The 72,089-nt window shown below is 40.7% G+C and overlaps 5 protein-coding genes across 5 annotated transcripts; 4 read left to right on the top strand and 1 right to left on the bottom strand.

Moving 5' to 3' along the window:
• Positions 1 to 44,131: 44,131 nt before the first annotated feature.
• LOC138907621 (uncharacterized) lies at positions 44,132 to 44,955 on the top strand. The gene is made up of 2 exons (XM_070198225.1): positions 44,132 to 44,359; positions 44,458 to 44,955. The coding sequence occupies exons 1-2, from the start codon at positions 44,132 to 44,134 to the stop codon at positions 44,953 to 44,955; spliced, it is 726 nt and encodes a 241-aa protein (XP_070054326.1).
• A 2,969-nt stretch (positions 44,956 to 47,924) lies between these two features.
• On the top strand, positions 47,925 to 48,480 carry LOC108943671 (uncharacterized mitochondrial protein AtMg00810-like). The gene is made up of 2 exons (XM_018768003.1): positions 47,925 to 48,144; positions 48,194 to 48,480. The coding sequence occupies exons 1-2, from the start codon at positions 47,925 to 47,927 to the stop codon at positions 48,478 to 48,480; spliced, it is 507 nt and encodes a 168-aa protein (XP_018623519.1).
• Positions 48,481 to 49,029: 549 nt separating this feature from the next.
• On the top strand, positions 49,030 to 51,015 carry LOC138907620 (uncharacterized). Its single transcript, XM_070198224.1, has 3 exons — positions 49,030 to 49,294; positions 50,510 to 50,772; positions 50,887 to 51,015. Exons 1-3 carry the CDS (start codon positions 49,030 to 49,032, stop codon positions 51,013 to 51,015), a joined length of 657 nt encoding a protein of 218 aa, XP_070054325.1.
• Positions 51,016 to 51,122: 107 nt separating this feature from the next.
• LOC138907619 (UPF0496 protein At4g34320-like) lies at positions 51,123 to 51,569 on the top strand. The gene has a single exon (XM_070198223.1). It carries the CDS (start codon positions 51,123 to 51,125, stop codon positions 51,567 to 51,569), a length of 447 nt encoding a protein of 148 aa, XP_070054324.1.
• Positions 51,570 to 56,152: 4,583 nt separating this feature from the next.
• On the bottom strand, positions 56,153 to 58,629 carry LOC138907618 (uncharacterized). Its single transcript, XM_070198222.1, has 2 exons — positions 56,619 to 58,629; positions 56,153 to 56,316 (listed from the first exon to the last, which is right to left on the bottom strand). The coding sequence occupies exons 1-2, from the start codon at positions 58,627 to 58,629 to the stop codon at positions 56,153 to 56,155; spliced, it is 2,175 nt and encodes a 724-aa protein (XP_070054323.1).
• Between the last annotated feature and the right edge of the window lie 13,460 nt (positions 58,630 to 72,089).

Genomic DNA, 72,089 nt, shown 5'->3' with positions numbered 1-72,089 from the left:
AGATTGTATCATGGATATTCCAAAACGCCCATAAAAGGCTAAAGTAATAACTAATACCAGGACCCGCAATCGAAATATAGCTTAAGCCTACATAAAGGCTAATCAGAAGGAATATGAAACCAAAGAGTTACATCAACCAAGTAAATCAGGAATCTGATTATTGGACCCAGAAAATTATAGAAATCGTGATTGAGAACATTGCAGGATCACTCTTAATATCAGAGGTACAAGAGAGAAAGTACAACAACCATGTTCTATAATGGCCTACGTTAAAGCCAGTTGGAAAAGTACCAGCCTCATAAGAAGTCAGTACGAAGCTTCCACCGGATAGTGTATGCACCAGAGGTGCAAGTATTATAATAAAGTTTCAAGTTGTGGATATAAATTATACATGTGTGGAAGGGAGGTCATGAAAGATATAGAAGATGTGATGCGAGATTCTAAGGTAAGTAAGGTGAAGGTGAATAACGTACGAGATACTCAAATGCCGAAGGTTGTGAATAGTCCATACTTTGGGCTAGAAGCATGGGGATTCAATATCTAGGAATTATAGCGGCATCGTCAGTGGCATATCTTCCAGCCTATGATTTCTAGGTACCGGGAGATCTAGCCAAGAGAGTAAAGAAGAGTTAGAGATGATGTGATATCTCGCTTGATGTTCCAGAATAACATAAGGAAATCTATGGTGCAAAAAAGTTGCAGGAAGGTTGCGAGTAGTATAAATAGATATGTATAGGTTGTAAGCTAAAGTATAGTAAAGCGACAAGGTTTTATGACAGAAGTAAGGATAAGAAAGGGCAAGTGAGAAGGTGACGAGAAATGGATAAGTCCTCGGGATTAAGCCCATGAAAACAAGAAGAGCTGATGGTTTTTCTAAGTTATACAAAGCTCAGTATAGCCTGAATGAACTCAAAGGAGGCTAAGGCTAATAGCATTTAGCAGAGGTGGAATGCTGCCCTGATAGTACAATGAGGGTATAATTTTGAAGAGGATGACGATTTGGCCTTCGATTGAGTAATAATTTGAAGAGGATTTCATGAATTGCACGGGATTAAAATACCCACGTAAGTGAATCACATTGGGATGACTATGATATGAAATATGGTTATGAAAGTATAGTATCGCCCCAGGTGGATCAGGAAAATCACTTCAAATGTTCCACGATGCAGCGTAAGCCCTAGTGGCAATGTTTTACGTAAGAAGTTTCAAGATATCAGTGGTAGATTGTAGATCAACATTGAGGTAAATCAACGATGGATGGATAGAAGTTACAAAATACGAAATGAGATATGGCAATATTCGTAAGTTCGACAAAGTACCGACCGAAGAACTTCAATACACCTATAGATGCCTAGAGGGACATCTTATCAAGTTCTATATATGTTCTCAAAGTGTAGCCTAAAGATTGGCTAAAAGCTGAAGGGAAGAGTCGCATAGGAGCACATGTAAGGAAAAAGTCCTACAAGCTGCATGGAGAAAGGTAACAAGAGTTACGAGATTGGAAGAATTCCGACCACAGACCGTGGTGTGAGAAGAAGCCTAAAGGGGGGGAATGCCCTGGCCTTTGGATTTATTCAAAGAAGAGTATTAAAGTATTCATAAGAGCTGTGGGTTATGAGAATGATAACTGCATCAGTCAACATTCGAGGACGAATGTTCCAAAGGGGGAATGATATTACACCCCATGTTTTCGTACATGGAAGTACGCCATAAGTAAATTGATATAAGTTCGGGAATGAGATTATTTTGGGATTATAAGAATTATGCTATTCAAACAAGTGATGAGTAAATTCGTGATGGTGAGAGGGTAAGCAGATCGAAGAAAATAAGTTTCGTCGAAATTTGTCAATTTGGGATAAAATACGGTCCGAACTATAATACCCGATATTTATGGACTAGTGCCATAAAAGATACCACATGACCATAATAGTAAGGTGTATAAGGCGTGCTAAAAGTGAATAGTATTTTAAATAATTTGAGATGATTCTTAATTATGTGAATAATTGGTTAATTATTGGTTAATGAGGGAATTAACTAGTTAATTATTAATTAGTGGTTGATTAACTAAAGTCTTTGAATAAAGACCAAGTCAAAAACGTGGCAGCCCCCATTCCAAGAGTTGTGACTCCTACATTAGGAATGAAAGGTGTCACACTTGAAGAACTAAGCGACACTAAGCTAGACATGTGGGGTCCACCTAATAATTAAGGATAACTTTCCAAATTCAACATTTATCTTCAAACCTCTTAAGAAAAGAACACAGTAACGCTCTTTCTAAGAGAGCTCAACAAAGCTTTCCATTTTCATGTAACATTACTCCTAAACTCTTAAGAAGAGTTTCAGCAAGCTTTCCATTACACAACATTGATTCTAAATCTCTTGAGAAAGGGTTTCGACAAAGATGATTTTACAATAGCAACGTTATTGCTTTGAGCATTTCATACGGATTGTTCCCTATTTCGATCTTGCCATTACGTGTTTCGTCACAAAAGACATGTATTAGAGGGATTGTCAAGAGAATCAGCTCAGGTATATTAAGGCTATCCCTTATTTCTTTTGGCATGATCCAAATGATACAATTGAAATGAGCAAAATACACAACTTTCATAAATGACTCTATTCATAGAAATACTAGGGGTGTCTATATTTTTGATTCCCCATGTGTCTTATTATTCTATCATCTGTTGATGGGTTTCAGAAAAATACGTATTTGATAAAGTTTATCCAAAAGGCATGTTAATTTTTATGACATTCCGAGATATCTTATTGACGTATTTCTTATGCATTTCATGCATTTATACATGTACATTGACCGATGACCAGATGACGTTATATACGTGTATATTATATGTATATGGGATATGGGAAAAGGTTATGGCGTTATATACACACCACCATCTGATCAGCTGGTATACGTTGATGATTTGCCCACAGTGGCTGAAATGATATGATGGGATGCCCTCAGAGGCTTGATGATGTTATGAACACATATACCTATGCATGGTATGACATTTATATGCATATGCATGACATTATAAAAATGAAATGATTCACAGAGCTATGCAGATGTACATGTCGAGTCTTTTACTCCATGTTTCTCTCATGTCTATTATTTGCTGATTTTCATTCCTTGCATACTCGGTACATTATTTGTACTAACGTCCCTTTTGCCTGGGGACGCTGCGTTTCATGCCCGCATGTCTCGATAGACAGGTCAAGAGTCCTTCAAGTAGGCGATCAGCTCAGCAGAAGATATTGGGGCACTCTATTTGCTCCGGAGTTGCTTGTTTGGTCAGTATGATTTAGATGTGTATGGTTTGGTATGGCGGGGCTCTGTCCCGACCTTCATGACAATTATGTGCTCTTAGAGACTTGTAGACAAATATCGTGTACGTGAAAGATTATACGGCCTTGTCGGCCTATGTTTTGAATTTATAAATGATCATGTTGGTCTATTAGGCCCGTATGTCATGTGTATATGATGAATTAATATGTTACGTTGGTACTCGATTGAGTAAGGTACCGGGTGCCCGTCGCGGCCCATCGGTTTTGGTCGTGACAAGATTAAGTTACTTTTATTATATAAATGAGAGAGTCATTCGTAGTTTAATAATAGCTTCACTGTCGTTGTTGTAGATTAAGGTGCAGTGAGCTGAGTTTAGCATTATTATTGGACAGATTTCTATAAGGTATGTTAAGTCTATCCCTTCTTTCCTTTTGGCATGATCCATATGATACAACGAAACGAGCAAACACGTAACTTTCACAAATGGCTCTATTCTTAAAAGTACTAGGGTTGCATATGTTCTTGATTCCCCATATGTTATATTATTATATCGCCTATTTATGGGTCTCAGAAAATACGTAAGTTGATAAAGTTTACTTCGTGATATTAACCGAAGGCATGTTGATCTTATGACATCCCGAGAGATCTTATTAACTTACTTCTTATGCATTGCTTTCATTTATACATGTACATTGATACATGACCAGATGGCGTTATATACGTGTAGATTATATGTATATAAGGTATGGGAAAAGGTTATGGAGTTATATACGCAACACCACCTGATCAGTTGTTATACGTTGATGATTTTGCCCAATGAGGCCGAGATGATATAATGGGATGCCCTTAGAGACTTGATGATGCTATGTATGCATATACCTATGTATGATATGACATTTATATGCAAATGCATGACATTATAAATGTTTCATGATTCACAGAGCTATTCAGACTTACAGGTTGAGTCCTTTACTCCATGTTTCTTTCATGTCTTTTATATACTGATTTTTATGCCTTACATACTTGGTACATTATTCGTACTAATGCCCCTATTGCCTGGGGGCCTGCGTTTCATGCCCGCAGGTACAGGTAGGCAGGATGATAATCCCCCTTCTTAGGATACTTGCTCAACAAGAGTTGGTGTGCTCTATTTGTTCCAGCTTATCATCCAGATGCACCAGGGCAGGAGATGAGAGATATTATTCATCTATTAACTCGATTAGTGGCCGTACAGGCTCAGCGCCAGGAGGTAGGTATTGGTCATGCAGATAGGGCCATCAGTGCAAGGGTTCATGATTTCATTAATTTGGACCCTTCGATATTCACTGGAATAGATCTAAACGAGGACCCTCAGCTATTTATCAATAGGATGCAAAGGACTTTAAGGGTAATAAAGGACACTACGACTGAGTTAGTTGAGCTAGCTTCCTATAGACTTTGGGATGTTGCAGTTAATTGGTACGAGTCTTGGGAGTTTTCTAGAGGTAAGGATGCCCTTCCAGTAGTATGGCAGGAGTTTACAGAGGCTTTGCTTCATCATTATTAGCCACCACAGCTTAGACGGGCCAGAGTTGATAGGTTCTTAACCCTTCGGTATGGTAATATGAGTGTTCGGGAGTACAGCCTTTAGTTTGATTCTTTGGTGAGGTATGATCCCACTATTGTAGCTAAGATGGAGGATCGGGTTCACCGGTTCGTGATGAGGTTGGAGCCGCACCTGCTTGATGACTGTATGTCGGTCTCACTTCAGCCAGGCATAGATATTTCTCGTATTTAGGCATACACTCAGGGTGTAGAGGAGTGTAAGAAAAAGCAGATGGCCGATCGTGAGAATGATAGGGGATAGAGTAAGAAAGCGAGATCTTTAGGTCCTTTTGGTGAGTTTTGAGGTGGTCAGAGATAGCAGTACCCGAGTTATCCATCCCAGCAATTGGCTAGTGCACCCCCTCTATTTGCCGGTTGGAGATTTGATCATTCCACTTATTAATGGCCTAGTTAGATTTCTAGGGCCTCTAATTCTCGGTATAGGGGTGATTCAAGTCAGATGAGGCTGCCATTGCCACGATGTGCTCAGTGTGGCAAGCAACATGCCGGACAGTGCCTTATGGGGTTGGGTGTTTGTTATACTTGTGGTTATCCAGGCCACGTTATGAGAGATTGTTCGACAAGAGGTGGTGCAGGTATAGTTTAGCCAGTGAGATCTGTAGCTAGTTCGTCATCATCAGTATGCCCCTCTGGGAAAGGTTCATAGGCTCAGTCGGTCATGGTAGAGGCAGAAGTGGAGCATCTAGCTCGAGCGGTCCTCAGAACTACATTTATGCCTTAGCGGGTCGACAGGATTAGCAATCGTCACCTGATGTTGTTATAGGTATATTACCAATCTCTTCATATGATGTATATGCATTGATTGATCCAGGTTCCACCTTATCGTACATCATTTCGTTGGTTGCTAGTAAGTTTCGGATAGAACCTGAGTTGATTGAACCTTTTGAAGTGTCTACACCTGTTAGTGATCTAGTTATAGCTAGACTGGTATATAGATATTATATAGTAGTAGTTCATAGTCGTTCTATAGTAGCATACCTGATTGAGTTAGATATGGTAGAATTTGATGTTATAATGGGTATGGATTGGTTGGCTTCTTGTTATGCTAACGTTGATTGTAGATCAAAGATGGTTCAGTTCCAGTTTCCAGGGCAGCAGTGAAAAGGTAATACTGCATCGCCGAGAGGTAGGTTTATTTCCTATCTCAATTCTAGGAAGTTGATTAGAAAGGGCTATATGTATCACTTAGTTCGGGTACAGGATGTGAAAGCAGAGTCACCGACCCTTCAGTCTATCCCGGTGGTTAATGAGTTTACTGATGTTTTTCCCAATGAGCTTCCGGACCTTCTGCCAGAGCGGGAGATTGATTTTCCATTGACATATTACCAGATACTCAGTTGATACCTATTCCTCCTTATATAATGGAACCTGTAGAGCTGAGAGTGTTGAAAGAACAACTGAGGGATTTGCTTGAAAAAGGCTTTATCAGACCCAATACATCACCATGGGGAGCACTTGTGTTATTTGTGAGAAAGAAAGATTGTTTTTTGCGGATGTGTATTGATTACAGGCAATAGAATAAGGTGACGATCAAGAATAAGTACCCGCACCCGAGGATTGATGATTTATTTGATCAGTTGTAGGGTGCCAAGTGTTTCTCGAAGATAGACTTAAGGTCTGGGTACCATCAGGTAAGGGTTAAAGAGAAAGATATTCTGAAGACAGCATCCAGGACCAGATACGGCCATTTTGAGTTTGTGTTATGTCGTTCGGATTGACCAATACCCCAGCAGTATTCATGAACTTGATGAACTGTGTGTTCAGACCCTTTCAAGATCTATTCGTGATTGTATTTGTAGATGATATTTTGGTTTACTCCCGTTTAAAGACTGAGTATGCAGATAATTTGCGTACTGTGCTCAGAGTTCTATAAGAAAGGGAGTTGTACACAAAATTCTCTAAATGTAAATTCTGGTTGAATTCTGTATCTTTCCTTGGACATATTATTCCAGGTGAGGGTATCCGGTTTGATACACAGAAGATTGAGGCTACGAAGACTTGGCCTAGACCCACGACACCGACAGAGGTTCGTAGCTTCCTGGCTTTGGCAGGTTATTACAGGAGATTTGTAGAGGGATTTTCTTCTCTTTCAGTAACATTGACAAAGTTGACTCAGAAGGCAACTAAGTTTCAGTTGACTGATGCGTGTGAGCGTAGTTTCCAGGCATTGAAGGACAAATTGACTTCAACACCGGTTCTGTCACTCCTAGAGGGAACCGATGGTTATGCTATCTATTGTGATGCTTTGGGCATTGGATTGGGTTGTGTATTGATGCAGCATGGTAAGGTTTTTGCTTATGCTTCTAGACAACTAAGAAAGCACGAGAAGAATTACCCGACCCATGATTTAGAGTTAGCCGTGATGATGCATGCATGCATTAAAGATGTGGAGGCACTATTTGTATGGCATACATGTTGATATCTATATGGATCATAAGAGCCTTAAGTATATCTTCAAGCAAAAGGAATTGAATTTACGTTAGAGGCGATGGTTGGAGCTACTAAAAGACTATGATGTTGATATTTTATACCATCCAGGGAAGGAGAATGGAGTAGCTGATGCCCTCATCCGTAGATCTATGGGTAACCTATCATATTTACAGCCAGAGAAGAGTAAGATAGCCTATGAGATTCATCATCTAGCTAGTCTTGAAGTTCGGTTACTGTATTCAGGTGATACCAGAGTTACTCTTCAGGACACGACAACATCCTCTTTAGTAACTGAAGTGATGGAACGCCAGTATGAGGATCATGTGCTAGCTCATTACAGAGATACAACCCCTAAAAAGGAGAATACGCCATTTGAGATTACATGAGATGGAGTCCTCAGATATCGATATTGATTATATGCTCCTAATGTGGAAGGGCTGTACCGGCAGGTTATGGGAGAAGCTCACTATTCTCGTTATTATGTTCATCCAGGAGCGACGAAGATGCATCATAATATCAGGGAAATATACTGGTGGGAAGAAATGAAGAAGGATATAGCAGAGTTTGTTGCTCAGTGTCCTAATTGTCAGCAGGTTAAGATTGAGTATCAGAAACCCGATGGTTTATTGCAGGCTATAGAGATTCCAATTTGGAAATGGGAAGTAATTACTATGGATTTCATCATAGGCTTACCTCGTACCCAGCGTAAGTTCAATTCTAGACAAACCAACAGTGAACAATCTAGTGATTTCCCATTTAAATAAGTTCTTCCAAGTAAAGTAAATAACTTTCCTAATTTAATAGATTTAGTAAGAAACATATTCAAATTTAATAAAACGAAAGCAGCTAAATGTACTTATGACCATAGAAATAAAACCAAAATCACAAGTCTACTAGTGTGTGTTAAGATCTGGTGTCACAAGTATGTGGGCTACTAGTACAATATACAAAGCTTTCTACTCTACTGTTTGAAATAGAATAGAGAGAAAATAATCAAAAGAGAGACTCTGGCTGCTGCTGAACGGCTCGGAAGGGCAGCTTACCGTGTGGTCTCGAACCAGAAGTTAAGCGTGCGCGCCGGTCTAATAACCAGATGCACCTGCTTCAGATCCTGCACATCAAGTGCAGAAGTATAGCATGAGTACATAAACAACATGTACCCAGTAAGTATCTAGTCTAACCTCAAAGATGTAGTGATGAGGGGTCGACTTCGACACTTACTATGGGCCAAAAATATAATAACATGAAGTTCTAATTAAACATGATGTATAAATGAGAATAGAATTCAGAGCAGGAAAATAAGTAAACAATCCTTTCATTTCAAGTAAGAACCAAGTCATTTCTCTCATCAAAACCTTTCACCTTTCATGTCCATGAAGCAATATTAAATATAAAAGGGGGTTCCAATATTTTTACGCACGAATTATGCCAAGGACGTACGGTCCGATACAAATATACATGTAAATATATTGTGCACTACCGAGGGTCGAACGGCCCAAACCATAGATACATCAATTAATCTGCTTCGGCAAACGGCCTGCTCCCATGAGAGTAGTGGAAATTTACCCCGCTCGCGGAATATACTTGTGAAGCGGTTTAAAATTGATTTTTCTCAAGTTATCATAATGTCTCTCAATTCTTTTCAAAGTAAGAAAATCAACCAGGAACCTTTAAAATATTGAAATCCTCAACCTCCGCTTTAATCCAAACAATTAGTAAGCATAAGCAAGCAATAGTATCAACAAAACATGGTGTAAACCTAAATCTACCCGGACATAAGTATGAATAATAGCTACGCACGGACACTCGTCACTTCTGCGTACGTAGCCCCCACAAATAGAGATACATATTGATTAAGTTCACCTATGGGGTTAATTCTCTCTTACAAGGTTAGAAAAGAGACTTACCTCGTCTCAAGGCTTACTTTCCGGTCCAAGAATATGCTCACACCCTAATTCGGTTCCGAATCAACCCAAAACTAATCAAATAGTATATAAACTAATCAATACATGCTAAAAAGTTCCTATTCCAACTATTAAAGAGGTTACACAACCCTAAATGTAAGATTCTAAAAATTCATCCCCGGGCCCACATGCCCGGATTCTGAAAATTTTCGAAGAGAATTGTTACCTATAACCTCATGAACCCAAATATATGATTTTTTACTAGATTCCATAACGCATTTCAGGTTTAAATATTATTATTTTTTATCATAACTTAGGTTTTCACCTAAACCCATGATTTACACTAATTTACATGTTATAACCTACCCATAAGCTATGTATTTGACTCATATTTGGTAGGAATTACTTACCTCAAAGTGCTAGGTAAAAATTCCTCTCAAGAAGCTCCAAAATCGCCCAAAGTGTGTGAGAAATGGGTTGAAAATGGCTTAAGTCCCGTATTAAATGAACCATTTCTGCCCGGCGGTCTTCGCACCTGCGGTGCTTTGGCCGCATTTGCGGTACTGCACCTACGGTGACTAGTCCGCTTCTGCGGAGGCTTTCAAGCCTAGGGAAGGTAGCTTCTATGGACGAAAACCCGCTCTTGCGATCCCGCTTCTGCGGCAAGCGTGTCGCCTCTGCGACCTGGCCCGCACCTGCGCTTCTCCTCCTCGCACCTGTGATTTCGCGGGTGCGCACCAACTTTCGCATCTGCTGTCCCTGGCAAAATGCCCTAGAGCCACTTCTGCGACCAAATGCACGCACCTGCGGGCTCGCACCTGCGGCTGACCAAGCGCAGGTGCGATTACACCAGCAGCTAGGAGCTTCAGCTGTTGCTCCCAAGTTCCAATTGGGTCTGAGCCTCGCCCGCTCGATACCTGGGGCCCCCAAGGTCCCGCCCCAATATACCGATAAGTTTAAAATCATAAAACGAACTTGCTCGAACTCTCGGAATGCCTAAAACAACATTAAATCTAAGAATCACACCCCCAAAGCAATTGGATCAAAAGTATGAACTTTAAGTTCTTTAATTTACTCCCAAAGCGTCGAAACGTACTTAGACTACTCAGATTGACACCAAATTTTGCTTGCAAGTCTTAAATGATATTACAGAACTATTTTCAATCTCGAAATTCTATTTGGACCTCGATATCACCAAAACCTATTCTAAACCAAATTAAAGAACTTCGAGAACCTTCAAGGAACCAATTTCCAATATTAGGCGTTGAAACGATCTCGAGTCATTCAAAATCCGATCCAAGGATACGCCCAAGTCCGAAATCATCATACGAACCTATTGGAACTGTCAAATCCCGATTTTGCGATCGTTTACTCAAAATATTGACCGAAGTCAAACTTAGCCTTTTAAGGCCAACTTAAGGAACCAAGTGCTCCGATTTCAACCCGAACCCTTCCAAATCTCGAACTAACCATCCCCGTAAGTTATGTAAAAAATAATAAAAGCACATACGGGGAGTCTTATTTAGGGGAACGGGGTTCTAAAAAGTAAAACGATCGGTCGGGTCGTTACAAATAATAAAATAATATGTAAATCAAATATATAAAGAGGCTAAGAGTATTACCAACCCTGTACAAGAAAATCATAAAAGCTCATGAAAAATATTGGCAATTATCAAGTTAGACCCAATATGTATGCAACAATTGAATTAATCCTAATGTCGTAGACTCAATTATGATATGATTTTTTCAAGTCATATCTATTTGGAGTAATATAGTCAACTATAATTTTCAAAGAGATTGGTTTAAAAGAAAGATCATGCTAATGTAATTGTAAAAAAGGGTAAGGTTATCTATTTTGAAAGGAAAATGACATGCCTTTCACTTATTCATGCAGACGTCTAATTCAATTAAGTATTTGCATACCAATCCTAATTAATCGACTAAGTTATAAAATATATATGTTCGACATTCTAAATTCGTATATACAACCTTGCAAGAATTACTTAACACACAATGTTATAGTCTTACCGGATTATTAACTATATGCAATACCATAAGTGTAACAAATAGATAAAATCATAGTAAACAAACAACACGACATATATTTATGTTTTTACTATACTTGCGGTTTTGAATACATCATAGAATAGGAAGTGCGAAGCGGGGCGAGTCGGGGAATATTTATTCGTCTCCGAGCTTTATTCTTCAAAATGCTTCAAGTAAGGTACCTCGCAAAGAAAAAAAAAATATGTTAGTAAAATAATACAAAGTAAACAAATTAACATATTTGAAATCACTTTATTTGAAAAAATGTTTTTTTTAAGATTGTCTTTGAAAATGGTTTAAAATATTTCTTTTTTGAAAAATAGTTTTTGGAAATATTAAGTGGTTATAAAATTGAAAATAATAAACTGGCTTAATAGTTAAGATCTGAAAGATTAACATTCAGATCTTAAAAACAAACACACTTATTAAGTGAGATCTGAATGATTAACGTTCATACCTCCCTTCAGTATAAGTTTCATTTTGAACACGATTAGGGTGGGATTAGTTGCCCACAGACTTTTTGGTATAAGTTTCATTTGGAACTCGATTAGAGTGGGATTAGTTGCCCACAGACTTTTTGGGTAATTGTTGGGTATAACTTATGTATTTTTTTCAATTTTAAATCACATTTAAAATGAACGAGAAATATGACATTATAACCTCCAAATGTAAGATTCAACCCTTTCCTTTTCCATTCGCGTAAGGCCACGACCTCTTCCCTCTATCCCGCCACTCTCAAAACTTTTTATTTTAAGAAAAAGTGGATGTGTTTGGGTCATACGAGGAGAAAATGACAGCTACTTTGTACAGGCTTGGGAGATTTCCTAGATGCTTACAGTTATAAAAAGCTCTTAATTGTACCACAATCAAAAGAGACTTGTGTTTTGTCAGAGTTCTTTTCTTTAAGCTCAAGTTTCACAGTTCTTTAAGAACCAATATGTGTGGGGAAAAACAATTGGTGATCATAATATATATAATGCTCTTTTATAAGGCGCTATATCTTAACGGTCGTTTGCCCGGTTAACTATAGCTTCCTTATTTAAGGCGCTATATATATAACGCCCTAACTTATCGCGCTATATATATTATGTAACTCACCAATGATTCTTCTGGGATTAACTGACATAACAATAATTAAACCGGATATAGCGCCCATATTTAAGGCGCTATACCTCAAATAATTGCACCTCCGGACTAGTTTTTGCCTAATTTAAATAGGTTAAGGATTTTGTAAGAATCCATTCATAAATATTCTCAAGTCTTCTGAAATATTTCTTCGTTAAGTTATTTTGTATTTTGTCGTAATGTCTGAAGAGCGAAGAATTAGGATTTCATTATATTGGGGGGGAGGAGGTTGTGGTGGCGAATAACTTAGTAAGTTATAGTTTATCTCTACAATGTCATATTAAGTTACCACTTACAATGGAGTATGATATATTGGTATTGTTGTTATGTAAAAAAAATGAGTGTGAGCAAACATTCGGTAAATATTAAAGTAACCAGAAGATATCCGTATTATGTCACTCTGCAAGGAGTTGCTTGTTATGCTGAGTTTAACATCGAAGACGATAAAACTCTGAGAGATTTTTTGAGGACTCCGGATGAATACCGGAAATTTCTTGTGATAAAAATGTTGAAAATGTATGTCAAGGCTAAAGACGTTCGCAAAAATGAGGTTGTGCAAAGTAGGGATATCCCTCAGTCATCAGGTGGTTATTTTGGAGAAGGTTTAGCCGAACAGGTTCCGAGAAATAAAAACATAATGCGCATATAATGTAAACCATAAATAATGTTGTTATTATTTACTGAATGTCATATGTACATAAAATCAAAAAAAGTCAATGTGTCACACATCCTGTATGTTTTAAAGTAGCTGCTGGCCTAGGGCGTATCCCATCCCGCCCGACTATACTATCAGGATCATCCTCATCATGTCGCCTCTTTATCGGAGGATGCGCTGCAGCATGAGCATCAGTAAGGCTGGCAGGCTCGGTAGAAGGGTTCATCGGTCCAACAGTAACCTACAGAATAATAAGATATTTTAGTATATGAAATATATATTAGTAATGTACGTGTTAGCTAAAAAAATTTAAATTGTCTTACCATGGTCTCAGCGGGATCCTGAATATAATCATCCGTCTCAGGTATGTCAGTATCGCACAAAGAGGCCTCCGTGACGGGGGAGGATGATGCCTTAAAAAATGCTTTAGATATTTATGACTAATCAATGAGATAAAAATAAATATAAATAATAGTAATACAAACTAACCAAATCCTGTGAAAGATCCCTCGATGATGAGCCATAACTCAGTCGGTGCCCACTATCCACATCTCGTGTTGGACGATCATCAGCAACCGTCGATGGTTCTAGAAGGCCAAGAAAATACTTATCCCACTCCTGTCGTATAATGGATGTGCCCGCGATCAACAATGGAGCTGATGGGGTCACCTGCGAAGTCCCTAGAGTAAGCTGAAAGCTGAATGACGGCATATCTCTAGGAGCATGGTCTGGCTCATGGTGGTCAACCGGCTGATCCACTCCAACATCCTCAACAGGTGCCTCAACACTCCCTTGCTGGGGATCACGTCCTCGCCAACCCCCACGACCTCGTGGGACACCCCTACCTATCTGGACATGTCTGCCACGTCGACTACGTTTAGGCTCCACTGGTAGCCCACGATGCTACTGCTCTGGCGGCACATACTCAGCCTCGTATCCTAAGCGCTCATCATCTCGGGCTCACCTCAATGTTTGGGAAGCCAGATCTGTAACAATACTTAGTTTGACAAATATTGTTGTTTTCTCATATTATTTTCTTACGTTTGTTGACTAGAATTAGAGAGCGATTGTGTTTGAACTATCAGTTTTTTTGAGATAATTTTGGGTTTAAAAGGTACTTAAATGATTAATTTCAATAACTACAAAGATACTACGCTAAAGGGCACTATATTTTACTACGCAAAAAGGGCACTAAATTACAAATACGAGTACTACATTAGGGCACAAGATACCACTACAGGGAACTAAAGTCACATATTCATATATGTACAACAATAACATCTAAATAAGATTAATTATTCCTAAAATAATTATTTATCTATTTTACTAGTCTTTTACCAAATAAATAATCTAAACCGGATAAAAACAACAAATTAATTTAATCACAAAACAATCACAAAAAAATATATACCACATTAAAAAGTAACTAATTACTTATTTTTAACAAATAATAATAATTTTTCTATTTTACTAATTTTTTTAGCACACTAATAATATTATCCAGATAAAAAACAACAAATTAATTATATCGCAAAACACGAAATAACATAGAACACAGTAAAAATAACTAATATGCATATTTTATACATGAATTTTAACATAAAATATGTCGGAATACCTCGATTTAAAGTTTTTGGAAAGTTAAAGATTTGGTGATTTGGAACTGAAACAAGCAACCCACTACGAGATAACGCCATAGATACGATGTGGGATCGAGAATTTATACTTTTTATGGGACCGGTGGGCTCCACTCGAGCTTTTTTTGGTTAACAATGGGGGGGACCGTTCTGTTTTGCTGGGGAAGGGGAATGGACGATTATTTATGTAAGTATAGCGCCTTAGGTAATGGCGTTATACTATAGCGCCTTAAGTTAGGACGCTATACATTTCCGTCCGTTTGAGTTCAAATATAACGCCTTAAATAAGGGCGCTATACTTAACTGGGCAAACGGCCGTTAAGGTATAGCGCCTTATAAAAGGGTGTTATATATATTATGGTCACCAGTTTGTTTTTTCACACATTTTAATTCTTTGAGTCCAAAAGAATCACATTTTGGTTCTCGACTCATCCTTTTCATCCCTCCTATTTTGTTTTGCGCATTCCAACTCTTACATTCACAACTCCGCACCCTTTTCTATCCATATACTTTCTCGATTTCAATTCATGTGATGTTATTTTTTTAGTCGTTAAAAAGATATAGTTTTACATTTTAAAAATATTTAATATTAAACTTTTTTATTTTATATTTTTATTGTCACATAAATATTAAGACATATTTAAAACCAAAAATTTTAATTGTTTTACTGCCACATAAATATTATAATATGTTTTAAGATTACAAATTATAAAAATCATTCTTTTTTTCTTATTTTGAGATTCGAACTATGTCATATAAATTAAAACGGATAAAATACTTAATATATCCGTAGATCTTTAGATATTTAACCTCTACTTTATCAGGTTAAAGATAAAAGGGTTAATTACATTAAACACGCATATAATTTACTCAATTTCAAATACACTCCTTGTACTATAAAAATCATACATTTACATTCCTTATGAGGTATATTCGTAACTAAGTAACTAAAGTACAATTACTAAATTAAATTTATAAATAAGAAGATTTTATGTATTTATTTATTATTAATTACATAAAAAAGGATAAATATTTTTATTGAAAATCTTTATTCATGCATTTGATTAAAACAAGATAATAAATACTTTTTAAAAATGCCTCTTTTGAAACTCTTAAATATGAAATGAAAATAAATTACTTAATAAAATGACTAGTACTTTTATGTATTTTGGAACGACCCGACCGATCGTTTTTTTTTCTAGAGCCCCGTTCCCTTAAATAAGACTCATCGTATGTACTTTTACTATTTTATGACTTGCGAGGATGGTTAGTTTGGGTTTGGAAGGGTTCGGGTTGAAATTGGAATATTTACTTCCTTAAAATTGGTTTAAAAGGGGTAAGTTTGACTTTGGTCATCATTTATTGTAAACGACCTCGGAACGGGGATTTGACGGTTCCAATAGGTTCGTATGATGATTTTGTACTTGGGCGTATGTTCGAATCGGGTTTTGGAAGACCCGGGAGCGTTTCGGCGCTTAACATTGAAGGTTGGTACATTGAAGGTTTTTCAAGTGTTTAAAATTTGGTTTGGAGGTTTTGGTGTTATCGAGGTCTGTTTGGATTTTGAACCTGGGAATAATTTCGTATAGTAATTTAAGACTTGCACGCAAAATTCGGCGTCATTCCGAGTTGATTTGATAGGAATCGGATGCACGGAAGTATTTCTAGAAGTTTTTGGAGTTTAAGAATTCGATTCATGCGTTTTGGTATCCGATTCGTACTTCTAGATGTTATTTTGGTGTTTCGAGCGCGCAAGCTGGTCCATATTATGTTGTTGGATATGTGACTATTATTGGATGGGGTCCAGTTCTAGTGCATCCGCACCCGCGAGAATTTGGCCGCAGGTGCGAGCTTTTGATCGCAGAAGCGGGTTTGGACGAATGGTCAGTGGCCCGCAGAAATGGCCTCGCTTCTAAGATGAAAGGGGCCGCAGGTGCGAGAAGGGGGCTGGCCAGGCAAGGATCGCAGGTGCGATGCAGCTTCTGCAGAAGCGGGAGCCCGTCCGCAGAAATGAAGGCAGGAGGCCTGTACTAGGACCGCACCTAGGATGGATTTTCCGCAAGTGCGGTGCCGTAGATGCGCCCCAGGATCCGCAGAAGCGAAAATCGTTGGGGCAGTGAGATTCATTTAATATCGGGGCTTAGGCAATTTTAGCTCATTTCTTTCTTCTCTTGGGCGATTTTGGAGCTCTTTGAAGAGGGGTTTTCACCTAGCACTTTAAAGTAAGTAATTTCTATATGAGATGAGTTTAATACATGTATTTTTGGTAGATTATTATCATATACAGTGTAGAAATTGTGGGTTTAGTTGAAAAATATAGGTTTTGATAAAAATGGGATTTAACCACGAAAATAATTATGGAATTGGGTGAAAATTATATATTTGAGTTCGTGAGGTTATGTGTAACAATTATCTTCAAATAATAATTGGAATCGGGGCACGTGGGCCCGGGGGTGAATTTTAGGAATCTTTCAATTTGGATTGGATAATTACTCTAGTAGCTAAATTATTAATTTTTGAGTGTACATTGATTAATTTATATAATATTTGGCTAGCTTCGGATTGTTCGACACCAAGTTGAGGCCTTAGAGTGAATTTGTGGGCCAGAAAGTGAGCTTTGAAACTAGGTAAGTCTCTTGCCTAACCTTGTAAGAGGGAATTTACCCCATAGGTATTTAAAATTATTATTTGCTTCTAATTGTGGGGGCTACGCACGCACGAGGTGACGAGGGTCCGTGTGTAGCTACTAAATTTGCTTAAGTCTGGGTAGTTTTAGGACCCAAACCATAAAATACTTATATTGTTTGCACTCTACTTATTACTTTAAGTGCCTAAATTATATTGAAACTTGATAAAGGATTCTTAAAGGCCAAATTTCACTTACTTTGAGTTTTGGCTGGTTACTTGACCGTTAATAGAAATTGTGCTTCTTTGTGTATTAGACTTGTAATATCTTTAAAAATCGGATGTTCATAGAGTATTCTCTTTTCTTGTGGAGTGGGTCGAACGTCTCAACAGTATAATAGATGCATCTATGATTCGTGTCGCTCGACCCTCGGCAGTGTACACATTATTCTGGATCGGGTCGTACGACCTCGGCATAAATCGTACGTGTTAATGCTTAAATCTCGAACAAACTTGATATTATTTTCATGAATTGAGAGGTTATAATTATTTAATTGCCTGAGATTTACTTGGAATTAGTATGTGTTAGTGGAAGACTTTTGGAATGTACTATTAGTTAAAGAATCATTTAATCACTGTTGCTTTTGTGTTAATATTATTATCAATATTTTTTTATGCTTATTTAGCATTCCTGTATTTCATTGTTAGCTCATAGTAAGTATCGATGTCAACCCCTCGTGACTACTTCTTCGAGGTTAGACTGGATATTTACTGGGTACATGTTATTTATGTACTCACGCTACACTTTTGCAATAATCGTGCAGGATCTGAGGTAGGTGCATCTCGCATTCATTCTGGCGGTCACCCCTGATACCCCGAGGCTTAGTGGTAAGCTACTTTCTGAGTCCGTCCTGCAGCACCCGGGGTCTCTCGTTTGCATTTTATTTTCTATCTACTCTATTTCAGACAGTAGCTTAGAGTTTTATGTGTTTTCCTAGTTTCTCATACACTTGTGACACCAGGTCTTGGAACACATGCTAGTAGACTTTATGGTTTTTGAATATTTATCTCACTGTATTTGCTCTCACATTTGTTTTTGACGGTCCCGATAGGTCCGTATCATAATTTGGGACTTGGGCGTATGCCCGGAATCAAATTCCGAGTTCCCTAGCTCGTGATATGGAATTTTGATGAAACAATTAAAAGTTTGAAAGTTTAATAATTTTTAGAATTGACTGATATTTGGTCTTATTGATACAGGGTCCGTATTTTGGTTTTGAAGCCCGGTTCAGGTCCACTATAATATTTATGACTTGTCTGTCAAATTTGGTGAGAAACGGAGTTGATTTGACGTGATTCGAACGTTCGGTTGTGAAAATAGAAGTTTTAAAGCTTTCTTGAAAATTTCATTTGATTTGGTGTTCAATTCGTAGTTCTAGGTGTTATTTGGTGATTTGATCACGCGATCAAGTTCGTATGATATTTTAGGACTTGTGTGCATGTTTGGTTTGGAGCCCCGAGGGCTCGGGTGAGTTTTGGATAGGCTACGGCTGTTTTGAAACCTAGAAAAAAATCTAGTTTTTGTGCTTCAATTGATATCTGGTGTGTTCTTATTCGCATTCGCGAAGGTACTCCCGCGAACGCGAAGAGTAAACTGGGGCAGGGTGATTTTTCTTAATCGCGAACGCGGTAGCTGGGTTACGAACGCGAAGCAGTGGGGGCCTTACCCTTCGCGAACGCAACCAGCTCCTCGCGAACGCGAAGCTTTAGGGACCTGGGGGAGAGGTCAGTCATTCTTCTACGCGAACGTGAGTATTGGTTCGTGAACACAAAGGCCAGGGGGGGAACAACCGTCGCTAACGTGAAGGAGGACTCGCGAACGCAAAAGCCATTCGGGCTGCTGCTCATCGCGAACGCGGCAGGCCCTTCGCGAACGCAAAGAAAACTAGAGATTTAGAAAGAATCGGGGTGTTTTGCAAATTGGGGATTTAGACCTCAATTTGGGATCGGATTCCGAAACTAATTATATAATCGGGCTCGAGGGTGAACATGTGAATGGATTTTGGTCCGAACCTTGCGTTTTGACCAAGCAGGCCCGGGGGAGTTTTGACCTTATGGGAAAAAGTTTGGGGATTCTAAATTTATGTAATGTAATTGATTTCTTTAGTAATATTTGATATTATTGAGTCGTTTGTGGATATATACGATTGTTTTGGAGGTGGATTCTGGAGAAAAAGCAGTAATTGAGCATTGAGTGGCCTTTGGAGCGAGGTAAGTGTGGTGTCTAACCTTGACTTGAGGGAATAAGACTGGTTTGTCTATTTGCTACATGTTTAAATGTTGGGAAATAACTTATATGTGAGGTGACGAGTACTTATGCGTTATAGTCGGGTTAAAGCATGCGGGCGAGGCTTAGTTTCTTGCAATTATAGCTTTCTTTGTTCATGTTATCCATGTTTAGACTAGTATCGTTAAATTGATCGTTCTTATCATGTTTACGGATCTTCTGGTGATAATTGAGTATTGATTCCGAAGTTGAGGTTAATATTGTGGAACCAAATGTTGAAGTAAGGCTTGTACTTATTATTCTATCTCCCTGTTATTATTTGTTCATTGCATTATGGTAAGGGAGAGTGTTAATGCACGAAGGGTGATGTCGTATCATATTGTGAGTGTTAATGCACGAAGAGTGATGACGTGCCATATTGTGAGTGTTAATGCACGAAGGGTGATGCCGTGCCATATTGTTAGTGTTAATGCAAGAAGGGTGATGTCATGCTATGTTATTAGAGTTAATGCACGAAGGGTGATGCTGTGTCGTATCTTTTTATTTATATTGTGAGGCTGAGAGTAAAAGCACGACGGGTGATACCGTGCAATTTTCTTCATTGTGTTTAGTTGTTTTCACTAGTTAAAAGCATGTTGACTGTTCTGGTTATCATTTCCGTTATATCTCTTATATCATGTGCCCCATTAGCATGTTCCCCCTCCCAATAGTACATGTTTAGCTGTTATTGTTATTTTCTTTTATATATACTGTTATCTGCACAGGTTTATTATGTGGGTGTCTTGTCATAGCCTCGTCACTACTTCGTCGAGGTTAGGCTCGACACTTACCAGTACATGGGGTCAGTTGTACTGATACTGCACTCTGCACTTCTTGTGCAGATTTTGGTACCTGTCCTAGCTGATCGTAAGGTTTAGCAGCTTCGATTTGCTGTCAGGAAACCCAAGGTAGATCTGCTGGCGTCCGCAGACCCTGGAGTCCCCTTCTAGACATTGCACTTACGGTTTCTTTCCTTTCCAAAACAGTTGTATTTTTTTTCAGATATTTACTTGTAGAAAATCTTAGAATTTCGTGAATTGTGACTCCAGATCCGGGTAGTAGTGTATATATTGAGGCTGTTATAAATTTCCGCACTCATTTTAACTCGTATTAGCTTTGTTGTTGTTATTTACTAAAATGTATAAGAATTGACTTGGTGAATTCTCTAACGTTGGCTGGCCTACCAAGTGAAATGTTAGGCGCCATCACGATCCCGACGGTGGAAATTCTGGGTCGTGACTATCTAACTATGTAATTGTTTTTAAAGATAATTTTGAAGCATAAAAAAACTAGAATAAAAAATGAGAAATTCATATATAATAAGATATTATAATTAAATTAAAAAAAGTTACATGTTTAAAGTGCAAGAAATTTATTACTAATAGTTGAAATATCTTATTCAGTATATTATGTTTATTTTCTAGTTTTTGAGTTTCCGAAAGACACATGTTTCAAAAATATTTATTTTCTTTTTTAATTAAAGGCGTGAATAAAATATTTCAACAAAAATATTTATCTTTTTGTTTGTGGTTCATAAAAATAAATACGTAAAAAGGATTTATTTATAATTTTAGTTTATCTTTTAATAATTATATATTAATATACTTTGTTATGGGTACAACTCGTAGGAGTTGTAAGTGTAGGATTTCTATAGTATACTAGTAAAAGTTGGCCCATGCGCCCCCCCGGGCCCAACAATTAGATTGCATATTATAAACTTTTAGCATGAGGGTCAACGATGTGTTAACATTATGAAAATTTTCTAGCTTGTGTTTTTTTTTTTAATTTTAATTTGATAATCTAATTTAGATATTGCAAATAGCTCTTATAATTTTAATTTGTTATTCGTTTGATATTAAAATTTTGCGAGGCTTGAAAATATGAGGTACATTCTTATACATGCTCATATCTAGGGTACTTTTGATATTGAATGGCTTTATCTTTCTAGGTTTTTTATCAGCTATGAAGATGGTATTACTTTTCGTAATTGAAAGATCTTTTTCGAGAGTGTTTTGCCACAATGTTTTCCAACTTTATACTCCTTAAAACTTATAATTGTTAATATACTATTGAAAATTTTAATATAATAGCTTATTCAATTTTTCCTCTCGATTTCCTAAAATATTAGTAGTTTATAGCAGTCTTGGGCAAGTACTCAACAAAGAAAATAGCAGTCCAAAGATTTTAATTTTCTTAAGAATTAAATTTAAAGGTGATGTTGAAAAGAGTGAAGAGTTGCTATGATTATATTTTTATAAATAAAAAATACACGCTCGATCTTTTTCTTTTTAAATGGTTGAACTATTATTAATTTTAAAAATTTTAATTTGGTAATATTTTCTTCTCCTCTTTGCTAACGTACGCTATGAGATTTATCTGTACAAGAAATTATTAAATGTCCCGATATCTCTTATTTCCATGATGCTCTACTAATTTGCTTTTACTCTCTGCAATCCACAATAAGTGATTTTCTAATTTTTTTTGTGGTTTAAAATAAATAATTTTTTTAGATTTCAAGATTGAATTAATTATTTTTTTCCTACATTATCCTTGGAGTAAATAATATTGGAGTATGTGTTAGGGGTATTTATGTGAAGAGATAGTAAAAATTAATATGATCAACTTAATTATTAATTAGTGTTAAAAGTGAATTGCTTAATTTATATGAAAACATCCAAAAAAAAAATATTCACCGTGGACCGGAGGGAGTAATTTCTATACTATACAAAAAAAAGAGTTGTATTGTGCTGATGATGCCACATTTAACAAGCTGAAATTAGATAAGGGTAAAAGGAAATGTTCTGTGGGGCCCAATCGTTCAAGTAAAGCAAAAGCTACCGACATTGTAGTGATGTAATAGAGCAAAAGCTGACATAACCCAGTCAAACGCAGCTAGCATAATAGTCAAAGCATGGAAATATTTATGAAGGGGCAAGTAATAAAATTTTAGCCAATCAAATTCTTCAATTGTGGATCAATTGAGTCAAAGGATCTTACTCGAAATCTTCTTTTAAAGCACGAAATAGGCTGAAATGACAAAAGTATCCTCAGGTTAAACTTTAAATCCAAAGAAGCATACATGTTGATATGGTGTGTGCTTATTCTCTCTTATTAATCTACTAGTAGGGATAACCCGGGCTTTGCCCAGGCCCAATATGAAAACAATTTATGTACATTGTTAAGTCATACACTGTTTTACCTTCTTATTCTAGCCATAAAGTGGGGTAAGTGGATATAAGAGATACTGCATTTATAAATATAGTGACACTAAAAAGCTGTTACAATGTGTTTTCCTGCAAATCCAAGTTGAAGTAAATGTTAAATCAGTAAAATATAGAAGTTACAGCTAAGAATTTTTTTTTTCTATTTGGCCAAGTTTCAACATTGCGAAAGGCAAGATATCACAAGGCGAACTGTTGTTAGGTCAATGAAGATTCAAAATTTGTAGCAAATATGTGGGCATAATCTTCAGCAGTATATTCCAGTGTGGCCTTGTGAATGTTTGTTCCAACATTATTAATCTACAGCAAGAATTATAATACTTTAACCAACAATTAATAGCGATATGTATAGTTCTCACAAGAATGTTGAGTTTTCCAACCTTTGACTTGAATTCCTCTTTTTGTCCAGTCTTTAGTTGCACCATGTACAGTACAGCTTAAGACAATTTTAACAGCTTAGGAACCAACTTATTCCTACCTCAAGCAACTGATCTAACATCAGTAAAAAGAAAAGCATAGTGTCATGCACAACACTAAATCACCATTTACAGATTCATCAATCTGTTTTGATGGACACTATAGAGCTTTAGCGGTTATAATAACAACAAGCAGAGTATCATATGGGTTATGTGGTAGGATAGCTACACGCCTTGGGAAAAGTTTAGAGTGATTTGGGATTTATGGTGGACAGTGACTGGGTCTACGGACTAATTTAGAATATTGGCTGCTATACTGAGGAAGGTTGGATACGACAGAAAATAGTTGCTTGATATAAAGAGGGATGCAACATGACTTCGGATTTGAAATGTATTATCTCACCTTTAGTTGATGTCAGTGGGGAGTGAACAGACTTGTACAGCTGGTGAATGAGCACGGGTTCAGGATAGTTTACTGATTTCGTGGTGTTGACAGAGCCTCTACCAAGAATTCTACTGGGTATCCAGTAGGAGGTCGAATATGTGAATGTGGCTAGTGATTCAGAATGTTTACGAAATATTTAACAGGAGGATTTCGAGAAATTTGGCAGGTCGATTGTGCCGGATCATGTCTATGAGGAAGGAGGAATATTGGTGGGTTCCGGGGTTATGTAATTGTAGCTTCAAGCTAAATGGGAGAGCCCCACCGTCTACGATTGGATTGCATAGTTGTCTACTTGTGAGGTTTCTGGTTATCGACATATTGGTGGGTTATTACGACTAAGGAAAGAAAACATCAGTGGTAATTTGAGCAAAGGATTGGAGGAATGTGTTCTATACTTGGGCCTTATTGGTTCATGTTCAGTTTTGAGAAGACTCAGAGTTTCTGCTTCTGGTGGAAGTAATGTACAAGGGAAAAGAATTCAGTTGGGTGCTTCTTTGATAGGGTGTTCACGTGCTGGCAGAGCGCTGGAGTTTGGCTTATACTTGGGACCAAGACAGAGTGGGTGACTCTCAACAGTGGTCCTGGTCGGTTCAAGAATTTGAGTACAGTGCCTAAGGACTTGGAATGTTCTATGTTATTATTGGGTATGCGGTGCAGTATTGGAGGAAGGGAACGAGTAGCTCCGGATTCACGAAAGGTCTTGCAGAACGGGTGTACCAGTTGGCTATGCTTTTGAGCACTTAAGGAGAATATGAGACGGTTCATGGGTATTGAGACGATGTGGTCTCATGGATTGGGTCACTCGGGATGAGTGTTGTTGGGTTTCGTTACGTTAATGAATGGAACTAGTATTATTTCTAAGGCAAGTTGAGAATAAATTGGAAGAAGACGGGTCAGCTAGTAATGGTTGAATCGACATGATTGTGGCAGTGATCAGTTCCTTCAGCGTGTTAAGTTATATATGTGATTTGTGGTGGTACGTGCGAGGCTTGACAGCCACCATAATTCGATTGATTTGGGAGATATTTGGTTCTAAGGACTAGGTTGAATAAATGGATTCCGGAAGAGCCATAGCGGTTTAGATCGCGTCAGGAGGTTTGTATTTCCCGCGGTTTGAGAATTCGGTCGCGTGTTGCTATGGTTCTCCTGAAAATGAGTTAAGCGAAAGGTTTCTATATGATGGCATGATTATTCTATTAGTGGATCAGGAGTTATGATGGAATTCTTGTACTCTCACGTATTGGTATGTTAGGTGTAGTGAGTGGTATGGGAATTAAAAGTTGAGGATCAAGGTTGCAGTTGATATCGACAAGAATGTCAAGAGCTCGGATGAGCAGGGAAGAATTCAGATGTTTAGAGTAAGCTGGTATTGTCTTTCGCGTCACCTGAGATCGGTGTCATGTAAAAGAGGCTTTGTGTATTAACTTGCAGATTTTTGACTCACTTTACAGAATTAGAACGGTTGGTGGTATGGATGTGCGTACCTTGCTACCTGAGCGGAATGGTCATAGGAGCATGCCCCACTGGGAGATTTGTATAAGTGTGACATGTCAGTCACTTGATTTTTAAAGATTGAGACCGAATATGGAGTTCATGGTAATATCGTAAGTGCGAGAGTTTATGCCTGGGAGGCATTCTATTCCTTGGGTTGTGGACCATGTGAGTTCGTTTCGGATTTGATGATTGTTCTTATGTGTCGTGAATAGGTCATTGTGGGTCCTTGAGAGGCTATTTAGCCAAGCATGATATGATCGGAATCGGTTTGAAGTCCGTCGGTAGGTCCAAATATGGATATGTACTCTACATCAGCCTGGGTGTGTTCATTCAGCACAACATTCCTTATGGAGGAGTATTCGGGCGTTGGATGTTATTTTCGTCGTCAGCTATTCCATGTAGTCCTCTATTTTGCCGTTGGGTTGTGAGACGACTTGATTATTCGCACGTGTGTTGTGGTCCCGTGTAGCTTGTGGTGTTATATGAGCAGTATGGCTCTCGAGATTCAGGTCATTTATTGCACCTTAGTTGTGCTTGAGTTTTGTAGCGTATGGCGCTATCTGTCTCCCTAGGGATGGTATTGTGCACTTGGCGTGCTTGTGGTCGATATTAGGGTATTTTGTAGTTATGAGCATTGTAGCTCAGTAAGTATTTCCTTGTAGGTACTTATGTGTGGATCAGGTGGCACGCCGCCACGAGTATGTTGTTTGTTCGTGTGGCACGCCGCCATGGGTATCATGTTTGGATCGGGTAGCACGCCTCCACGGGTATCATGGTTGGATCGGGTTGCATGCCGCAACGGTATCATGTGTGGATCGGGTTGCACGCCGCAATAGTGTAATGTTGAGTACAGTTTCCCATATTTATTATTGTGTGTTTTGCTTCTCATTTTCTGAGGAAGGTTCATAACATCTTTTCGGTTGTTTAAATTAGTTACGTGGGTTGAGTAGTTCTTTCCAGAGTTCTTTTCCTTATGTATCACATTCGATTTTGTAGCTTGTTGGCACATTGTAGCATCATATGAGACTTTTGGCAGTGTCTGAGGTGGCTTATTCCCTGAGCAGCTTGTACTAGGTGAGACTAGATTATTGGACCTGGGATCAGTGCGACCAGATTTTTATGAGGCACATTAAAGAGTAAATATCGATATTCAGCCCAGAATGAGGTAATGGTTCTTGTGGGGAGGAGAGACTCCATGAATTGTGATTCGGCAGGTGGTTATGAGTTTCTACATATCTCTTCTGTCGTGGCAGTATTGCGAGAGCTGAAACGGGACTTATATGCTTCATGAGGTGTATTATGGGCAACAAATTCGTGGGATTTCGGCTATTGTTGTCAGAGGATGGCATTATGGTCATGTGAATAATGCGATGCATGGTGTGAATTCGGTAAGAGTATACAATCATGTGTTGGTACATCATGTAGTGATGGATACGGTGTTCGTATGTTGGAAACAAACCTGGTTGAGAATTTCAGATGTTGGAATTTGGCTCTAAGGCTTACTTGACTAGATAAAAGGGAGGATTTTTAGATTTGCTAGAGCTAATGTGCTTAACTGGGTTGTGGTAGCACGGTTAGGTGCACGAGGTGTTAAACGATGATTTCGGAAAACTCCAGAGCAGTTCTTAGCACGTTCGAGGACGAACGCATGTTTAAGAGGGAGAGAATGTAATGACCCGACCAGTCGTTTTGAGCTCTAGTACGTCGTTCGGCGGTTTGAGGCCTTGAGCAGATTCACTTCAGGTATTATGACTTGTACGCATGGTCGGAATTGAATTTCGGGAAGTTCGGAGTTGATTTGGAAGAAACTTCTAATTTCGGAAGTTTAAAGTTGGAGGAATTGACTAATGTTGGACTTTTGAGTACACGACCTCGGAATCGGAATTTGAAGGTTCCAACAGGTTCGTATAATAATTTTGGACTTGGGTGTATATCCGGATCGGGTTTTAGATGAACTGGGAACATTTCAGCGCCTATTGTGGAAGTTGACATTTTGGAAGGATTTCATAAATTTGGGTTGGAGTGCATTTCAATGCTATCAATGTTCGTTTAGGATTCTGAGTCTTGGAATAGCTCTGTATGGTGATTCTGGTATTGGGAGCACGTCGGGATGTGGATTTGGAGGTTCATAGGTCATTTCGGGGTCATTTGGCGAAAGTTTGAAATTTGAAGGTTTTTTAGAACTTTGACCGGGAGTGGACTTTTTGATATTGGGGTCGGATTCCGATTCTAGAAGTTGGAGTAGGTCCGTAATGTCGAATGTGACTTGTGTGTAAAATTTGAGGTCAATCGGACTTGATTTGATGCGTTCCGGTACAAGTTATAGAATTTTGAAATTAGAAAATTTATAAGTTTGATTTGAGGCGAGATTCATGATTTCGATATTGTTTGACATGGTTTGAGGCTTCGACTAGGTTCGTATTTCATTTTGGGACGTGTTGGTATAATTGGCTGATGTCCTGGGGGCCCCGGGTAGATTTCAGATGGTAAACGGATCGAGTTTGGGGCTTGGAGGAATGCTGGAGTTGCTGTCATCTGGTGTAACTGCACCTGCGAGGGTTTGGCCGCAGGTGCGGAGCAGTAAAAGCGGCCAATAGGGTGTAAGAAGCGGTTCTGGGCGAGTTGGACAGTGCCCGCAGGTGCGAGTCTTTTCCTGCATCTGCGATGGCGCAGATGCGGCCTCTTGGAGCGCAGAAGCGGAGTGGAGTGCAGGAGCAAGGTGGATTTGTGCACATGCGATGTCGCAGGAGCGGGACATTGTCCGCAAGTGCGAAGGGGGGCGGCCTCCAGTGTTTTCCGCAGAAGCGATCTTGGTGCCGCAGAAGCGACGCCGCAGAAGCGGCCTTTGGCTTCGCAGGTGCGAAAGTCGCCTGGGCAGAATATATAAGTTGGCCAAATCGGATTTTTGCTCATTTCACCTCTTTTTTCTTGTTGGAGCCGGCCTTGGGGGCGATTTTGGAGTGCCATTTTGTCATCCTTCATGAGGTAAGTAATTCCCACATATTGTGAGTTAAATACATGGTTTATATATGGATTTAAACATGAAAAATTGTAAAAATTTGGGATTTTGAAGAAAAACCTAAAAATTGGTATTTTTGAATTTTGACCACGCAATTGGTCATGGAATTGAGAATAAATTATATATTTGAATTCGTAATGTTATGGGTAATGGTTATCTTTGAATGTTTTTGAAATTCGGGCACGTGGACCCGAGGATTGCTTTATCAACTTTTCGAGAGGAGTTGGGAATTTGTCTAAATTGATTTGTTATGAGTATTCGAGTATATTTTTATTGGTTTGCACATTGTTTGACTAGTTTTGGAGCGACGGGCATCGGTTTGAGATGTTAGAGGGGCTTTGGAGCCGGTTATGAATTTTCGAAGCGAGGTATGTCTCCTGTCTAACTCTGTGAGGGGGAAACTCTCCCTAGGTGATATGTTTGATGTGTACAACTTGTTGCAGGGAATACGTACGCACAAGGTGACGAGAGTCCGTACGTAGGTAGATTCATGTTATTGTCCGAGTAGACTTAGGTTCACACCATGTTGTACTTGAACTATAGAGATTATCCTTGCTCGTTTAATTCTTTATTTTTGCATTATGACTTGAGACTAGACATGCGTAGAGAGATAGTCTTGCTATTGTAGAGTTTTCGAGGGTTTCATGATTTTTCACGGAATAATGGTGTTCCTCTTACGGATTTCTCACGCGTTGTGCATTTTCATCGAACAATTTTCCTTAAAAATTATAACTCACATGTTTATTCATGAGTAGGGGCCAAGGACCCGTTTAAGCCTCTTATTCTAATGGGATCGGGCCGTTCGCCTCGGCAGAATTTATGAATCACACTTTAATGGGATCGGGACGTTCGCCTCGACAGAATTTATGGACCACACTCTAATGGGATCAGGCCGTTCGCCTCGGTAGAATTTATGAATCACACTCTAATGGGATCGGTCAGTTCGCCTTGGCAGGATATATGTACCACACTCTCATGGGAGCTGGTCGTTCGCCTCCGCAGTTTAATAGATACATCTATGGTTTATGCCGTTCGACCATCGACAGTACACATTTTAATAATTATGTTGGATAGGGTCGTACGCCTCGATATTTCTATAAAATATCCTCATGGAATCGTGCGTAATATTTGGAAAGAAGCCAGGGTATTTGTAAATCTTTTCCTGATTTGAATTATAATAACCTATTTGGTGAGGTTCATTGTACACATATATATATGCTCCGGTTGAGGAAGAATTTGCTAATCAAAAGGTTGAGTTTATTGTAAGGAGGATAATTGTACCACATATTTACACTTGTTTATTTTATTTATTTACCTTGCCTCATATTTGTTCACCTCCTTATTATACCTGATATTATTGGACCACTAGTGAGTGTCGATGTCGACCCCTCGTCACTACTTCTCCGGGGTTAGCCTAGATACTTACTGGGTACACGTGGATTAACGTACTCATACTTCACTTGCCGCACATTTTTGTGCAGGTACTTTTATGTCCGGTGGTCCTTTGAGCACGGAGGCACGGATGTTGCGGGGACTTGCCGCGAGTTGCATTTCAGGTTACGATCCGCAGTCAGCAGAATCTCCTTCAGAGTTATTTATATTTTTCCTATTTAAGTTGTATTCCGGACAAATGTTGTACTTTATTTTTACTTCTTAGTTGATGCTCATGCACTTATGACACCGGGTTTTGGAGTGATTATGACTTGTTCTGTATTGAAATTGTTAAAAATATTATCATTACTCTGTAAATTTCATCTTTTACTATTTAATGTAAGGAAAATATGATTTCAAAATATTAAAAAAATAACCAAATTAAGTATTTATTGTTGGCTTGCCTGGCAGCGGTGTCCGGCACCATCATGACCTTTAATGGATTTTGTTCGTGACAACAAACACAAGCACACACTATTTACAACTATTTACACAAAACCTTATTTAAAAGATCGGTGTTATATGTCAAAATGCATTTGTACATGGGATACCATCTGGGTGAGCTATTCCCTGGTAAAAGTATCGAGAATAATTATTTACCATCTATATCAGATGCCATGAAACTCTTTGGCCTTTAGCTCCTCTCTGAAAATTTAGCTTCGACGGTAAATTTCAAAAATAAATCGAGTGTAAACTGTTAAATTGAAATATTTTACCTGGATGCTGGAGGCAAAAATTCAAACTCAGCAAGAATTGAGAATATTAGATAACAAATGGATCTAAGGTTAAAAGCACTAGGAAGAAGGTAGCTACATTCAAGAGAAAGTGACTAAAAAATGCAAAACGAAAGGATAAACGTAAAGTTGAAGCCGCGATGATTAGTATGAGTAGTTGCCAATTGCTGCAAATTTCTTTTTTAATGACCAATGTCCTACAGCAGCAAGCAGAGACGTCGACAAAGAGCTGACTGCTTCACCTGTTAACCTGCACTTCTAATATAGTCTACCGGGTAGTTGCCCGTGCATAGCCCCGACTCAATAACGTAGTATGTATCAAGTATTTTATCGTAACATAATTTTTAACGTATTTACTGATGTTCAATAATAAACACTTCAGCCAAGCAAAAAGTCTTATATTGCAACAATATAGTAAGAGTAGACATCGGCAGTATAAAGGGAAAAGCCATGCGATAAACATTGTAAACTTTCACAAATGTACATGCATTATAGTTATAAGATATCAATGTACAACATCAGCAGGCCGCTACAATATCCAAAAGTAGTACTAATTGCCTTGAAAAACACAGGCACATACTATTCACAACTATTTATTCCATTTATAGTTGTAGCCTCACTTATGTTTTCATCTTGAACAATTATTGTTTGAAAACGAACTCGCTGATCCCTGCTTTCTCTCGGCCGGAATTTGTCCACAGGCTGAACTTTGCAAGTCTATTCTTTAGTCGATGGTGTAATTTCATTGATCGCAAGTCTTTGTTCCATTCTATCAGTACAACCTGCATATTAATAATCATAAAATTGTAAGAACAAACCACCCCGCATTAGAAATATGGGGCAGCAAACATACATTTTTGGTGACTAAATTCCATTTTCTTCCTTCCCTACCAAACACCTTAATAACATATATCTTAATTGCTCAAATCCCTATAAGATCCCAGCTCATAAATACATAATGATTTACCTATGTGTTTACCCGAAAAAATGGATAGAGTTGAATTTGTATGTAGTTCTAGGGGTATGTGGTATAATTTGATACAAATCGTAAAGAGAAGTAGAAAAATCCAATCTTAACTGTAAAGAATGAAAGATAAACACAGTTGAAAGGAGGATAATTTATGAATAAACAAGATGAAGTAATGGAGCTCAAAAGGTTAATCTTTCAATATGAGAATGTGTCAATAATATCTTTGTTACCATGTATGAATGTCTTGATGGATGCTTACAGAAACAATAATCATCCCTCTTATAGTGGAGGGATCCTACTTTAGATATAATTAAAAATACATAGTGAGAAACCCATGATAAATCACCTTTTCCCTAATTTTCGCCAGGATTCTCTCCCCTAGTGCGGTTGCAACAGCTCTTGTCTATGAGCTCGATATTGACTCGAGCGCGATATCGACTCGAGCTCTCGATCTTGACTCGAGCTCGATTCTGACTCGGAGCCTGGTATTGATTTGGGGTCAGTGTTGGTCGGTCTCTGACTCATAAGCTCGATAACTTCACTTCGCATCATAGTTCGATTTGGATTCGAGTTCAATAATGATATCGAGCTCGACATTGATCGATCCCTAGAACTCGAAGCTTGGTGACTTGATTTCGAACCTTAACCTGATATTATGAAGCCGCTCTTCGATCCAATATATTACCATCTCGACCAGTTTTTACGAAGGATTAACCGGTTTTTACCGTATACAGATAGTCCCCTCGTTTCTCGGGAAGGATATAGCGAGAAACGACATGATTTTCCAACGGTACGATTAGATATATACTGACGTTTGCATCGAGCCCAATCATGACGTGCGTGATAGCTGTCCCGTTGGTTCAGTTTACCAAGGTATTTAATGTGTGACAGACGATGGTCGTCCATTATCGATATTGAACCGCCATTGCTCACCCTATAAATAACCCCCCTTTCACCTTTAATCACTTTTACATCTCCAATCTCCAAATTTTCTAATATCTTTCTCGCACCTTCTGAATTGATCTGTAAGACTGTAAAATTTTCCTTTTGCGTTTTTTACTGCAAAATCTTTCTTTAAAACATCCCATCTTTGTTATTTCCTTCTTCAAATCCAAAAATGGTGAAAACATCAAAAATCGTCCCTCAAAAAGAAAAAGCTTCTTCATCACAGCCTGCCACCGACAAAACACCAGTGGAGCCACGGCTTGAGGAGTGCGTTCCCGGAGCGTGTGTTCTAACCTACAATTTTAAGGTCGACAAAGGCTCATTGGTTCCCGATCGATGTGAGCCTGTATCAAAGTATATGTGCTTGATAACCAGGGCACCTTGCACAGATAAAGAAAGATTGCAACTGGGAAAAACAAGAAGTGATAATTCCGGCTCCCGGCGAAGATATTACTATTCACGTGGAAGGTTTCTTAAGTGTGTATACTTACCCTTTCACGTTAGGACCTTTTGGCCTTGTTATCATTGATTTTTGCCGTTAATACCAAAGAACCGTAGGCTAGATCCATCCTTCTTTTTGGAGGATCGTTATTCTGATCCGTTTCTTTGTGAACAAAATCAAGGGGATGCCTTTCACCCTCGACCATCTCATTAGATTGTGCAGCCCCCGTCTCTTTTGAGGTGGGTTAATAAAACTTCAGCGCCGGTCTACCAAGGTGCTATTCTCGAGCATAGACGAGGACGAGGATCGAGGCTGGATGGGCAGGTTCGTTCGAGTAAAGACTTCAAATCTAATTCCAGCCGAAAAGATGCCATTCCCCGAAGAATGGAACATTAAGCGTAAGTATAATTCTGCTGTTATCTCCTATTGTCTTGCTTCTTCGTTTCTTTCTTACTGATATTTCTTTTTGTGATACATCAGTTCCTTGGATGTCCGGTGCAGTTTCTGACCTTAAGAGCTGGGAATGGGACCTGGCTTCGACCTCTACATACGCCGAATGTTCGTGGCGTGATTTGGCAAAGGGCCGATAGAAGGCCAAAAATCATGGTAAGCTTCTTTCTTATATCTTTGATAGTTCGAATGAAATGTCTTCCATATACTTAACCAATTTTCTTGTGTGTAGGCCGAGGAAGAGATGCGGTTTTGAGGCCCCTGTCTGGCGAGGAAGAAGCTTCGGCCCCGGTTTCTAAACCGGCGAAGGACAATAAGAGAAAAAGGGCCTCTACTTCCGAAGATCCAAAACCGAAGGCGAGGTCGGCCCGTAAGCCAAGGAAGAATACCATCCCTTTGACCGAAAAATCAGTTGGGCGTCTAAGGGATGAAGACGAGGAAGAAGAAGAAGACGACGGGTCCGTACTGGTGGCCCGAGTGAAGAAAACCATTGATGCCCCACAGGCAGCTGGATCAATGGTGGTTTATAAGGCTCCGCCTCGAACTGAGGGTATATCGAAGAAAGATTCGGGCAAAGTTCCCGAGTCGTTGGAGATCGAGGATGCCTCCCATCAAAGTCAATGGATGGTGGATATGTTTGAAGGGGTTGTCCCTAAATCTCTTCGAACCGAAGAGAACGCCCCAAGTGACTCACTTGGGGCAGTAGTAATCGAAGACTCACCCACTTTCCCTACTTTTTCTGAATGGGCAATTCGGGAGGCCCAAGCTTTGGGGGCCCTCGAGGTAGACGGGTCTCATGAGGGAGAGGACCCTTTTCGTGATCTGTTTACCGGCGTCGAGGATATTACCGATACTAGTGATGCATCGGATCTTTTCCACGGAGTGCAGCAGGCTTTGAATCGGGTAAGCCTTAACTTACTTCGTTGGTATTATCTTCATGTTTATTTTTTATTTCTAACTTCATTTCTTCTTTCTTCGTAGGCCGCAGCGGTTCATCGAGAAGCATGTTCTCGGTCTCGAGTCGAGCTACGTCGATACGAGGCTGACCTCCAACGGGTTACGGGGGAGAGAAACACCCTTAAACTCCTCTTAGGGCAAAAGAGAGAGGAAATTAAGGACCTCTGAGCTGAGTTGGCCATGGCTCACCAAGATCAGACCGATCTGACCGAGCAGGTAATGATGTTATTAAAAGCCTATGGACTTGATACTGGAACAATGGCTAATATTTCGATCTCACAGCTACAGCAAAAGCTTGAGATGATCGGGAAGCTCCGTGAGGAGGTCGATATGATAAAGGCGAAGTCCTTGAAGTGGAAAGAAAGTATGGACCACTCTGCTGCAGAGAAAGAAGCTGCTCGAGCCCAATTATCGTCGGTCGAAGGTCAACTTCAAGGTCTGAAGGAGAAAATCTCGGTTCAAGCATGAAAAATAGATAAGCTCGAGGCTCGGTTGGCCCCTGAACTTGCTAAGGCCAAAAAAGCAAAGGCCGATGTAGATGCATTTGTGGCTGTTTATCGGGCTGATGCCGAAGCCACTCAGGTACAGGCGAGAGAGGCTGCCGAGACCGCTCAAACTCGAGCACATTAGATTGCTGAACTCGCTAAATGCCAATCTCAGAGGGAAACCCTGAAGGAGATCCATGCTCGAGGCTTCGATCTTACTGAAGAGATAAAAAAGGCTAAAGAGCTTGAAGCCGATACTGGAGCCTTAGCCTTCGATGATGATGATGACAATGATGATGATGGGAGCAAGAGCGGGTCTGAGAGTGGGGAGGAGCCCGATGGAGAAGAGACTGCCCCCAGAGATAATTAGGGTTTTTCTTATTTTGATCTTTCGTGTAGGGTCCTGATCGGACGTTGTAAATATTATCCTATATATAAAGGTCTTTTCCTTTCCCAACTTCTCTATTTTATTTTCTGCCTTGTGAAGATTTTGTTTCATTCATGCCTTATGAAAATGTTCATAAGTTTGAGGCTTTAGGAAATCTTGATCGAACTCAGACTTTTGTAGTCTTTATAACTAAGTGAGTGCTTGCTCGAACTCGAAGTACGAGTGGCCCTTAGGCTTTATAGTCGAGTGAGTGATTGCTCGAAGTAAAGTAGCCCGTAGGCTTAATAGTCGAGTGAGTGATTGCTCAGACTCGAAGTAAGATAGCCCTTAGGCTTAATAGTCGAGTGAGTGATTGCTCGAACTCGAAGTACGATAGCTTTTAGGCTTAATAGTCGAGTGAGTGATTGCTCGAACTCGAAGTAAGATAGCCCTTAGGCTTAATAGTCGAGTGAGTGATTTCTCGAACTCGAAGTAATGTAGCTCATAGGTTTTATGGTCGAGTGAGTGATTTGCTCGAACTCGAAATAAGGTAGCCCGTAGGCTTTATAGTCGAGTGGGTGATTTGCTCGAACTTGAAGTAAGATAGCCCATAAATTTTATGGTCGAGTGAGTGATTTGCTCGAACTCAAAATAAGGTAGCTCGTAGGATTTATGGTCGAGTGAGTGATTTGCTCGAACTCGAAGTAAGATAGCCCGTAGGCTTTATGGTAGAGTGAGTAATTTGCTCGAACTCAAAATAAGGTAGCCCATAGGCTTTATGGTCGAGTAAGTGATTTTCTCGAACTCAAAGTAAGATAGCCCTTAGGCTTAATAGTCGAGTGAGTGATTACTCGAACTCGAAGTAAGATAGCCCTTAGGCTTAATAGTCGAATGAGTGATTGCTCGAACTCAAAGTAATGTAGCCCGTAGGCTTTATGATCGAGTGAGTGATTTGCTCGAACTCGAAATAAGATAGCGCTTAGGATTTATGGTCAAGTGAGTGATTTGCTCGAACTCGAAGTAAGATAGCCCGTAGGCTTTATGCTGTAAGGTTTTCAAAACTCCTTCGGTAGTTGTCGGCCCTTAAGCCTGTTTTAATCGTGAAGTAGAACGAACTTTTCAAAATATGAGATATCGGTAAATAAGAAGTTTCTCTTTATAAGTCATTATACATGTGTTCGTATTTTGCGCCAGGGTTCGATCAAAACTATGCGGGCATGGTTCGTTTAGACCATTTGGACCTTACAGCTTTCCCTATCGAGACCCTGTTTGACATGAATTTGATATGAAGTAACTTTCTTGTATCGAACTCGATTTATTCGATGGTAATGCCCCCAGTATTCGAGGTTGATTGTAAAGAGGCGTCAGATACTGTTGAATTGTACTAAGTTAGCACGATCAATGGTTGCCTTATTAAAAACCTTGCTGAAAAACCCATTTGGGAAAACAAACCGGTCTAAGGCAAAAAAAGTGCAATGCATGCTTTCAGACCTAATGCTTCATGTTGAATAATCCATCTCTGTTCCTGGTCGTACTCCTGCAATGGTTAGTTTCGAAATATAAACGAGCACGAGAGGGTCGTACCTTAGCAGTAGTATCGTTTTAGGTGCGACACATTCCAATTGCTTTGTAGTTGTTCATTGTTTATGACACCGAGCTTGTAGGATCCTTTACCGACGATTTTGAGTACCTAATATAGTCCTTCCCATTTCGGACCCAATTTTCCTTAATTTGGATTTTGGGTGTTGATGGTGACTCTCCTTAGCAATAAGTCCCCGATTTTTAAATGGAAAAGATTGGTTCTTCGATTATAGTATCTTTCGATCCTCTATTTTTGGGCGGCCAATCGGACGAGAGCAGCTTCTCATTTGTCATCCAATAATTCGAGGCTAGTATTCATAGCCTCATGATTTGACTCTTCTTTTGTGTGTCGAAGCCTGGCACTGGGTTCCCCGACTTCGACTGGAATTAAGGCTTCAGAGCCATACACTAAGGAGAATGGGGTTGCCCCCATACTGGACTTTGATGTTGTTCGATATGCCCAAAGGACTTCGAGTAGAATTTCTCTCCATTTCCCCTTAGCGTCGTTCAACCTTTTCTTTAGGTTTTGAATGATATTCTTGTTTTTCGACTCGGCCTGTCCGTTTCCACTAGGGTGATACGGCGTTGATAATATCCTTTTTATTTTATGATCTTCGAGGAATTTCGTCACTTTGCTGCCGATAAATTGTTTTCCATTGTCACACACTATTTCGGCGGGTATCCCAAATCGACATACGATGTGATCCCAAATGAAGCCTATAATCTCTTTCTCTCTCCCTTTCTCGAACGCCTGTGCTTCAATGTATTTAAAGAAATAGTCAGTCATAAATAAAATAAACTTAGGTTTACCTGGGGCCGATGGCAGAGGGCCGACGATATCCATCCCCTATTTCATGAATGGCCATGGGGATAGGACTGAATGAAGTCGTTCTCCAGGCTGATGGATCATCGGTGCAAACCTTTGACATTTATCACATATTCAAACAAACTTCTTAGTGTCATTTTTCATGCTATCCCAGTAGTATCATGCTCTAATAATTTTGTGAATCAGTGATTCGGCGCCAGAGTGGTTCCCACAAGTGCCTTCATGGACCTCTCATAAAACATAATCGGTGTCTCCTGGTCCTAAGCATACTGTCAATGGTCCATCGAATGTCTTTCTGTATAATGTTCCACTTTCAGCCAGTGTGAATCGAGCAGCTTTGGTTTGTAGGGCCCTTGATTCTTTAGGGTCCAATGGGAGCTTTCTGTTCTTCAAGTATTCAGTATACTTACTCCTCCAATCCCAGGTTAAGCTTGTACAATTTATCTCGGCATGACCCTCCTCGATTACGGATCCCGAGAGTTGAACGACAGTCCCCGAGCCGATCTCATCTTCCTCGACCGATGACCCCAAATTTTCGAGTGCATCAGCCTCACTGTTTTGTTCTCGAGGCACATGCTGTAGAGTCCATTCCTTGAAACGGTGCAAAGTTACCTGCAGTTTGTCCAAATACCTTTGCATTCTATCCTCTCGAACTTCGAAGGTTTTGTTTACTTGGTTCACCACTAGTAAAGAGTCACACTTGGCTTTAATGACTTCTGCTCCCAAGCTTTTAGCTAGCTCGAGACCTGCAATCATGGCTTCATACTCGGCCTCATTGTTAGTCAACCTAAAAGTTTTGATAGATTGCCTAATAGTGCTACCCGTGGGCGGTTTCAAAACAATGCCTAGCCCGGATCCCTTCACATTCAAAGCACCGTCTGTGAAGAGGTTTCAAACCCCTGATGATGTACCCGATTTTAACAAGAGTTCTTTTTCAACTTCGGGTACGAGGGTTGGCGTGAAATCGACCACGAAGTCCACTAAAATTTAAGACTTGATGGCCGTACGGGGTGAAAATTTGATATCGTACCCACTGAGTTCGACGACCCATTTGGCCAATCGGCCCGATAGTTCGGGCTTGTGCAAAATATTACGAAGTGGGTAAGTGGTTAATACGCATATGGGGTGACATTGAAAGTATGGCCTTAACTTTCTAGAGGCGCTTATCAGTGCAAGTGCCAATTTCTCTACGTGTGGATATCTAGTTCTGCTTCTCCTAAGGTTCGACTTACATAATAAACGGGAAATTGCGTACCTTGCTCTTCTCGAACTAGGACACCACTTACCGCAATTTACGATACTGCCAAGTATATGTAAAGTTTCTCATCTGCCTTCGGAGTGTGAAGCAGTGGTGAGCTCGATAGGTATCGCTTCAATTCCTCTAATGCCTGTTGGCATTCCGAGGTCCAGGCGAAGTCGTTCTTCTTTTTGAGTAGAGAGAAAAATTTGTGTCTTCGATCCGACGACCTCGAAATGAATCGGCCTAAGGCAGCTATCCGTGTAGTTAGCTTCTACACGGCTTTTACACTGTCCACGACGGTGATATCTTCAATGGCCTTGATTTTATCGGGGTTGATCTCGATCCCCCGATTCGATACAATGAAGCCAAGGAACTTGCCCGAACCGACCTCGAAAGCACATTTCTCGGGCTTGAGTTTCATGTTGTATTTCCTTAAAATCTCGAACGTCTCCTGCAAATGAGCCAAATGGTCCTTTGCGCGCAGGGACTTAACTAGCATGTCATTAATATAAACTTCCATTGACTTACTTATTTGTTCTTCAAATATTTTGTTTACTAGGCGTTGGTAAGTAGCTCCTGCATTTTTTAGTCCGAAGGGCATGACATTATAACAATATGTTCCATACTTGGTGATCAACGAAGTCTTTTCTCGGTCCTCCGGGTTCATTTGTATTTGATTGTACCCGAAATAGGCATTGAGAAAGGTAAGGATCTTGTGGCCGGCCGTGGCATTGATCATGCGATCGATGTTAGGTAGTGGAAAATAATTTTTGGGGCACGCCTTGTTCAAATCCTTATAATCTACACACATTCTAAGTTTGCTCCATTTTTTAGGGACTACAACTACATTGGCTAACTATTCGGGATATTTCACCTCCCGAATCGACCCTATTTTGAGAAGTTTAGTTACCACGTCCTTTACGAATACGTGCTTTACCTCGGACTGGGAACTTCTTTTTTGCTTCACCGGTATGAAACTAGGGTCCAGGCTTAGCTGATGCATTGTTATCGACGGTGGGATCCCTGTCATGTCTAAATAGGACCAAGCAAAACAAACTACGTTATCAATAAGAAATTGAATAAGCTTTTTTCTAAGTTCGGTGGTCAATCCCGTTCCCAGGTATACCTTTCTCTCGGGCAGATACTCGACCAATACAACCTGTTCCAGCTCTTCGACCGTTGATTTGGTGGCATCAGAATCTTCGGGAACAATAAAAGTTCGGGGGGTCAGAAAATCCTCCTCCTCTTTTTCTATCTCCTGCTTCCCCGATTTGGTCGAGACTGGTGACTGTGATTGCTATTTGACTTCCCATTTATCTTTGATGCTCGACCTTTTCGAGGTTGATAGTGTCGATATCGGTGTTACCTCATCGACCGCAAATATTTTTTTCTCAGCATGTTGCTCCCCGTATACTATTTTTACACCGTCCGACGTCGGGAATTTCATCATTTGGTGGAGACTCGAAGGGACTGCCCTCATATTGTGGATCCAAGGCCTTTCGAGTAGGGTATTGTACCTCATGTCGCCCTCGATTACGTGGAACTTGGTATCTTGAATGGTTCCAGCCACGTTTACCGGTAGAATAATATACCCTTTAGTCATTTCACTAGCCATATTGAAGACGTTTAAGACCCGAGCTACAGGCACGATTTGATTTTTCAGGCCGAGCTGCTCCACGGCCCTCGATCAGATGATATTGGCAGAGCTACCTGGATCCACTAAAACACGCTTAACATGAACTTTACTTAATAAGATAGAAATTACCAGAGCATCGTTGTGGGGCTGAGAAATGCCTTCTGCTTCTTCGTTGTTGAATGATAAAGTGCCTTTGGGCACATAATCTCGGGTTCGTTTTTCCCTAGTGATTGGTACCTTAGTGCGTTTGAGTATGGGTCTCTGTGGAGTGTCGACCCCACCGACGATCATATGAATGATATGTTAGGGTTCCTCCTGTTCATTTTTTCTGTTGGTGTCTCTTTCTCTGAAATGATTCTTGGCTCAATCGCTGAGGAACTCTCGAAGGTGGCCCTCATTGAATAGACGGGCTACCTCATCCCTTAATTGTCTGCAATCCTCGATTTTGTGGCCATGCATTCCATGATATTTGCACAACGAATTTAGGTTACTTTGGGAAGGATCGGTTTGCATGGGTCTGGGCCACCTAGTATCTTTGATCCTTCCGATTGTCGATACAATGCCCGATGCATCAATGCTAAAGTTATATTCCGATAACCGAGGTGCCTCTATAGCATCAACATATTTGTCAAAACCACTTTTGCTCATAAGTCCCCGAGAATTCTGTCCTCGATCACTTCTTCGATTATTCCGAGCGAAATTGCATCCTGAACCATTGTTCCTTCGATCTGCGGGGTATGGTTGATATCGGTCTCTGTTCGACCTTGGCTCTCTGTCGATGTCCCTCTGGTTTTTAACTGCCGACCTGTTTGGATGTACTGAACCAGAAGGGGCTCCTAATTGGTCATCCTCGACCGTGATTTTTGATTGATATCGATTGTGTATATCTGCCCAAGTTACAACTGGATACTCGATCAAATTTTGTTTCAACTGACGTGATGCTATTGAATTCCGCTTGTTCAACCCGGGGGTGAATGCTTGAACGGGCCAATCATCTGTGACCGGTGGCAACTCCATGCGTTCTGTCACGACCCAAACCGATGGGTCGCGGCGGACACCCGGTACCTTACTCAATCGAGTACCAGCATAACGTATCTTTTTGTATCATACTATCATAGATAACTGAGCCGGAAAGGCTGCCGTGGGATAAGTAGAATACAACATCTAATACCAACTTATACATAGACATACGGGCCAATAAGACCAAAATAACCACTCGTACACTGAACATAGGCCAACAAGGCCATACAATCTTTTACGTACATAAAATCTGTCTACAAACGTCTAATAATACATAGTTGTCATAAGGGTCGGGACAGAGCCCCGCAAAATAAAGATCACCGTCGTTCGAGAAAGCAAAATAATGGTATGTAATGGAGCTATATAATGTTATATCTTGCTTAATATACTTCTTTTTGCTGCAATGATTGTCAGTTTTCAGCAATCCTTTTTTTTTTTTTTGGCTTGATTCACCATTCTCACTAAGAGAACTTCTCACTTGTTCGGTTCATTATGCACTCATTTTTAGTACATATAAAACATTAGAGACTGAGTGAGTTGTAGGCAGGTTAAATAAAGTCAAGGCCTGGTGTGACAATAGATATAACATCAACTGGTTTATGCTATCAGCTAAAAGGCCTGAAATTTTGAAACAGTGTATGCATACACACTCACGCCGGGAGCCTTGAACGTGCTTGCAGTGTGTACCTTGATTTGTTTCCCGTGGAGCAGTGAATATCTGTTCTTTTGATAGTTTTTTCCTTCTTATTTAATGTTAAGATTTCATTATCCTTCAAGCATATTGGTCTGAAAAGTTGCTGTTCGCATTCCTTTCTTATTACCCAAAAAAAAAAAAAACAGAAAGGAATTTCTTTTTGCAGTTTACTTGGTCAGGGTCATTACTATATTGCTGCCTCTTATTTTATACCTGTCAAAAATATAAGTAACATATCTTTACTTCGTGTGCTATAGGATATGTGTTTACCCAAAAAATCGAATGGAATTGAATTTGTACGTAGTTCTAAGGGTATGTGGTATAACTTGATACAAATCATAAAGAGAAATAGAAATATATAATCTTGGATATAAGAATGAAAGATATAAACGGTTGAAAGGAGAAAAATAAATGAGCTACATAAGATGAAGTAATGGAGCTCAAATGATTGATTTTTCAATATGAGAAATAGTCTTTTGTTACAAAGGTGTGAATGTCTTGATGCTTACAGAAACAACAATCATCCCTTTTATAGTGGAGGAATCCTACTTTAGATATAATAAAAAATACATAGTAGGGAACTCATGAGAAATTAGTTTTTTCCTAATTCCCTCCAGGATTCTCTCCCCTAGTGCGGTTGCAACGACTCTTGTCTGGGTCTGGTATTGATTCGGGGTCGGTGCCGGTCGGTCTATGCATCTTAAGCTCGACAATTTCACTTTGCCTCGTAGTTCGATTTGGATACGAGCTTGATAATGATACGGAGCTTGTCATTGATCGGTCTTAGAACTCGAAACTTGATGACCTTACGTCGGACCTCAACCTGATATTACGAAGACACCCTTCGATCAAAGTATTATTATCTCGACCAGTCCGTACCACGGATTAATCGATTTTGACCGTATACAATATGATTCCAGAAGACGTAACAACACCTTTTGGCTTCTTTCCTCTCTTAAAGCTATTATATATGCATTTGGTATGTGGTTCTTTTGACTTTACTCACTCCCCTTCTAACACTGATAGACTATGTCATAAGGAATTCTTATATTATTCTACCTTATATGAACTTTATATTTTAAATTGTAGAAAATTCTCAATTAGACTCTGCAATGAGAAGGTTCCAAATTAAAATTAATATCTTGGAATCAATCAGTACATACCACAAACAAACCTAAAACGTATTGGCTCTTCAAGGCGTTATCAAATGATCGAGCAGGAAAGTGAAGGTAATATTCTATGTGAGTTTTCTGTGTTTTTATTAAAAATTTATATTGCAACTTATGTTTACTTTGTCAATATATATTTCTTTCCTTACTCACAACTGATAAATTTAATCAACATATATTTAGGAGAAATCTCTTATAATGTTGGCATGATGGAGTATTTAGCCTCTAGTCCCAAACATAAAATTAGTGACATTAGTGGCTAACTGTGTAATAGCCCGTTGTATGTATTTTTGGTTATTTTTGTAATCATTGTTAGCTTCTTTATAGTTAGCCCGTTACTTAGTGCATGATCTTTATTTGTATTTGGGCACCCGGTTTTATGGCCCATTGTATATATACACAATAGGGGATCTAGAAAGATCGATTGGACTTTTGGCTCATTCTCAATACACACAAATAAAAATATCCTCTCTCCATGTGTTGAAACCCTAATACAATTTTACTCAAATTCCTCGATCCAAGATGGTTTTCATGATGGTATCAGAGCGGGTGTTTCTGACTTCTCTCATGGATCCTCAACGTCCCTATCCTACCCCGCTTTTGTGTAGTCGAAGTCTGAAAGTTTTTTCGGTCATCGCATTTTTTTCTAAGGTTCGAATTTTTTTTTGAGATTCGAGTTGATCGTTCGTCTTTAGCTAGATTCCACCGGTGTGTGGACTTTCTTCTCAACGTTTGGGTTATTTTTCGACGTGTGCTCTTCGATTTTGGTCCTAATCTGGGCGGTGAAGCAATTAGGGTTTGCTCGATTTAGCTTGGGTGATAAAATCCAATTTTGAAGGCTGTTCTTCTCCGTAGCGAAGAAGGATGGTAAACTCATTCCTTTATTTCTAAAATTTATTTGATTACAACGTTATCTGAACTCACTAGTTAGGTATTAGACGAACGGTGTAATGGGAACACCTGAGACCTTTTCTCCTGATCCCTCTAACCCTTTGTTTGTTCATTCCTCTGATATTCCCGGAATTTCTCTAGTTCCTGTTCCATTTTCGGGCAGTGGATTTAGGGGATGGAAGAGGAAGATGATAGTTGCCCTTTCTGCGAAAAATAAAATAGCCTTCGTAAATGGTACATGCATTAGACCAACCATTAGTGGACCTCAACAGAAATATGGGACATATGTAATAATATGGTAATCTCCTGGTTAACCAGTTCTCTTTCCCCTGAAATAACGGAGAGTGTGCAATACTCTGACACTGCTCAAAGTATTTGGACTCAGCTCCAAGCTAGGTATGAGACTACAAATAGGGCAAATTGTTTTGAACTTAAGCGTGAATTAGCCTATACCTCTCAAGGTGCACTAGACATAGCCTCCTATTTTAATAAACTGAAGAAACTATGGGATGAACTGGGGGTAATCTGCACCAATCATGCACAAAGGTGCATTTGTGCTGCTAAGCCCGGTATTCAACAAGAGGATGAGGAGAACAAGCCTTTTCAATTCCTAATGGGTTTAAATGAGGTATATGTGGGTGTCAGGAGAAACTTTCTTATGATGCATCCTCCACCAACTCTTAACAGTGCTTATAATATTTTGCTTAATGACGAAAAACAAAGACAAGTTTCACCTAATTCCCAATTTATCCCTGATTCAATGTCCTTCAATGTGAACACTACTGCAAAAATGGGTCCTCATCCTAGTATTGGTCCTGTCCCAGCTTTCAATCATAGTTCTCCTCCTCCCAGGCAGTATCCTCAAAGGATAAATTTTTATTAGAATAAGGTGACTCTGTTCTATAAGTACTGCAAGAAGTCTGCAAGGTGACTCTGTTCAAATTTTATGGGTTTCCACAAAATTCTAAGGTGTTCAAGGGTAAAAGAGGTGCTGCTCACAGTGCTGCTGGTCCTGAACATGGTAACCCTGAGTTCAACAGTCATGATTTTGCTTCCAACTTCAATGAGGGTGTCCATCCAGCTCCTGTTACTTCTGCTATTGAAACTCAGAATTCAATCATTCCAGGGTTGACCAAGCAACAATATGCACAATTGATCAGTCTAATACAACACTCCAACTTGGGATAATCCACCAGTTCTTCATCCAACCTCATGTGTTCTGCAAATTTTGCTGGTACTATGCTGACTGAGAGTCCTGTTTCCAATTTTAAACTTTGCATGCTCACACACATTAATTCTATCTCCTGGATAATAGATTCAGGGGCAACTAATCATATGACTTCTAACAGAGATTTGCTTTCTAATATTGTTCCCTTGACAATACCCTATCCTGTCACTCTTCCTAATGGGTACAAAGTAAAAGTAACTTTAACAGGATCTTTTGCTTTGACTCCTTCTATTACACTACACAATGTTTTATTCGTTCCTTCCTTTCAACACAACTTAATTTCTGTTCATAAGTTGATATTACAATTGCACTGTATAGTACTGTTTATATCTACTTCCTGTTTGTTGCATATGCTACAGTCCCCTTCTCTGAAGATGCCTCTGGAACTTGGTAAAGAGGAAGATGGCTTGTACAAGCTTGCTTGGAAAAGACCAGCAGACTCAGTGCCATTTTCTACTAACTCTGTTCCTAGTTCGTACAATAATATTTCTTCCAGTAGTTCTAGAAATGTTTCTCAATGTAATTCTGGCAGTACTGTTTCCACTAATAAAATATTACCATGTACTAATATTGTTCTAAATGATTTGGATTACATTTGGCATCAAAGACTAGCACATATTCCTTTTACTCCTATGAAAAATATATTTGTTCTGTCAACTTCTTTTCCACCTAGATAATCTTTTCCTTGTTCTGTTTGTCCTATGGATAGAAAAACTAGGCTCCCCTTTCCTGATAGCTCTATTAGCACTACTAGACCTTTTCAATTGATACATATTGATACATGGGCCCCTTAACACACACCTACATCTTCTGGTTCCAAATACTTCCTTACAATTGTTCATGATTTCTCTAGAGCTACTTGGACTCACCTATTAGGATCCAAGAGTAATGCCTTCTCCTTAATCAAAGCTTTCTTAGCCATGGTTCACACCCAATTTGAACTGTCAGTCCAAACTATTAGGAGTGCTAATACTTTGGAATTGAGATCCAGTCAAGCTCATTCTTCTTACCTTGCTGAACTTGGGATAATTCACCAAATAACTTGTTCCCACACACCTCAATAAAATGATGTGGTGGAAAGAAAATATAAAACCCTTCTAGAAACATGTAGGGCTTTATTATTCCAGTCCAAACTTCCTATCAGGTTTTGGGGGGGACTGTCTGTTAACTGTAACTTATTTGATCAACAGAATTCCATCTAGAGTTCTTCAGAATAGATCCCCATATGAAGTTCTGTATGGCAAGCCACCTACCTACTCACATTTGAGGGTATTTGGTTGTTTGGCTTACTCTACTGTTCCAATTCCTCACAGGGATAAACTACAGCCCAGAGCCATTCCTTGTGTCTTCCTAGGATATCCTTTTGCCAAGAAAGGCTATAAGCTTTACAATCTACATACCAAGCAATGTTTTATATCCAGGGATGTTGTTTTCCATGAATATTGCTTTCGTTTTGAAACTTCTCCTCCTTCTTTTGATCCTCCTCCATCCAGTGTCATACTTCCTCCTCTTAGTGATGTTCCTATCACACTTTTTCCTCCTCATACTTCTGTTACTGATCCTGCATCTGATCCTCCTTCTTCTTCCTCACCTTTTTCTACCTCTTCCCTTAGTCGTTCTCCTCCTGCTCCTCATGCCTCTTCTCATGTACCCTTCAATCCTGACATACCTTCTCCTCCAACTTCCTCCCCTTCTCCTTCTCTTAGGAAATCTTCCAGGCAACACATTGCTCCCTCCTACCTTCAGAATTATGTATGCAAACTACCTTCTTTTTCTGCAGCTTATTCCTCTTCCCAACCCTTAGAGTTTGAACCTGCTAATTACTCTCAGGCTGCCTTAGTTCCAACTTGGCAAGATGCCATGAGAAAAGAGTTTGAAGCCTTGGATTCTAATCAGACTTGGTATGTTGTTCCTCTCCCTGCTGGCAAGAAGCCTATTAGATGTAAATGAGTGTACAAAATCAAATACAGGGCTGATGGTAGTATTGAGAGATACAAGGCTAGACTTGTCATAAAGGGTAATACTCAAGTTGAAGGTATTGACTATACAAAAACTTTTTCCCCTATAGTTAAAATGTCTACTGTCAAGTGTCTAGTAGCTGTAGTTGTTAAGAAACATTGGTCTCTTTTTCAACTTGATGTCAATAATATTTTTCTTCATGGGGATCTTGATGAGTAGGTTTATATGAAGTTGCCCCAGGGGCTGTCTGTTTCCTCTCCTTCTACTTCTGTACCTCTTGTTTGTAAATTGAAGAAATCTCTCAATGGTCTTAGCAGGCTTCTAGGTAGTGGTATGCCAAACTTTCTCAGGATTAGTATTCTAGAGGTTACTCTCATTCCCTCAATGACTATTCCCTATTTGTCAAGGGCAATCCCAGACATATGGTTCTTTTGGTGGTTTATGTTGATGACATTATTATCACTGGGGATGATACTGTTGAAATCACCTCTTTGAAGCAGTTCTTGGATTCCCAATTCAAGATCAAAGATCTGAGGTCTCTACATTACGTCCTAGGTGTTGAGGTCTGTTCTGTTTCTGGTGGGGTTGTTCTCAATCAAAACAAGTTTGTTTCAGATCTTCTTCAGTAGTTTGCCTGCACTGCAGTCACTCTTATGGTCTGTCCCATGGATTTGAATACCAAATTGCATGCTGACTCTGGTGCTTTATTGCCTGCTTCTGAGTCTTATAAAAGTCTAGTAGGCAAATTGCTCTTTCTCACCCATACAAGACCTGATATTTGCTTTGCTGTTCAACATTTAAGTCAATTTCTAAAATCCCCAAGGGTTCCTCATATGGCTGTTGCTCGTCTTGTGCTAAGATATCTCAAAGGCACTATGGATATTGGTTTATTTTCATTCTGATTCTTCTAATTTCTCTATCACTACATATTCAGACAGTGACTGGGCAACTTGCCCTGACACCAGCAGGTCTGTCACTGGTTTCTGTATTTTTCTGGGGAACAGTCTGGTCAGTTGGAAGTCCAAAAAGCAACCCATTGCTTCCCTCTCTTCTGCTGAAGCTGAGTACAGGGCTTCGAGCAAAGTGGTTGCTGAGTTGACTTGGTTCTCTAGGTTATTGGCTGATTTTGCTGTGCCTATTATGGTTCCTTTATCTATTTTTTGTGACAATCAGGCTGCCTTCCATATATCTAAGAATCCAGTCTTTCATGAACGGACATAACACATTGAACGTGACTACCACTTCATCCGGACCAAGCTGAGTGATGGGCTGATCCACTTATCTCATATTCCTACCACCAACTAGTTGGCTCATCTACTTACCAAGCCACTGCGAGGCACTCTACATCATTATTTCCTATCCAAGTTGCATGTGGTCCCCCCCTCCAACTTGAGGGGGGTGTTGGCATGATGGAGTATTTAGCTTCTAGTCCCAAACATAAAATTAGTGACATTAGTGGCTAACTGTGTAATAGCCTATTGTATTTATTTTTGGCTATTTTTGTAATCATTGTTAGCTTCTTTATAGTTAGCCTGTTACTTAGTGCATGGTCTTTATTTGTATTTGGGCACCCGATTTTGTGGCCTATTGTATATATACACAATAGGGGATCTAGAAAGATCGATCAGATTTTTGGCTCATTCTCAACACACACAAATGAAAATATCCTCTCTCCATGCGTTGAAACCCTAATATAATTTTACTCAAATTCCTCGATCCAATATATTTTCATATAAACTATCAATATCACATACTCTTAAGTTCAAAAGTATGGCAGAATGCATCCACTGCCATGCTGTAAGGTTTCAATATGAGCCTCCAACATTTTGCTGTGGAAATGGATCTATCAAAATGGCAAATCCTGAAGTTCCAGCTCAATTATATGAGTTATTTGTTTCCCATTCAGAAGAAGCTAAAGAGTTTCAGAGAAATATTAGAGCATGCAATAGCATTTTTGTATTTACGTCATTTGGTGTTACACTTGACAAACAACTAGCATCCTCAAGGAAAGGAGTTTATACTTTTAAAGCACAGGGTAAAATATATCACGATCTTCCATCATTGCTCCCACACGATAACAATCCAGGTTATTTTCAATTATACTTTTTTGACACAGACAATGAGTTATGCAACAGGATATCAAAATTACAAGAAGCAGATTTATGAGAGAAAATTGTGAAAAGAATCATGCAGATAATGGATGGGAATCCTTATGCATAATTCTTTCTCCAGCTAAAGGATCATTCGGAATTTCAAGATCTACAAATTCGAATTGCAGCAAGTGCGACACTAGATCAACGTGTTTACAATAAACCCTCGGTAGATCAAATTAATGCAATTTGGATAGATGAAAACAATCCAAATGTACCATTCGAGAGAGATATTATCATTCATGAACATTCTCGAAACAAACATAGAGTGAAACATTATTATGGATGTTATGATCTACTACAATATCCTATACTTTTTCCAAATAGCGAAGTAGGCTGGCATCAAGGAGTACGAAAAATACGTGCATCAAACGCAGGATTGGGCACAAGTGATGTAGCAACCATCAACCAAAGCATCTCAACCCTCACAAGTGATTAGAAGAGAGCAACAAGGTAAAGTATATATTACAAATAACTTATGCATTTCTCCAATTTCTTTAACTTAAAATTACATATCATCTTATGTTTATCCTGTAACTTCTTTCCCTTGAGAATCTTTAAGCTTCTTCTGTTTGTTATCCTATTCTTGAAGCATCTGATTTTTTTCCCCTTTTCACTTTTAATTGACTATGTTAGCATGAATACAAGATTTCTTATTTCTGATGTGTTTCTCTCGCTGTCACAGCCACATAGATAATCCTTAGTCTTTCTCATTGCTTAGTCTATATAAATGAACTATGAAGATGATAAATTTTTAGCTATCCTTTGGTGTTGAAATATTAAACTTACAGAAACAATTTCTATTTTATTATCCTTTGGTGTTGAAATATTAAACTTACAGAAACAATTTCTATTTAATTATCTCTCTTTCTAATTTAATTTGGGTAACAAGTTTGTCCATATCTTTTCCATAATTGGTGATGAAAAAGATAGCTAAGGAACAAAAAGGGATAATGTATGTTGTATTTAGATTAGTTTAATAACTATATTTTGATATTGCAGTAACTTTTCCCCTTATTCTATCGCTCTCAATAGCACGGGGATAGCATATTAGACTTCTTTGTTCTTGAAATAATCTCAAAACATAACTCTTTTTGTAGGTGTACAACGTGAAGTTAAATGTTTTGTGTTCTGTAGAGAGTACTACTGCTATAAAATACAAGTTCGTAGAGGAAAAAAGTCCATACTGCTACTATGTGGACTACTATTGCAACAATTTGTGGTTGACATGTACATCAAATTGGAAATAACGAGACTTGAGTATTTCCTATTTGACCAATCAAATTTTAGAAGGGAAATATTGCAAGGTATTGTCGATAGTATCATGGCTGGAGAATATAGAGGAGATAAAGTTGGTCAGAGAGTAATACTTCCGGTATCATTTATCGGAGGTCCTAGTGATATGCGTCGCCGATATATGGATGCTATTGTTAGATTTGGATTTTAATAATAAACAATAACTTAATTCTACTCGCAGGAAACCAATCTCAAAGGATATCATGAGAATGGAAAAGACTCTAACAGAAGATCTAGAAGCACAAATCAAGGAGGCGAGGTCCCTTGCAAAATTGTAATCTTAATCAGAGCTTTAGAGGAGGATTACTAGTTTTGGGGTTTGTTTGTAAAGAATATATAGTTGCTTAAGTTTAGATATTTATTGAACTGGTTTTCTTGTTGTTTATGTAGAACCTGAATCTGAATTGAGATTATACCATGGGAAGGCACATGAGCAAAAATCCAGGTGAAACTACATTAGAGAGTCTACCTTACATAACTGAGCTGAATTCATATGAAGCCGCGTGCAGGCTTGACGCTGATCTGCAGTCCTTCGATGCAACTCTACAAGCTCGAACCAGCCATGCTATCAACCCCTTGGTTGGTGGGTTTGAAGTTAGAGCACTCTCCTTTGATTCCTTGAAACAAGTAACCGAGTCCCTATTGGAAATGAATCAGGAAGTTGTGAAGGTTATACTGGATTGCAAGAAGGACATATGGAATACTCAAGAATTGTTTGAGCTTGTTGAGGAGTACTTTGATAATAGACTGAAAACTTTGGAATTCTTGGCTGCATTGGAAAAATGCCTAAAACGAGCTCGGGATAGTCAGTTGTTGATCCTTATAGCACTTCAAAATAAAAGACAGCATTGTCCTCAGTGCTAATACCAAAATAAGATCAGGGAAGGGTTAAAGAGTAAAGAAAACTCCCTATGTGGTCTCTGTCTGCATGGGGTCAGGCACATGAGTGGAGTCCTCGGACTGCATAGGATCATCAGCTCCCTCCGGGTCCTCTAACTGGATCTCCAAATCCTCTGACTGGGGGACCACAAATCCTCTAACTAGAGCTCTATCTGGCTCATGCTCTGCTGCCTGTGCTGCTGGGGCAGTCTCCTCCAAAAGCAAGTCAAGTGGGATATCTCCAGCAAAAGTGAACTTTTCTACTTCCCTCTTCAGCTTCTCCACTGACTCCTTTGAGGCCTGAGTCTTTCTCATCTTCTTTACCCGCTTGCCCAGATCCTTGATCACCTTGCCATGAGTATCCAAAGTCTCCAAGATCTTCTTTTGGTTGTCCAGGAGCTTCTTCTCGTTGTCCAGAAGCTCCTTCAATGAATCCTCCACTGATTGAGGTACCTGAAGCTGTGCTGGGGCTGACTGTGCTGCTAATGCATCGAATAAGACAAACAGCTTTGATGTAGCTACCTGCATCCAGTTGTTGATGCTGGATAAGGTCTAAGAAACCCGCAGTGCAGTCTGGGGTAAGTAGAAGATGAGGGCACAGATAGTGGCACAGTAATGGATGGCCTGGATGAAGGAGGAGGCATGGCAGCTGAAGGTCCCTCTACTATGGAAGGTTCTAACCCGGTGGCCACTACCCTTGGCTCTTCAGACTGGCCAGTGGAGGTAGTGGCTTTACCCTTTTCTTTAGGGTTGTCCGGTCACTGGAGGATATACCAAGAGAAAGGTTTCTTCGGTTTCACCTTCGTGTCATAGTGCCTTTTCTCTACCCGTTAGTCCTCGAGATACATAGTGATGAAGTTGGGGTAGGGGTAGGACCTCTCTTCTTTTCCAGTTGCTTTGGAGATGTGGTGGGATATGAGGTTCCCTAGATTGATTTGATACCCCGCCATGATTGACACAATTAGGATCGCCGGGAGAGTGAGATGATACTATCATGCTGGCTAGGATCAAGCCGGCTGCATACAAATGTGTACCACCCTTTTGCTTCAAAGATGAGGGTGTTTCTGGCGATTAGGACTCCAGCTGCGAGCCAGGCCGGTGTTGTCCATGGGATGGCTATTACTTCTGCTAGCCAAGGCCGGGCTGCTTCATCTAGGGCCATCTTCTCCAGATACTGTACAACTTCAACATCCTCAAAACCGGCATATTGGTTGAAGGTGTGGCCATCAAACCGTATCTTCAAGTTCCGTACCTTTGTCACAGTGGTGCCCTTTTTGATGTGGGCAACATTTGCGTAGAACTCCTTGACAAGGTACTCATTGGCATCCGGAACCTTGCTGGTGAAGTACTTCCACCCTTTTCTCTCCTCAAACTGTCTCTTGACATTTGGATTGTGAGGAAGGAGATCTCTTTCTATAAACTGTCGCTCAAGGGTGAGCGACCTGTGGGGCCACCATTCCCGAAATTTGATGTATGTTTTCTCACTCACGAATCTATACGCCCATACCTGGGGCTTCCTTGATCTAGCAAGACCACCCACATTGGTATCACCCCCTCTCCCGTCATCCGGGACCTCGTCATCCTCTTCTACATTGATAGGAGCAGCTGTTGAGGCCAGAGTTGCATCAGGTGGGGGAGATGGTTCCGATGCCTTACTACCTCCTCTGAGCCATCAGACGACCCAAAAGAGGAGGTAGCTTCATTGATTAGGTGGTAGGGTTGTTATTGGGCCTATTGTTGAGGTTGTGTAGAGTCCCCCTCAGAAATCTCCCGGGATAGGAGATATTCACTTGTGTCTGATGATTCGACAAGAGGTCTAGTGAGGGGTTTCTTTTTGCTTATGATTCTTTGAGCTGCTAAGGGCAAAGACTGCTTTCCTTTGCCTCGGCCTCGGGAGGATTCTGCCCTCCCTTTTGATTTGTTTGCTCCTTCACAAGATCACACCATTTTCTGCGACACACAATTAGTGAAAGATAATTAGAATTGAGGTTCAATCATGCCTTAAAGCAGTACACATGAAATGAACAACAGTGCTTCTCAAAACAGGGCATCACGGATCGCAAAAAAGTGGACGCGGTCGCGGAATGCCCATCGCGGACCGCAAAAAAGTGAACGCAGCAGTGAAGAGGTCAGGTTCAGACTATTGACTCTCTAATCTTAGACACACGCAGACCATGAAAAATTAGACGCAGCCGGGAAAGACCAACCGCGGACCGCATAAAAGTGACCGCGACCGCGGCTGCGAACTCTTAGCAATCACTTAGTAATTAAAAGCTGGGGTAGCGCGGACAGCAAAAAAATGAATGCGGCCGCTTACCCTATCACGGACCGCGTAAAATGGACCGCGGCCGCGAAATTCAAATAGGATTCGGTACTAAGAACACTAATAACTAGGGTTTTCACTAAGTGTGCAAAAATTAGACCAGATCCAAGCACATGGGCACGGTCCGCGGAATAATGGCCGCGCCCGCGGAATTCAATGCAGCCCGCAAAAATTGGAATGCGGCCGTAATCTCTGAAGGATTTTTGACAGTCCAACTTCAGAGAGTTGGCATTTTTCTCTTTTCAAGTACGCGTCCGCGGACAAAATTGTACTGCCACGAATTGCTTACGCGGACCGTAAAATCTTTGAGCGCGGTTCGCGAACTTCCAACACTTAGCCAAATTTTTCCTTGTCAAAATCCTGCACTGCACAACCAGTTCCTACATACACTTCACAATCAATTAGTCCAAAACACTGCCTAATCTAAGAAGAAAATCAAATGAAAGAAAAACACATGGGTTGCTTCCCAAGAAGCGCCTGATTTAACGTCGCGGCACAACGCATGTTACCATCATCATTTGAAATGGATCAATGCCACCACGTGGCTATCATCAATCTTGCCAAGATAATGCTTCACTCGGTGCCCATTGACTCTAAAGATTTCACCATTTTTATTTTTCAAATCGAGATCACCAAACGGAGTTACCAGTACCACTTCAAAAGGGCCACTCCACTTTGACTTGAGCTTTCCCGAAAACATCCATAACCGAGAGTTGAATAGAAGAACCAAGTCACCCTCCTTAAATTCTTTGTTCCGAATATATTTGTCATTTAAGTACTTCATCTTGTCCTTATACAAGGACGAGCTGGAATAAGCATGGAACCGGAACTCATCAAGTTCATTTAGTTGCTCTACCCGGAGATAGGCAGCTATATCCCATTCAAGGTTCAACTTCTTCAGCGCCCACATGGCCTTGTGCTCTAATTCAACCGGAAGAATGCATGCTTTCCCAAATACCAACCGGTACGGAGACATACCAATTGGAGTCTTGTAATTTGTACGATAGGCCCATAAAGCATCGTCAAGTTTCCTTGACCAATCAGTCCGGTTTGCATAGACAGTCTTGGATAATATGCTCTTAATCTCCCTGTTGGAGACCTCACCTTGTCCACTAGATTGTGGGTGATAAGGGGTTGACACCTTATGATTGACACCATATTTCGAAAGTAAAGTGTCGAAGGCTTTGTTACAAAAATGAGAACCCCCATCACTAATGATAGCCCTTGGGGTGTCAAACCTTGTGAAGATATTTTTCTTTAAGAAGGCCACCACACTCCGTGCCTCATTGTTGGGCAAAGCCACAGGTTCAATCCATTTGGAAACATAATCAACAGCAACCAGAATATAAGTGTTCCCACATGATCTCACAAACGGCCCCATAAAGTCGATGCCCCACACATCTATAATATCAATCTCAAGAATAGTGGTGAGGGGAATTTCATTCTTCTTGGAAATTCCACCATCTCTTTGGCACTCATCGCAATGCCTAACAAGCTCGCTAGCGTCTTTGCACAAGGTAGGCTAATAGAATCCACAACTTAGGACCTTTGTAGCAGTTCTCGCCCCACCATGATGCCCACCGTAGGGCGAAGAATGGAAAGCTTCAAGAATACTCAATTGCTCCTTTTCCGGAACACATCTCCGGATAACACCATCATTGAAAATCTTGAAAAGATATGGTTCATCCCAATAATAATCCAAGATGTCCCGTTTTAGCTTCTTCCTTTGGTTAGACGAGAGCTCATTCGGGATAATGCTGGTCACAAGAAAGTTAGCCACATCAGCGAACCAAGGTATCCCAGACACGGAGAGGAGTTGTTCTTTCGAAAATGAATCATTAATCTCGAGGACATCATGGGGCCGCCCTTCCTCTTCCAAGCGGGACAAATGGTCCGCTACTTGATTTTCACTCCCTTTTCGGTCTATGATTTCATGGTCAAACTCTTGTAGAAGAAGAACCCATCTCATTAACCTAACCTTAGAGTCCTTTTTACTCATTAAATAACGAAGTGCCGTGTGATCGGTGTGCACAATCACTTTGGTACCCATGAGGTACGGGCGGAACTTTTACATGGCGAAGACAATGGCTAATAGCTCTTTCTCGGTCACCGTATAGCTGACTTAGGCATCGTTCATTGTTTTTCTTGCATAATAGATAGGATGAAATATCTTGTTGATTCTTTGCCCCAATACCGCTCCTACCGTAACGTCACTAGCATCACACATGATCTCAAATAGTAAGCTCTAGTTGGGTGCGGTAATGATGGGAGTGGTAGTCAACCTATACTCGAGTAGCTCAAAAGCTTTCATACAATCATCATTGAACACAAACTTGGCATCTTTTTCAAGCAACTTGCACAAGGGGTTCACCACTTTTGAGAAATCCTTGATGAACCTACGGTAAAACCCTGCGTGACCAAGAAAGCTCCTCACTCCCTTGATGTAGGAGGAGGGAGTTTTGAAATCACTTCAATTTTTGCTTTTTTCACTTCAATACCGTTCTTTGAGATCTTATGTCCGAGGACAATGCCCTCCTCGACCATAAAGTGGAACTTTTCCCAATTAAGCACTAAGTTGGTCTCTTCACATCGGGCCAACATTTTGTCAAGATTATCCAAGAATTCTTCAAATGAATCCCCCACAACACTGAAATCATACATGAACACTTCGAGGAAGTCCTCCACCATATCCGTAAATATTGCCATCATACATCGCTGAAAGGTAGTCGGTGCATTACACAAACCAAAAGGCATCCGTGAGAATGCAGATGTGCCATACAAATAGGTGAAGTTGGTTTTCTCTTGGTCTTCAGGTGCAATGAGAATGTGGTTGTACCCGGAGTACCCATCCAAAAAGCAATAATAAGCACGCCCGACAAGTCTATCCAATATTTGGTCAAGAAATAGCAATGGAAAATGGTCTTTGTGGGTCACTTTGTTCAGCTTTCTATAATCCATGCATACCCTCCAACCGGTAACGGTTCTGATGGGAATCAACTTATTTTTCTCATTTGTGATCACAGTCATACCCCCCTTCTTTGGGACACATTGTATCAGCGAAGTCCATGAACTATCCAAAACGGGGTACACAACCCCTACATCTAGCCATTTGATTATCACTTTCTTGATGACGTCTTGTATGGCCTCATTCAACCTCCATTGATGTTTCACGGATGGTTTGGCATCTTTCTCGAGTATGATTGTGTGCATGCAAAAAGCGGGGCTTATACCCCGAATGTCAGCCAAAGTCCATCCTATTGCCTTCTTCATTCTTTGAAGCACTACAAGGGTGGCATCTACCTGCACGTTAGTTAAGCACGAAGAAGGAATAACATGTAATGTGGAACAAGGGCCTAAGAACTCATACCTGAGGTGTGAAGGCAAGGGCTTCAATTCCAATATTGGTGGCTCCTCGATTGAGGGCTTTGTTGGCGGAGTCTTCCAGTTCTCAAGGTCCAAGGATAGTTTACGGGGTCCATATGTGTAGGATCCCATTCCTTGCAAAGTATTTGCACATTCTATCAAGCCTGCCTTCTCATCTTTCTCATGATTCAACAACACAGCTTCCAGAGGGTCTTCCACATTCATCATAGAACTTATGTCATCAACAATCACCTCAGTCACAAGATCCACAAACGAACATACTTCGTTGCTATTAGGCTGCATCATTGACTTGCACACGTGGAATACAAAGTTTTTATCGCCCACCCGGAAGGTGAGCTCCCTAGCTTCCACATCAACTAAGGTCTTCCCTGTAGCTAGGAAAGGTCTCCCCAATATGATTGGCACCTCATAGTCAACCTCACCGTCAAGTATCACAAAATCTACGGGAAGTATGAACTTGTCGATCCGAATTAGCACATCATCAATTATCCCCAATGGCCTCTTCATTGTTCGATCCGCCATTTTCAACCTCATGGAAGTAGGTCTTGGTTGTCCAATCCCCAATGTCTTGAACACAGGATATGGAATCAAATTAATGCTTGCTCCTAAATCACACAAGGCTTTGGCGAAATCGGCACTACCAATAGTGCATGGAATTGTAAAGGCACCGGGATCTTCTAACTTTGGAGCCATAGAATGCACAATGGCACTCACTTGATGTGTCATTTTTATCGTCTCATAGTTCATTGACATTTTTTTTGTTTCCAAGTCCTTCATTAATTTGGCATATCCCGGCATTTGTTTTAGAGCTTCAACCAAAGGTACATTTATGGACAAAACTTTCATCATATCAATGAATTTCTTGAATTGGTTCTCATTGTTTTGCTTTGTGAGCCTTTGAGGGTATGGTGGTGGAGGCCTTGGTAAAGGAGCCTTGGCTTTGGTCACTACCGGATCCGATATGTCTGTCACGTGTTCCCTAGACGGTTTCACATCATCTTGTGTCTCCTCCACGTTTTCATCAATGTCTATCCTCACTTCTTCGTTCACATTCTCGTCATTTCTTGACTCATCCTCTTCCTGCACAACCACATCATCATTCACAATCTTTCTTGGGTTAGATGTACTGGCAACTCCACCTCTACCACTTCTTGTAGTCACCGACATAGCATGACCTGTATTGTTTTCACCCTTCAGGTTTACTACCGTTTCACTTGGTAGTGCCGCCTTAGGGCCAGTATTCAAGGCTTGAGAAATTTGACCCATTTGGACTTCCAAGTCACAGATAGAAGTGTTGTGGGAGGCTATTTGGGCATCGGAGTCGGCGTTGCTTTCCATCATTTGCTTAAACATACTTTCTATCCGTCCCATCTCATTGTTGGAAGAACTTTGCCCTTGTGACGGATATGGAGGCGGGTTGTTGGGTTGTTGATATATTGGAGATCTTTGAAATCCCGACCCCCGGTTCCCTTGATTATTGTTGTTCCAACCCCCTTGGTTTCCATTGCCTCCCCAATTACTATTATTATTGCCACCCCAATTGCCTTGGTTATTTTCTTGATTCCCCCAATTTTGATTGTTGTTCCCCCAATTGTTCGGATTATTATTGTTGCCACTATTCCAATTTCCTTGGCCATGGTTGCCCCAATATTGATTGTTTCCCTGTGATCTCCACTATTATTGATTTGGAGCATTGCTCTGTTGAGCTTGGTAATTGTTCACATATTGAACCTCTTCACTTTGATCGTTATAAGAGTCATCTTGGTTGTACCCACTACTAATTTTCTCAAATTGATCCTGATTTTGTAGAACTTGTTGACCTCTTTGTTTTCTCTTGTTAACCATTACATTCACTCCTTCCATGGCATGTACTTGCTTTGTCCCTTGAACCTGCTGAAGCTATGCCTTGGCTAACTGATTCATGGTGGTTGTCAACTCTGCTATGTTTTGTCCGTGATCATGAAGTTCCTTGTGAAGGTGGATAACATTAGGGTCACCCTGAAGAACGTTGGCCCGACTTTGCCAAGCTGAAGAGGTGTCCGCCATCTCATCTAATATTTCACATACTTCTAAATATGGTGTGTTCATGAAGTTACCCCCTGCGAGTTGGTTCACCATACACTGGTTAGTTGTGTTGATACCCCTATAGAAGTTCTGTTGGATTATAGCCTCGGTCATATCATTGTTCAGGCATTCTTTGACCATGGTGCGATATCTTTCCCAAATCTCGTGCAATGGCTCATTGGGCTCTTATTTGAAAGCTAAAATTTCTTCCCTTAGTGTAGCCATGTACCCCGGAGAGAAAAATTTGGCAATGAACTTCTCGGCCAATTCATCCCAAGTGTGGATGGAATGATTGGGAAATCTCTCTAACCATTCTAAAGCCGTTCCCTGTAGAGAAAAGGGAAACAACCTTAACCGCAGTGCATCTTCGGTGACGTTTGTTTGCTTGCTACCCCAACAAGTATCGACGAAACCCTTGAGATGCTTGTAGGCATTTTGGTGTGGAGCTCCGGTGAAGAACCCCCACTTCTCAAGCAGTGTAAGCATCACGTTGATAATTTGGAAGTTGCCCGCCCTAATCCGGGGCGGAACTATTGCACTTGCGTAGCCCTTATTTGGCAACACCCGGTGCGCTGATCTTGGTGGAGGCGGTGGACCTCGCCTATTTGCTTGAGGTTCAGGATGAACCTCATCCACTTGATCATCATCTACCTCCTCCCCCAATGGTAAGTTTCCGAGGGGCTCGTTGTTAAGGGCCATTTCATACCTAAAAGCGATTCACAAACAAAATTAGTGATGAGGAAGGAAAGAAAGATAAAACACACAAATACCTAGATATATAGCTAATTCGTTTAACTCCTCGGCAACAGCGCCAAAAATTGATCAGTGCCAAACCTACACCACTATTGAGTAGCAAGGATGGTCGATGCAGATTTACCCAACAAGGACGGGATCGATTTCCACAGTGAGTTAATTGATTTGGAATTAGGTATTTATCTAAATCTAGATGCGTGTGTTGTTCCTAATTGCACTTCCAAACATGATGGAGTTGATTCTAATTCTAATTCTATTCTATTGTATGCAATGATTAAAGCTAAGTACAAAATTTGTTATGTTAGTTTTCAAGTGATTAAAAGGACTAGGGTAGTGACTTCCGCCTAGGTGGACATCTAACGGGTAGTAAGAATCTAGGGCAAGCTTGATTAATTTGGGATCTTAATATAGCTATCACTCCCAAGTACTCACCCTATACCTCTCGGTAGTTTGAGTGATTTTGCCCAATTTGGCTTTCTCAAATCCAAATGGGTATTCATGTAATACAAGTGATAATAGCTCAAGTCTGGTATTACTCTCTCTAGGTTTAACCCTTTTATTGGGGCTATCAATTTCTTGAGTTCACCCCAACTCCTTGTTAGCCTAGTTTTCCTAGACTTAGTCCCTTTTTATCAAGAAGAGCTAAGTCCCAAAGGCATGAATCAGTGTTTGCAACTACTAATTCTACAATTCTAGCATGAACTAGGCTAAATATCACTAACCCATAAACAATCAAGCCCTAAAATTCAAATCCCATTAAATACCCATACTAGGGTTGGGTCACAACCCTAGCTATGGGTCTAGCTACTCATAATAATAGCAGAAATCAAAGATAAAGAGAAGATACAATCCATAATACTAAATTAAAAGATGAAAATCTAATGTTATAAGGTAACTCTTGTACAAAGTTGCCCAAAAGAAAAAACCTAGCCGTCTCCTGTATTCAGCAAAAACATAACATGACCTAAAATTGACAAAAGGATCTATTTATACTAAGCTAAAATCTCCGGATAAAAATACCCCTATGGAAGTTTCACGGCCGCGTAATTCTGACCGCGGCCGTGCACTTGCTTTCACGGCCGCGTAATTCTAATCACGGTCCGCGTTTCTTCACATCTGGACCTGGGTTGAACCTTGTTTTGCGGACCACGTAATTTCCACCGCGTCCGCGTTGATACTTTCACGGCCACATAATTTTGATGCGGACCACCCTTCTCATTTTTTCTTAAATTGTGCACTCTCTGAACCTTAGCAATTACGGTCCGCAAAATTTCCATCGCGGCCGCGCTGGTACTTTCGCGGCTGCATCTTCTTGTCGCGGTCCGTGTTCACGTTTGTGCCCAAGAACCATCTCTCTGATTCTTCATATCGCGTACCTCGAAATAATGGTCGCGTCTGCGTTGATACTTTCACGGCCGCACTGTTTTGTCGCGGTCTGCGTTCCATACCTCTTGGCCCAGTTTTTGTGTTTGGTCAAATTTTGACTCCTTGATGAGTTGATTATGGCTCCTTTGGCTCATTCTGAACAATCCCTGCAAGCAAGCATATTAAATTAGTTTCCGGTAATACCTTCACGCATTTTTGGCCCAAAACACAAGTAAAAGAGAGAAATTAATAGGCTAAAATCACTACTTTAACGGCTGCGTAATTTTGACGCGGACCGCCTTCTCATTTTTTCTTCAATTGTGCACTCTCTGAACCTTAGCAACTGCGGTCCGCAAAATTTCCATCGCGGCCGCGCTGGTACTTTCGCGGCCGCATCTTCTTGTCGCGGTCCGTGTTCATGTTTGTGCCTAAGAACCATCTCTCTGATTCTTCATATCGCGTACCTCGAAATAATGGTCACGTCTGCGTTGATACTTTCACGGCCGCACTGTTTTGTCGCGGTCTGCGTTCCATACCTCTTGGCCCAGTTTTTGTTTTTGTTCAAGTTTTGACTCCTTGATGAGCTGATTATGGCTCCTTTGGCTCATTCTGAACAATCCCTGCAAGCAAGCATATTAAGTTAGTTTCCGGTAATACCTTCACGCATTTTTGGCCCAAAACACAAGTAAAAGAGAGCAATTAATAGGCTAAAATCATTACTTATCAACCATGTATATTGGTCATGTGTAGTGACTATTGGGGATTGGAGACTAGAGTTGACCTTTTATTGCTTAGTATGGTAGATTTTGACGTGATTTTGGGTATGGATTGGTCGTCTCCATGTAATGCTATTCTGGATTTTCACGCTGAGACCGTGACGTTGGCGATACCGGGGTTTCCAAGGATCGAGTGGAGAGGTTCTCTAGATTATGTTCTCAGTATAGTGATTTCATATTTGAAGTGCCAACGTATGGTTGGGAAGGGGTGACAGTCATATTTGGCCTTTGTGAGGGATGTTAGTGCTGATACTCCTACTATTGATTATGTACCGGTAGTACAAGACTTTCCGGATGTGTTTCCTACAGATCTGCCAGGCATGTCACCCAGCATGGATATTAATTTTGGTATTGACTTGGTACCGGGCACTCAGCCCATCTCCATTCCTTCGTATCGTATGGCGCCAGCTGAGTTGAAGGAATTAAAATAGTAGTTTCAGGAGCTCCTTTATAAGGGGTTTATTCGGCCTAATGTGTTACTTTGGGGTGCATCGGTTCTATTTGTGAAGAAGAAGGATGGTACTATATGGATGTGCATCGACTATAGGCAATTGATTAGATTTACAATCAAGAACAAGTATCCTTTTCCGCGCACATATGATCTATTTGACCAGCTTCAGGGAGCGAGGGTGTTCTATAAGATTGACTTGAGGTCTGTGTATCATCAGTTGAAGATTCGGGACTCCGATATTCTAAAGCGACATTCGGGAATCGCTACGGTCACTATGAGTTCTTTATGATGTCGTTTGGGCTGACCAACGCCCCAGTAGCATTCATGTATCTGATGAACCGTGTATTTTAGCCATATCTTGATTCGTTTGTTATAGTATTCATTGATGATATCCTGGTGTACTCACGTAGCCAGGAGGAGCATGCCCAATATTTGAGGATTGTACTACATCGGTTGAGGGAGGAGAAACTTTATGCCAAGTTCTCCAAGTGTGAGTTTTGGCTTAGTTCTATTGCGTTCTTATGGCACGTGGTGTTTAGTAAGGGGATTAAGGTGGATCCAAAGAAGATAGAGGCAGTTCAGAGTTGGCCCAGACCGTCTTCAGCTACTGAGATTCAGAGTTTTCTCGGCTTGGACGGATATTATCATCGCTTTGTAGAGGGTTTCTCATCCATTGCAGCGCCTTTGACCAGATTGACCCAGAAGGGTGCTCCATTCAGGTGGTCGGATGAGTGTGAGGAGAGATTTCAAAAGCTCAAGACTGCCTTGACCATAGCTCCAATTCTAGTTTTGGCTTCAACGTCATACTCTTATACCATGTACTGTGATGCTCCTCGGATTGACATTGGGTGTGTCTTGATGCAGGAGGGTACGGTAGAGTGATTGCTTATGCTTCACGCCAGTTGAAGCCCCATGAGAAGAACTACCATATTCATGATTTGGAGTTAGCACCCATCGTTCATGCATTAAAGATTTGGAGGCATTATCTCTATGGTGTGTCATGTGAGGTATTTACGGATCATCGGAGTCTCCAGCATTTCTTCAAACAAAACAATCTAAATTTGAGACAACGAAGATGGTTGGATTTGCTAAAGGACTATGATATTACCATTCTGTATCATCCCGAGAAGGCCAATGTGGTGGCCGGTGCCTTGAGTAGAAAGGTGGTGAGTACAGGTAGCTTTGCATTTATTCCTGATGGTGAGAGACCACTTGCAGATGATGTTCAGTCTTTGGCCAACCAGTTTGTGAGATTAGATGTTTCGTAGCGTAGTCGGGTTCTAGCTTGTGTGGTTTCTCGGTCTTCCTTATATGACCGCATCAGAGTGCACTAGTAATATGATCCCCATTTTCTTGTCCTTAAGGACACGGTTCAACACGGTGATGCCAAGGATGTTACTATTGGGGGTGATGGGGTGTTGAGGATACGGGGTCGGATTTGTATGCCTGATGTAGATGGACTACGTGAGTTGATCCTTGAGGAGGCCCATAGTTCGCGGTATTCCATTCATCCAGGTGCTGCGGAGATGTACCAGGACTTGAGGTAGTATTATTGGTGGAGAAGGATGAAGAGGGATGTAGTGGGGTTTGTATCTTGGTGCCTAAACTGTCAGCAGGTGAAGTACGAGCACCAGAGACCAGGCGAATTGCTTCAGAGGCTTGAGATTCCGGAGTGGAAATGGGAGTGTATCACCATGGATTTTGTAGTTGGACTCCCACGGACTTCGAAGAAGTTTGATGCTATTTGGGTGATTGTTGATCGGTTGACCAAGTCCGCGTATTTCATTTCAGTTGGGACTACTTATTCTTAGGAGCGGTTGGCTGAGATCTACATCCGCGAGATTTTTCACTTTTACGGTTTTCTGGTGTCCATCATTTCAGATCGGGGCACACAATTTACATCACAGTTTTGGAGAGCCGTGCAGCGAGAGTTAGGCACCCAGGTTTAGTTGAGTACAGCCTTCCACCCTCAGATGGATGGACAGTCCGAGCGCACTATTCAGATATTGGAGGATATGCTACGTATTTTTGTCATAGGTTTTGGGGGTTCTTGGTATTAGTTTCTGCCGCTCGCAGAGTTTGTCTACAACAACAGCTACCAATCGAGCATTCAAATGGCTCTGTATGAGGCTTTGTATCGGAGACGGTGTTGGCCTGTGGTAGGGTGGTTTGAGCTGGGCGAGGCTAGGCTATTGGGTACTGACTTGGTTCAGGATGCTTTGGACAAGGTTAAATTGATTCATGATCGGCTTCACATGGCGCAGTCTAGACAGAAGAGTTATGCCGATTGGAAGGTTCGCGATGTTGCTTTCATGGTGAGGGAGAATGTATTACTCAAGGTTTCACCCATGAAGGGTGTTATGAGGTTCGGGAAGAAGGGCAAGTTGAGCACTCGGTACATTGGTCCATTTGAGGTGCTTCAGAGGATTGGAGAGGTGGCTTACAAGCTTGACTTGCCGCCTAGTCTGTCGAGTATTCATCTAGTGTTTCATGTTTCTATGCTCCAAAAGTATATCGGCGATCCGTCTCATGTTTTGGACTTTAGCACAGTTCAGTTGGATGGTGATTTGACTTATGATATGGAGCCGGTGGCCATTTTGGACTGGCAGGTTTGAAAGTTGAGGTCAAAGAACATAACTTCAGTGAAGGTGCAGTGGAGAGGTCACCCAGTTAAGGAGGCTACTTGGGAGACCGAGCGGGAGATGCATAGTAGATATCCACGCCTATTTGAGACTCCAGGTATGTGTTTAGACCTGTTCGAGGACGAATGTTTGTTTAAGAGGGGGAGGATATAATGATATGGCCGGTCGTTTTGAGTGTTGTAGCCTCGATTCCACATTTACTACTTATTTTATGCTCAATTGTTGTTATGTGACTTGCCGGGGTAGTTGGTTCGGTTCCAAAAATGTGTCAAAATGAGTTGACACACTTAGTCTCAAGGTTGGAAGCATAAAGGGGAAAAGGTTGATCAAATGTTGACTAATGTGTATGTGGCTCTGTAATGGAGTTTTGATGGTTCCGATAGCCCTATAGGGTAAGTGTGCCCGGATAGTGATTTGGAGGTTCGTAATTGATTTTGGCTTGAAACGGCGAAAGTTGAAAAATTAGAAGTTTGAAAAGTTGAGGAGTTTGACCAAGAGTTGACTTTGTGGTTACCGGGCTCGAATTTTGGTTCCAGAAGTTAAAATAGGTCTGTTGTGTCATTTATGACTTGTGTGCAAAATTTGAGGTCAATCAGACTTGATTTGATAGGTTTCGGCATCGATTGTAGAAGTTAGAATTTCTTAGTTATCATTAGGTGTGAATTGGGGTGCAATTCATGCTTTTGATGTTGTTTGATGTGATTTGAGGTGTCGACTAAGTTCGTATCGTGTTTTAGGACTTGCTGGTATATTTGGTCAAGGTCCCGGGGACCTCGGGTTGGTTTCGGATGGTTAGCGGATCAAATTTTGGACTTAAGAGATTGCTGGTGAGTGCTAGACTGGTGTGATCGCACCTGCGAGAATCATGGTCGTAGGTGCGGAGATGGCGTCACAAAAGCGAGTTTGACTGGGATGCTGATGGGTCGTAGGTGAGAGGGAAATGACGCATCTGCGAGCCCGCAAATGCATGTGTGGCTCCACTGAAGCGGAGGGTGAGCTGGAAATGGTTGTTCGCAGATCGAACCTTGCTGCGCAGGAGTGAGCCCGCAGATGCGGGATTGGGGGTTGTAGAAGTGATGGATCCAAGTTTTAAATTAGTCCGCAGATGCAGAGACTTGACCGCAAAAACGGTATCACAGAAGCGAAGAAAAGGGCCGCAGTGCGAAAGGCAGAATATAGGTCGAAGGATTTTCGTGATTTTTATCATTTTGGACTTTGCAAACTCGGACTAAGGCGATTGTTGAGAGGGGTTTCGAATGGTTTCTTGAGGTAAATCACTCTTGATCATTTCTATGCAATAATATGGTTTCCCCTTTGAATTTTCCACCTAGTTTGTGTGTTTTTGAGGTAGAATTTTGGGAGTTTTAGACTAGGGATTGGAGAGTTAAATTTGAGGATTTGAGTGACGATTTTGGTGTCAGAATTTGGTAAATTTGGTATGGTTGGACTCGTAGTTGAATGGGCTTCTGAATTTTGTAATTTTTTTGGGTTCTGAGGTGTTGGCCGAGGGGTTAGCTTTTGAGTTGACTTTTTGACTTTTGATTAAGAACTTATCATTTTCATATGGAATTGATTCCTATAGCTTGAGTTGATTGTATCAAATTGTTTGTGGCTAAATTCTAGGCATTCATCGATTCAAGATGCAAGGGTTTTTGGAGTAGAGATTTGCACGGTTTGAGGTAAGTAACACTTCTAAACTTGGTTCTGAGGGTATAAATCCCTGAAATTATGTGCTATATGATTAGTGTTGAGGTGACGCGCATGCTAGGTGACGGGCGTGTGGGCGTACACCGTAGTAAGTGTGATTTAGTAAATTCTGTGGAACTGTGTAGCTATCTTATCTGAATATTATTACTGTACTCTATGTGTTAGAGCACTTGAGTTGTGATTTATGCTAGAAATCATGTTTAGGCTACGTGCCGGTACTATTAGGACCTACAATGGTCGTTCTTTGCTGTTGAGTTATTTGCTTAATTGCAGTTATGTACTTCGTCGTATTCATCATTTCATATCATATCTCAGTCTCTGTTATCGTATATTGTCACATCATGAATCATTAATTTGGATTGCTTAGCATGAGTGTTGTGAGCCCGAGAGATTGATGACTGAGTGAGGCTGAGGGCCTGTTTGTGAGTGATATTTATGGGATCGGGCTGCATGCCGCAACAGGCTTTATTGATTCATTCCATGCTTGGCTTATTATAGCGCTTGTGCTGGATCTTCCCTCTGGAGTATGCACACCCACAGTGAGTGTAGTTGCTATTGATTTATCATCGATTCTGGCTGCGTGCCACAACAAGATTTATTAGCATTTGGGTTGGACCTGCCCTGTACAATGCTGTGTGATTAAGTGTGATGAGTGAGAATTGAGACAGTCGGTTGAGTACTCTGAGAGTGTGAGTACACGAGGCCTTCACTGTTTTGCATCACATACAACATGCATATTGGCATATATGTAGATGTAGAGATGTGATATTCCTCTTATCAGTCAGACTTGGCATAGTTTATCTCTAATGAGCCTAACTATTAAACCTGGAAGCATGTCTACTTTCATGTACGTACTTACAGATTATTTGTTCCTCCGAGATACTATTGTCATATTTTTTTGTTAAATTTCCATACTGTTTAATTATGTATTTGGACGGTATTGTTCGAGCTCCTCACTACTTTCAGTCCAAAGGTTAGACTTGTTACTTATTGAATTGGTTGTATTCACGCTACACCCCGCACTTCGTGTGCAGATCCAGGTGTTTCCGGACACGGTGGTTGCTGATCTCGGAGTTTCAGCCATTCGGAGATTATCGAGGTAGCTGCCTTGGCGTCCGCAGACCTTGACTCTCCTCCCCTATCTCTCAGTTTTACTTATTCTATTCTATTTTTTAGACAGTGTATCAGACTATGTTATTGTATAGATGCTCATGTACTTAGTGACACCCGGGTTTTGGGAAATTCTATATTGAGCTGTGACGTTTTCATTCAGTTTTATGAGACTTTTACTTACTTATTTCCGTATATTTTAAATTTCAAGATGTTGATATGTGTAAGTTGTCGGCTTGCCTAGTATCATGATAGGCGTCATCACGGCACCTGGTATTTTGGGTCGTGACATTCTACCACAACAGTAAATGCCAGTAAAAGATGCAACCATGGCTTGTTAACACGAAAATCAAAGCCCAGGTGAGAAAAAAAAGACAGGCTTTGATTTGAATATTTATTACCGAATATTAAGTTTGTTTACCGGAAAAATCAGATAATGTTAGATTTTGTGTATGGTTCTAAGGATATGCGATACAATTCGATATAAATCGTGTAGAGAAACAGAGATACGTATATTCTTGACTGTGAAAATGCAAATAGTGGGCAATAAGAATGAATGAGATAAAGTAAAGCAAACACAAAGGGATATCTTTCAATCTGAGAAGTGATTTTTTTGTCTCTCTCCTTTAGCTTACAAGGATCCCCCTTTTTTATAGAAGAGGGTCATTACAAAAAACAATAAAATAAAGCATATAGTGGAAGGCCCATGATGACTTGTCTCTTCCTTGATTCCCGCCAAGATTCTCTGTCTTGGTGCGGTCGTAACGGCTCTTGTCTGTGAGCTCGATACTGGCTCGAACTCGTTACTGGGTCAGGCCCTTCAGTCTTGGCTCGAGTTCGACCTTCGAGATGGGTGTTGCGCATTTCTGAGCTCGAAGCAGTACCTTGCGAATCAATTCAGTCACGGGCTCGATAGGGTTATCGAGTCGAATCCTCGAGCGACCTCCGGGATCGAGGCTCGTTAGTACCAACTTCGGAGCTCACTCCCAAAATCTCATTCTGACTTTTTAACACTCGAACTCGATCGAACGTAGGAAGGCCAAAATCTATTTCGACTGTATACAGATAGTCCCCTCGTTTCTCACGAAGAATGTGGTGAGAATCGATGTGATTTTTGGCGGTTTGATTAGGTCATAAGCTGACGTTTTCACAGGGATTGATTATGATGTATGTGATAGCCGTCCTGTCGATTCAGCCTTTCAGGGTATTTAATGCTTGTCAGATGGCGGTCGGCCACCTGTGATATTGAACCGTACCGATGCGAGCCTATAAATAGCTCTTCCATCTATCATTTACTTCTTTCACGCGTTCACTCCCCGTAGGCTTAGCAGTCGAGTGAATGGTTCGAACTCGATGCAATGTAGCCCGTAGGCATAACAGTCGAAGTAGCCCGTAGGCTTAGCAGTCGAGTGAATGATTCAAACTCGATGCAATGTAGCTCGTAGGCGTAATGGTCGAAGTAGCTCGTAGGCTTAGCAGTCGAGTGAATGATTCAAACTCGATGCAATGTAGCCCGTAGGCGTAATGGTCGAAGTAGCCCGTAGGCTTAGTGATCGAGTGAGTGCTTGCTCGAACTCGATGCAATGTAGCCCGTAGGCATAATTTCATGAAGTAGCCTGTAGGCTTAGCAGTCGAGTGAATGATTTGAACTCGATGCAACGTAGCCCATAGGCATAACGGTCGAAGTAGCCCGTGGGCTTAGCAGTCGAGTGAATGATTCGAACTTGAAGAAATATAATCCGTAGGCGTAATAGTCGAGTGAGTGCTTTACTTGGACTCGAAGTGAAAGTAGCCCATAGGCTTTAATCGTCGAGTGAATGATTTGAACTCGAAGTAATGTAGCTCGTGGGCGTGATGGTCGAGTGAGTGATTAATAGAACTCAAAATAAAAATAGCCCGTAGGCTTTAGTCGTTGAGTGAGTGCTTGCTCGAATCCGTAGGCTTATCAGTTGAGTGAATGATTCGAACTCGATGCAAAGTAGCCCATAGGCATAATGGTCGAAGTAGCCAGTAGGCTTAGCAGTCGAGTGAATGATTCAAACTCGATGCAATGTAGCCCGTAGGCATAATGGTCGAAGTAGCCCATAGGCTTAGCAGTCAGGTGACTGATTCGAACTCGATGCAATGTAGCCCGTAGGCGTAATGGTCGAAGTAGCCCGTAGCCTTAGTGGTCGAGTGAGTGCTTACTCGAACTCGATGTAATGTAGCCCATAGGCATAATTTCATGAAGTAGCCCGTAGGCTTAGCAGTCGAGTGAATGATTCGAACTCGATACAGCGTAGCCCGTAGGCATAACGGTCGAAGTAGCCCGTAGTCTTAGCAGTCGAGTGAATGATTCGAACTCGATGAAATTTAGCCCGTAGGCGTAACGGTCGAAGTAGCCCATAGGCTTAGCAATCGAGTGAATGATTCGAACTCGATGCAATGTAGCCCGTAGGCGTAATGGTCGAAGTAGCCCGTAGGCTTAGCAGTCGAGTGAATGATTCGAACTCGATGCAATGTAGCCTGTAGGCGTAATGGTCGAAGTAGCCCGTAGGCTTAGTGGTCGAGTGAGTGCTTGCTCGAACTCGATGCAATGTAGCCGGTAGGCGTAATTTCACGAAGTAACCCGTAGGCTTAGCAGTTGAGTGAATGATTCGAACTCAATGCAATGTAGCCCGTAGGCATAATGGTCGAAGTAGCCCGTAGGCTTAGCAGTCGAGTGAATGATTCGAACTCGATGCAATGTAGCCCGTAGGCGTAATAGTCGAAGTAGCCCGTAGGCTTAGCAATCGAGTGAATGATTCAAACTCGATGCAATGTAGCCCGTAGGCGTAATGGTTGAAGTAGCCCGTAGGCTTAGCAGTCGAGTGAATGATTCAAACTCGATGCAATAGTGCCCGTAGGCGTAATGGTCGAAGTAGCCCGTAGGCTTAGCAGTCGAGTGAATGATTCGAACTCGATGCAATGTCGCCCATAGGCGTAATGGTCGAAGTAGCCCGTAGGCTTAGCAATCGAGTGAATGATTCGAACTAGATGCAATGTAGCCCATAGGCGTAATGGTCGAAGTAGCCCGTAGGCTTAGCAGTCGAGTGAATGATTCAAACTCGATGCAATGTAGCCCGTAGGCGTAATGGTCGAAGTAGCCCGTAGGCTTAGTGGTCGAGTGAATGATTCGAACTCGATGTAATGTACCCCGTAGGTGTAATTGGTCGAATTTAACTTGATTCTGTTTGCATAATAAATCTCCAAATAGAGGAATTTTTCTTGGATATAAGATGCCGATAAAGAAGAGAACTTTCTTCGCACGTTATTACACATGTGTTCATGTTTCGCGCCTGGGTTCGGGCCAATCTACATTAGCACGGTTCGTTTCGACCATTTGGCTTTTTCAATTTTTCCTCTTGGAACCCTGTTGTTGTGAAATAACTCTCTCGCATCTGAACTCGATGTATTTGAGGGCCTAATGCCCTCTCAGTATTTGAGGTCAATTGTAAAGAGGCCTCGGATATTGTTGTAAGTGCAGCACGATCAATGGTTGCCTCATTAAAAACCTTGCCGAAAAACCCATTTAGAAAAATAGTCAGTCATAAATAAAATGAATTTGGCTTTACCTGGGGTCGATGGCAGAGGGCCGACGATATCCATTCCCCATTTCATGTACGGCCATTGGGATAAGACTGAGTGGAGTTGCTCTACGAGTTGATGGATCATTGGTGCAAACCTTTTACATTTGTCACATTTACGAACAAATTCCTTCGCATCTTTGCCCATATAGATCCAATAATACCCTGCTCTGATTATTTTTCGAACTAATGTATCGGCACCGGAGTGATTCCCGCAAGTGCCCTCGTGCACTTCTCGTAGGATGTAATCGGTATCTCCCGGACCCAAGCATACTGCCAACGGTCCATCGAATGTTCTTCGGTACAGCGTTCTGTCCGAAGCCAA

Source organism: Nicotiana tomentosiformis, chromosome 3, assembly GCF_000390325.3.
Source record: "Nicotiana tomentosiformis chromosome 3, ASM39032v3, whole genome shotgun sequence".
Taxonomy (NCBI): Eukaryota; Viridiplantae; Streptophyta; class Magnoliopsida; order Solanales; family Solanaceae; genus Nicotiana; species Nicotiana tomentosiformis.
Note: the sequence above shows the minus strand (reverse complement) of the source record. Positions and strands in the feature narration are given on the sequence as shown.

Excerpts from the sequence above, each read along its gene's own strand:
- LOC138907621 (XM_070198225.1), top strand. The coding sequence starts at position 44,132 with ATGGGAACACCTGAGACCTTTTCTCCTGATCCCTCTAACCCTTTGTTT. Across the intron at positions 44,360-44,457 it reads AACAGAAATATGGGACATAT|CTCCAAGCTAGGTATGAGAC; the intron begins GTAATAATATGG and ends ATTTGGACTCAG.
- LOC108943671 (XM_018768003.1), top strand. The coding sequence starts at position 47,925 with ATGGATTTGAATACCAAATTGCATGCTGACTCTGGTGCTTTATTGCCT. Across the intron at positions 48,145-48,193 it reads CAAAGGCACTATGGATATTG|ACAGTGACTGGGCAACTTGC; the intron begins GTTTATTTTCAT and ends CTACATATTCAG.
- LOC138907620 (XM_070198224.1), top strand. The coding sequence starts at position 49,030 with ATGGCAGAATGCATCCACTGCCATGCTGTAAGGTTTCAATATGAGCCT. Across the intron at positions 49,295-50,509 it reads TTATACTTTTAAAGCACAGG|GTGTACAACGTGAAGTTAAA; the intron begins GTAAAATATATC and ends CTCTTTTTGTAG. Across the intron at positions 50,773-50,886 it reads GAGATAAAGTTGGTCAGAGA|GAAACCAATCTCAAAGGATA; the intron begins GTAATACTTCCG and ends TTCTACTCGCAG.
- LOC138907619 (XM_070198223.1), top strand. The coding sequence starts at position 51,123 with ATGGGAAGGCACATGAGCAAAAATCCAGGTGAAACTACATTAGAGAGT.
- LOC138907618 (XM_070198222.1), bottom strand. The coding sequence starts at position 58,629 with ATGGAAAGCAACGCCGACTCCGATGCCCAAATAGCCTCCCACAACACT. Across the intron at positions 56,317-56,618 it reads ACCGACTACCTTTCAGCGAT|GGTTTTACCGTAGGTTCATC; the intron begins GTATGATGGCAA and ends TTGGTCACGCAG.